At 32.6% G+C, this 71,559-nt stretch overlaps 6 protein-coding genes across 17 annotated transcripts in view; 4 read left to right on the forward strand and 2 right to left on the reverse strand.

The window, feature by feature from the left end:
- The first annotated feature begins 2,724 nt into the window (after positions 1-2,724).
- LOC132697097 (ankyrin-3) lies at positions 2,725-7,506 on the forward strand. The gene is made up of 9 exons (XM_060662381.1): positions 2,725-3,153; positions 3,207-3,436; positions 3,504-3,670; positions 3,722-3,834; positions 3,893-4,047; positions 4,137-4,374; positions 5,192-5,524; positions 5,586-5,689; positions 5,741-7,506. Exons 2-9 carry the CDS (start codon positions 3,242-3,244, stop codon positions 6,500-6,502), a joined length of 2,067 nt encoding a protein of 688 aa, XP_060518364.1. The 5' UTR covers positions 2,725-3,153; positions 3,207-3,241; the 3' UTR covers positions 6,503-7,506.
- A 608-nt stretch (positions 7,507-8,114) lies between these two features.
- Positions 8,115-12,772, forward strand: LOC132697293 (elongator complex protein 1). Its single transcript, XM_060662663.1, has 6 exons — positions 8,115-8,720; positions 8,829-9,112; positions 9,166-11,236; positions 11,587-11,833; positions 11,892-12,223; positions 12,389-12,772. Exons 1-6 carry the CDS (start codon positions 8,192-8,194, stop codon positions 12,457-12,459), a joined length of 3,534 nt encoding a protein of 1,177 aa, XP_060518646.1. The 5' UTR covers positions 8,115-8,191; the 3' UTR covers positions 12,460-12,772.
- A 139-nt stretch (positions 12,773-12,911) lies between these two features.
- LOC132697295 (uncharacterized) lies at positions 12,912-16,266 on the forward strand. Of its 3 annotated transcripts, none has more exons than XM_060662665.1 (8): positions 12,912-13,070; positions 13,565-13,746; positions 14,356-14,474; positions 14,741-14,892; positions 14,945-15,076; positions 15,245-15,559; positions 15,613-15,654; positions 15,731-16,266. In XM_060662665.1, exons 1-8 carry the CDS (start codon positions 13,053-13,055, stop codon positions 15,968-15,970), a joined length of 1,200 nt encoding a protein of 399 aa, XP_060518648.1. In that variant the 5' UTR covers positions 12,912-13,052; the 3' UTR covers positions 15,971-16,266. The 3 variants fall into 3 exon arrangements, with proteins under 3 accessions (XP_060518648.1, XP_060518649.1, XP_060518650.1); XM_060662666.1 differs by having other exon boundaries at positions 12,943-13,070; positions 13,579-13,746; positions 15,731-16,263; XM_060662667.1 differs by lacking the exon at positions 12,912-13,070 and adding an exon at positions 13,411-13,527 and having other exon boundaries at positions 13,579-13,746; positions 15,731-16,264.
- A 203-nt stretch (positions 16,267-16,469) lies between these two features.
- On the forward strand, positions 16,470-18,515 carry LOC132697294 (GPI transamidase component PIG-T). Its single transcript, XM_060662664.1, has 3 exons — positions 16,470-16,780; positions 16,829-17,162; positions 17,218-18,515. The coding sequence occupies exons 1-3, from the start codon at positions 16,615-16,617 to the stop codon at positions 18,386-18,388; spliced, it is 1,671 nt and encodes a 556-aa protein (XP_060518647.1). The 5' UTR covers positions 16,470-16,614; the 3' UTR covers positions 18,389-18,515.
- A 149-nt stretch (positions 18,516-18,664) lies between these two features.
- On the reverse strand, positions 18,665-43,236 carry LOC132697292 (CD109 antigen-like). 2 transcript variants are annotated; one of them, XM_060662660.1, is made up of 18 exons: positions 43,030-43,236; positions 39,112-39,304; positions 36,361-36,594; positions 36,054-36,304; positions 35,670-36,000; positions 34,450-34,638; positions 32,926-33,103; positions 32,561-32,739; positions 31,821-32,093; positions 31,713-31,767; positions 28,984-29,502; positions 27,245-27,405; positions 26,533-26,930; positions 24,572-24,791; positions 23,984-24,517; positions 23,688-23,863; positions 22,540-22,820; positions 18,665-20,030 (listed from the first exon to the last, which is right to left on the reverse strand). In XM_060662660.1, exons 1-18 carry the CDS (start codon positions 43,089-43,091, stop codon positions 19,813-19,815), a joined length of 4,452 nt encoding a protein of 1,483 aa, XP_060518643.1. In that variant the 5' UTR covers positions 43,092-43,236; the 3' UTR covers positions 18,665-19,812. The 2 variants fall into 2 exon arrangements, with proteins under 2 accessions (XP_060518643.1, XP_060518644.1); XM_060662661.1 differs by lacking the exons at positions 36,054-36,304; positions 36,361-36,594; positions 39,112-39,304; positions 43,030-43,236 and having other exon boundaries at positions 18,668-20,030; positions 35,670-35,842; positions 35,898-35,982.
- Positions 43,237-45,168: 1,932 nt separating this feature from the next.
- The window catches only part of LOC132696137 (uncharacterized), a 29,655-nt gene continuing 3,264 nt past the window's right edge, over positions 45,169-71,559 (reverse strand). Inside the window, exons 1-14 of one of the 9 annotated variants that reach the window (XM_060660776.1) lie at positions 71,231-71,369; positions 64,796-65,019; positions 63,831-64,007; positions 63,531-63,614; positions 57,426-57,610; positions 55,350-55,586; positions 54,389-54,583; positions 54,050-54,335; positions 53,879-53,996; positions 53,643-53,803; positions 53,455-53,575; positions 48,595-48,661; positions 45,793-47,367; positions 45,171-45,624 (exon numbers count right to left, since the gene is read on the reverse strand). In XM_060660776.1, coding sequence (XP_060516759.1) covers positions 45,547-45,624; positions 45,793-47,367; positions 48,595-48,661; positions 53,455-53,575; positions 53,643-53,803; positions 53,879-53,996; positions 54,050-54,335; positions 54,389-54,583; positions 55,350-55,586; positions 57,426-57,610; positions 63,531-63,614; positions 63,831-63,990 — 3,267 coding nt within the window. In that variant the 5' untranslated portion in view covers positions 63,991-64,007; positions 64,796-65,019; positions 71,231-71,369 and the 3' untranslated portion in view covers positions 45,171-45,546. Of the gene's footprint in view, positions 45,625-45,792; positions 47,368-48,594; positions 48,662-53,454; positions 53,576-53,642; positions 53,804-53,878; positions 53,997-54,049; positions 54,336-54,388; positions 54,584-55,349; positions 55,587-57,425; positions 57,611-58,732; positions 59,015-59,997; positions 60,361-63,530; positions 63,615-63,830; positions 64,008-64,795; positions 65,020-71,230; positions 71,370-71,559 lie in introns of those variants that run through there. The other 8 variants (XM_060660773.1, XM_060660775.1, XM_060660782.1 and 5 more) reach the window with 8 other exon arrangements.

The raw sequence follows: 71,559 nt of genomic DNA on the forward strand, positions 1-71,559 counted from the left end.
TTATGGTCTCCATTTTTCGGCATTGCATTAGGCCTTCAACTTGTAAAATTGCAGTGTTCTTGTGTGCCATACACATTTTTAAAGTCACAGAATACCTAACACAAGACTCGCCAACACCAATGTTAGCATCTTAAGGCAGTAGTTATTGTTTAGTTTACATTTGAAGTTATTTTATTGGTTCGTTCATGTTTTTCGCAAAGAAAACGCTGATTTTATCCACTTATTTTCTCCAAGAGATTTGCAATAAACTGTGGTACACATTACTAGCAAATATAGAAAAATATTATTTTATTATTGGTTTTTGTTTTTTTTTGCGTTATCTAGTTAAAGAGACAAATATTGAACCTGAGTGGATATATACATATATACCACATTTGATTTGGGATCTTAAGATAATATTAAGTATATGCAATTGTGTGGATACGTGGATACTAAATGGTGTTCTTAATGTTTGGAAACCGAACTTGGTTCTATTTTACGATTTGTAAATTGTTTTTGTATTTTTCTAAAAAGACCTTTTTTCTGCCCCCACCAATGATCAATTTTATTTAGCTTTTCATTTCACACCTGCTATTAAACCTTGAATTTTGCTAGTAATGAAAATATCAATCAGTATCACATTAATCAATTAACCCAAATTGTCCAAAATGTTTTTGAATAGAGCATTGCTGGAAAATACAACTAACCGGTTAGAGATTTTTTTTGCATGTAAATTGTAATTAAGTATGGTTTTTGAAATTTGGATAAAAAATATTAAATATTTTTAGGATATTTTTACTCCCACTCAGTAATTTTTACATTTTTAGTTCCAGTTAGTATTTATTCGCCTCTTTAAATTTAAAAACTATTTATTTACCTATATTTTAAGTTACAAAATGTATAAGTACCTTTAGGAACGGAGATGTATTCTACAGATACAATATAAGTTTTATCGTTCCCTCTGTAAATAAATAGCTTTTATTTTTAATTTTTGTTAATTAAAGTTATCAATAATTAGACGTACTGTTTAAGATTTCTTACTTGTAATTTAATAAAAGAGGGCTATTTATATTGTAGTTTTATTTGGTTTCCATTGTTGTGATTCTTCTCAGGGGAAATCATGTAGTAAAGCAGCAACTATATCATGTTGTATAGCGGTAGATTCATAGAATATTTTAGCCTTTTAAATTGATCAATTGATATGAGTTGAACTATTTTTATGGATTTGCCCGCTAGGTGGGTCTTGGTTAGAGTGTGCAGGCCTTTGCACAAAGACCTGTTCTCTTAAATACTGTTCTGTCAGTCTTCTCATTCGTTTTTAGTAAAAAAGAGGGGAAAACAATTCATATTAACCGCAGGATATTATGTATGATAGGGTCAGCTATGAAAATCTCTGCCTTCTGAAGTGAGGACAGATTATGATGGCAGAGGAGAATAAGAACTAATAAAAGTAAAATGTTACATTTCTAATTAAATTAATGTGGGCGATCTGCCACGTAAGTAAAGCCATGACGCGGTATAAAATGCATATGCACGTTATTGTATTGCACCTCTATACCGAATTTCATTAAAACATTTACTAGCGAGTGGTATTACAATTTTTTTAAACTTTCCCACTTGATTAGTCGAATTTTGGATGTGGATAAATTAATCCAATTATTTCAAGTGTTTTAAAAATATTCTGTATAAGTGTGCATAAAAACTTGCATTCTATATCTGTACATATGGGCCTTGTTTCTTGTTCAAAAGCAGAAGCGCAATCTATTCCACTGGCAATGTGGCTTAGTTAAAGCGGACGTGTATTTTTCTACTCCCGTCTGTAAAATACCTAATTACCCACCGATCTAGCGTGCGGGAAGTTTCATTTTACACGTCAGTTTCTTTTCCCACGAATCTGAGCCACTTCAGACATTTCCGGGATTTTACCGCACGCATTTGGGAGCAATCGGATGTTTTCGGGGATATTTTACACGCTTTGAATTTTGACGATTGTCAATTCTGGCGGTCATGTCAGTGAATGTATTCGTGTTTTACGAAAATGTACCCAAAAACTAACGGTCGTAGAAAAAGTATATTATGCAACACTTGTTGCATAATATACTATTTCCCCTCAGAAATTCCCTCTGAATTGTCCGCCACAGTCAAACCCTGTGGACAAATATATACTTAAGTAATTCAGGGAACTTAAGTTATTTTTAAGTGAAAGTCATACAAAATGACTAAAAGGGTTAATACATGTTTCATTGGGGTTTATAGAAATTTATAAAAATCATTCCCTTTGTGAAAAATGAAGTTAAATGAGTCCTTTAACAACAATTTCTACTAGGTGTCAACAGAAACGGTAAAGATTTCACTGAAAACTTTTGACAAAACTAAATTCCACAGTTTCGAAGCAGCTAAAAGTTGAAAGATGTTTGGCAACCACAGACAATCGCGCGCCAAGTCGGCCAAATACACACTTAAAACGAGGTGGTTTAGTTTCCAGATAAACCGGCTTCATGTGTGGTATACCATGGAAAATCACCCTTATTGACACTGAATAAAAAAAAACATCAAGTGTAACAACCTACTTGTGGGTTTTATTTAATTTTTTTAATAACCACTTATCGAATTTGGTTAAATTGATGATTCATCAATATTAGCGAACATCAATGGCGCCGACTCTAGTTCTTCATTTTTTTTTGTCTATGAGGTACATCCCAATTTGTAAATTCATTTTATACTTTTGCAGATATCTTGAAGTTAAAACTTAACTATCACGAATAAAAAGATGTTCAAGGTTGAAATATACGAAAGGAATCTAGTTTATGTAGAAAATCTTTTTTTGTAATAGATTTTCTGTACATTCACGAGTCGTTGACGTAATAGCAAGAGAGAAAGGGTCAAGTTTTGCGTCATGTCTCTTTTGTGACGTCTTGGTAATAACAAAAAAATTCTCCGCAAGCATATTGATTACGGAGAGTAGGGACTAGCATTTGTAGTATTTGCGTAAATGTAATTAAATAGTGTTTATCGCGGTCGATAGGCATTATGGAAATAAAATTGCGCCTTACAAATGTAAAGTGTTTTATTCTACAGTGCTTTAAAAAAACTTCCAATAATTAATTAAATGACGGAGTTGAGGTTAATTTTTCCCCTCTTTGATCTGGGCGGCTTGAAAAATAATTAGCAGATGTAAGTTGATTAGGAAATCTGCGTACGCTTACTTTAATATTTTTGTATTATAGACATGGGGTAAATAATAAGGTACCTACATAATTAAATGCCTAAGAAACTTATAATGGGAGGATCCGTTAGTCAAGTTTTTCAGTCTGGTAGTGCTTTATTATCTAACGTACATGGCCATAAAGTTTCGGAATCGACTAAACAAAAAGTGGAGACTATTTTCGGTGCCCTTACAGCTAATCCGAAAATTGGAGTTCAAAGACTTGAAGGGCTTTTATTACAGATCCCCAAGGTATTTTATTTATAGACTAATGGCTTACTTTTATAACTTATTATTATTGACATATTTTATGTTATAGAATGAAAATATATTAGCTATACATGATGAAGCAGGTTACAATCTTTTGCAAAAATGTGTGGGTGCTAACAATGTAGAGTTAGTGAGATGGTTGCTAGCCCGTCACAATGCAGCCGATGTAAATAGGTTTCCCTGCAGTTTGCCATTGCATATAGCCTGTCTTAAAGGGTAAATGTTATCATGTTTATGTTCTATTAACACTCTTGACATATGTTGCAGTCATGATGAGTGTGTGGAATTATTACTAAAACATGGTGCAAAAATTGATGTTGAGGCTCGTATGTGTTGGCCAGGGCCACACACCAGCAATTGTGAAGAGAGAGGAAAATATTGTAAGAAATTTATGGTTAAAATGGGAAAATCTTTTTAGTCTTTTATATGATCTTGTAGCAACAACAATCCAACAAGAAGAGACTTGCATAGAAAGGGAAAGAGAAAGAGATGCAACACCAAGGAGTAAACTTCAGTCAGCCATTTATTATGCTTTAGATGGAGATCAAGTAAATATTTTGACTGTGCTTTCCCAACGCAGTGAAGACCCTTGGGTAGGTTTTTTTTCAATTCATAGCATTTATGTCTACAGACTAAATGGATATTTACAATGTGTTGGGCTGATGAACTAATTACTTTTTAGAATGGAATTTTCAGAGCCCGCAAACCTCTTTTACATGCTGCATGTGAAAGAAAAGCATGGAGATGTACACAATTTTTAGTAACCGAAAGATCTGATGAAATCCATATTTTAAAAGATGAATATTATCCAATACATTTTGCAGCCTCAAATGACCTCAAGTTTTTAGAACTGTTAATTAATGCGGGAGCAAACACAACTGTTACTACTTGCACCCAACAGATGACTCTTTTACATGTTGGTATGTTATTTTTTGGTTTGACTTTGCTTATCTAAGAATATGTAAAGTCAGTATCATAATAAATTTAGCAACAAATAACTTTCAGGTCAAATTTCCTGTAAAGGAAGAACGGTTGAGCATTTTACAGTTATTTAAACTATGTAATATTTGATTTGAAGCTCTATTATTTTTTTTTTAAATAAAGATATTCAGTCTTCTGCATATTTACATTATAAATTATCACAGAAAAAAAATGAGAGTACTGTTTACATGACTTCTGAATTCCCCCTGCCTCGTTCTACCAAAGAAAAATACGAGAATCTATAGAAATCTATAAGCAACCAAACAATCTTAACCGCAACTCAGATCTTTATCTGTCACCAATAGGGGAATCCTCTCCTCTAAATTCGCCCTCTTCAAACAATATATGAGCAGGTACAGAGTAGAATTCAGTTAAGCTCTGAAGAAGCCAATAGGATAATTGGCGAAAATGTCACCAAATTCAACAACAAATGACGTAGGAGGAATCCAGAAGTTTTGTAAAGAGTATTACAGGAGCCTGTGGAAGTTTCTTTGAAAAATTAAAACAGAACTCTAATTTTGTTGATCTCAAAATAACACTTATATTAATTCATGCACTAAAAAATAAATTAAGACAGAACAAAAATCGATATTATGCTAAAAGAAAAAAAAAATTAAAACAAAATACATTTTAAATAAATTATTTATTGTACATATGAATCTGATGCTTATGAAAACATAATCTAGGCATATATTACTTTTTGTTATGAGATGTAAAATATAGATCTCATCTAATATAAAACCTAAAACTTTGTAGTATTACTGGTGGCACATAAGTCAGCCGAAGACACAATATCAACTATAAGGCTCCTATTAAATAATGGCTGCAAAGAACTGATAAATACCCCTGACAGCTTGGGTAACACTCCACTTCACGCCCTAATTGTGAGATATGCACTGGAAGAAGCTCAATATGGCTATGATAAATGGAATAAATGGGACATTTTGCATTTGGTTCGCTATCTAATTCAGTCTGGTGCTAAGCCATCTATAAATCACACAGGAAACTCAGCAATTGCGTGTGTGCTGCGTCATGTCAGAGATTGGGATGTTTGCTATGAGCTACTTAATATGTTGCTGCATGATGGAGGTAAGTGCTTTATGTTTAGAACTCTGTCTATAATTTAGTTTTCTGCATCTTGTATCTTCAGGTGATCCCAATGAAGTTGGTCGAGATGGATCTGTACCACTAATGGTTTGTTTAGTCCCCTTAATCAACAAAGATCCACTTCACCATTTCACACATAATATGAAGGTCAGGTATTTGTTTTTACTAAAAAGTGATTTGTAAATAGTTTCTCCTTAGGTATGTTATTTGAATTGTATAAGGATCCTTTTGAAACAAGGTGCCAATCCAAACTGCAGTTACCATGCCAATCTGACGCCTTTACACGTGCTGGTGTTCACAGTATCAGAAAACATAACATTAAACTGTGATGTGCAAAAACAATTAAACTTTGAATTTATTAAAAATTTACTCATTCTGCTGCTAACCCATGGTTTAGACCCGAATGTAAAGGTGAGCAGTCGTATTCAACATATTTTGCAGTCTTGTATGGACATGATCCAGAATGTGCGTGATTGCAAAGATATACACTATGTGCACGACCTAACACTTACTTTAATACAGTACGGCGCTAATCCAGATATAAGGCTAAACATGTCCGAAGCAATAAAAAATCATCCATTGCATTCCCAAAGTATTTGGAAGACTAAAAATTATATCTTGTATTACTATATAATGTTAATATCGAGGAAAGAGAATCTTATAATGGATTCAAATATGACATTTTCGAAAATAATAATGTTATTTTATCTCGTTATGGAACATAAGCCACTTTTTAAATGTTTACGCATGTTATATACTCAACAGTTAAGTCTGGTTCCTGACAAAATGACTGAACCTCTAACTTTTATCATAAGGGACCTGTACAAGAGACCGCGGTCTTTAAAGCAAATATGCAGAGTAAAGATCCATAATTGCCTGAATCGGCGACCTGGATTGTATATAAATAAGTTAAATTTGCCAAATGCTATCAAAGATTATTTATTAAACTTTGAGCCTTAAAATGGTTGAGTATTTTTGAACGGCGTTGAGTTTTCGTGTTGGATATGAAAATAATAAGCGGTAGCTTTTGGTTCAGTTGTTGTTATAATAAATATTATATGCACGCAGAGCGTTATAAATTGTTGTATAAAACACTATTAGATATTGCATTAATAACACTTTATAGGGCATGATTTGTTGCAGTTCAAAATCATCCAGGATCAATACAAAAATCAAGCAATAATGTCTTTTTTTTCTGAATATTGATACTGTACATATCAGAGACATTACATCTGAAAGACACACGACAAGTCTTTACAAACAATACAAACCATTAAGAATTGTGACTGTATGGTGTGGATAAAGTCCTTCTAGTCAATAAATTGCCAAAATTGTTATAATTTTGGATGTTACTGTTGGGAGTGAGTGACGGTTAAAGTTCATTTCATGGACTAGACGTATAAATATATTAATACATTAGTTGCTGATTCTGAAGGTATAATTTGATAAGCACAAGTAATAAATTTGAAATGTGGCAATGGTGCTCATTTGCATCTAGAATTTCTAAAAGTTAAGGGCTTGTCGGGTTTCCTTTGGAAAGTAATAACCGCAATAGTTATATTCAAATGGACTTGTTTTTTGTTTTGCGCAATTAGTGTACAAAATTCAGCTGCATAGCTCAAAAGTTTCCTCTGATGGGATGCTTGGGATTATTAAATAAAAATATATCTATTATCAAAAGATTCTATTAAATAGTTAAGGTGTTAAGAAATTGTATTGGCTGTGCTATATCCTTTTTTTACTGTTATCTTCAGCATTCGCATCTTGGGATAATTGTCATGTTAGTTATTTTGGATTCTCTCAAACCTAAAATGAAGGACTAAACTAAATATTTCAATATAATGTATCTTATGAAAGCAAAAATTAAATAATGCGTAAAACGTAATATTGTGATGTTTTTATATTTTGACTTATAGTATAGTTTGCATGTTTGGTTTTTATGAATATTATAATAATTATTAGTATTCATGTTTTATTTCCTTTAATGCTTGTAATCTTCTGCCGTTACTAGTTAAAGCTTCTTTCACTGATGCAATTAGTAATTAGCAAATTTTTGGAGAATATGCATTATATAGTTAAATCGGACAGTGATAAGAAATTGTTTCTTTTAACTGTACTAAAATAACTACTTTATTTGATGAAATTATATTTCAAATAAATTCGACTAAAACTCGTTTCCAAATAAGCGAAAAGTTATTTCGGGCACGAAAATGTATGAAACTGCAACGGTCTCATAACAAGTTTTTATCTGTGCGAGAGTTGTATGTAAATGTCTCATTAAATTTAATTAGCTCTTAGGTCATGTTTGGCAAAATTTCAAGGATCATTCGCCCATTTCTAACTACCATTAAAGATCTTAGGGCCCGGAATCCGACATGATTTAAAAAAAAAACAAATGTCGCCGCAAAAAAAATGCATTAACAAAACACAACGAATATTTTTTGCAATACCAATAGACGATACTAATTTTCCAGTGTTTTTAATTGGTAGTCCGCTGTGGTAAACCCCTCTTGGGTATCGCTTTAAACCATAGATTATAAGTTCAGTGTGGTCTAAACTGCTCCAAGAGACACATTTCTATGCCATTATAGTAGTAATCTCTGGTATTAACCTAATATTTTCTATTGTAAGGTTTTTTTAAGTTTGAGAATGGATAATATTGAGGTTTTTTTCCGTGAAGTCAAAGAAATTAATCAACAGGACGCCGGAAACATTAATATTGGACATTTGGGAGACAACGCAAGTTGTTTTTCAACTGATAAAAACCATTTATACTTGTATGAAAAGCAAATTGACCATGTTAATCCTATTGGAGAAAACATTAGAGATGTCAAAAATCTAATATACCTATCAGTCCGCGGGGTTTTGTTTCTGACTAACGATTTCGATTTAATAATATACAAAATCAAATCAAAAGAGTTTGTCGTTGTTTATTCTTTTGCTGTAAAAATTGAAAGTCTGGCATGGAACCCTAATGAAACTTGTTTGGTGGTTTGCGATTATGAGGAAACCCTTTATGGTCTTATATTTGAATGCAATATTGATTTGCAAGAATACAAATTTATTGAAGCTTGGAAATCATGTTTACAAGATCCTGTACCGAATTCAGTTTATGTAGGATGGGGTTCTTACAATACTCAATTCAAGGGATCAAAAAAAGGAGAGGAAGAAATAAAAGGTATTATTATTTTATCCAAAAGAATTACTTTACTGGTAATGTATGAATAAAATCATTTATTAGATTTGCCAGAGTGTAAATGTCAAAATGCAGTTTTCTATTTCTCAGAAATTCCACAGAAGTATACTCCACCTACAATATCTTGGAGAGGCAACGGAGAGCAATTTGTGGTAAATTTTTGGAAAGAAGGAAGAAGATATCTGAAACTATTTGACAGCTCATTAAGGCCTTTGTATCAATCTCATGCCTACCCAAATTTGTTACCTCCAATATCATTTAAAGGTCAAGGAAATTTTATTGCATGTTCAGCAGTTCACAATAATCAAAATAAAGTTGTTATTTTTGAGAAAAACTGCTTGCTTAAATCGGAATTTTTCATTCCAGAAGTTAGGGTAAGTAACCATTTCTACTCACTGGTTTGTGTGTAATTAAAATAATGTTTTAGGGTGAAATTAAGAAGCTTCTATATCATCCATTTCATCAAATTTTGATTATATATAGTATTGAAGACACTGGGCATAGCACTATTAATATCTTTCTGTATTTAAATGCTAAATGGTATCTCAAACAACAGCTCTCCTATGAAGCTGAAAACCAAGTAAAGGCTCTTTCCTGGTCAGATAATCTGCAAAATTTTATTTGCAAATTAAACATCCTCACTTTGCATGATGTTGAGCATATTGTTCTTAGAATGGTAATAAACAGATGTCCTATCAGTGGGACTGTGGCGGTTACTGATGGTTCTGTTGTTAATTTTACCTTTTTTTCTTCTGAAATTGTACCCCCTCCAATGTTCAGTGCTTCCTTGAAACTTGATAAACCTATCAATAAGATACATTTTCATCCAGAAATTAAGCTATGTATTTTGATTGATACCACTTTAAATACACAAGTGGTTGACTTTGGAAATAATATACTGAAAAAAATTTCATACTATGTTGATCAAAGTGTAGATGAACTAGTTAGAAAACTCAAATTAGGAGGGGATAATACTAATTATCTTTTCTTTAGTGATGTAATTGAGGTAGTGGAACCAATAAATTTGAATGAGGGGGAGAATTCGTCTCTAGTATATTGTACAGGGTGCAGAATAGATGGTTGTTTCTATGAATTTGCATTGAATCAGTGCCATGATTTGCTCATAAACAAAAATGCAGTCTGTAGTAAAGTATTTTCCATTTTCATATACAAAAGTTACTTTCTTTTTACTCATGCCTCATGCAAACTTTACTGTGTACGCCTCACATCAGATAATGTTGATCAAGCAAATTGGGACCTAACCAAATTTTATGTAAGAGATATAGAGCAAGGTGCAAGAATTGTTTGTGTCAATGAAAAAGCTGAAATTATACTGGAACTACCTAGAGGAAATTTAGAGATCATTGAATGTCGGCTCATATGTATTGACAAGGTAGAAAAGATGATGTGTGACAATAAGTGGCAGGATGCGATCATGTTAATTAGGCAGAATAAATTAAATTGGAATCTTCTTATTGACTTGAATCCCCAAAGATTTAGTGACCACGTACTGGAGTTTGCAAAAGCAGCTGAATCGGTGTCTTTGTTGAATTCAATTGTGTCTGAACTGGGTACAATCAATTGCCTCCAAACTATGTACTCTCAGTGTATCAAAGATTCCATTCCACTACACACAGTCAACACTAAGCACAAGATATTGTCGCAAATATTGAACTGCATTATCAATTTAGACCCAGTGACTAATTTGATAAGCATAGTTATTTTACAAATAAGGCATTTCACATTAAAATCGGCGCTAAAGTCTGTGCATATGGTCTTCAAATTGGGTCACCTAAATATATGCAAGAAAGCCATATTTCAAATTTTGTTGTATCATCCATCAGATATTATTATAAATATAAGTTTCACTTTATATGATGTTGATTTCATGGAATTTATGCATATTTGCTGTTCTCAGGATCCAAAGGTGTTTGAACCTCAACTAAAGACATTAACAAACTTAGAAACTATTGATTTGAGGTTTCAGATGAATGTACTCGCAAAAAATTATAAAGGAGCTGTAAAATTTCTCCTTAGATGCTCAAGGTATCATGAAGACTTTATAAAGGAGTTTATAGTAAAACATGAAGTACATGAAGAAGCATATAAAAGCATAACTAGGAAAAATCAAAACTTTGATTTATGTTCTCAACTTTTTTCTACTTACTTGTCAACAAAATTGAGGTACGATGAAGCGGGGATAATACTTCAGAGAGCAGAGTTATACAATGATGCAATAACTGAATATAAAAAGTCTCTTAATTGGAATCAAGTTATAAGCTTGTCTGTGCTGCTTAATGTTGAATCAAGCAAGAGGAAAGAAATTATATCTGAATTGGCAAGAGGTTTGGTCAAACAGGATAGGATTGACGAAGCTGTTACATTGTATGAAATGCATTGTGAAGACTATTTGAGTGCCATATCTGTTTTACTGGACAAAAACATGTTTCAAAAAGCATTGTGTATGGCAAGGAAGTACAATTCCTTGGATTTAATTGGTTAGTGGGCACAAATACCTTTTTCTAAAATCCAAAATTTTGTTAACAAAAACGAAACTAAGTATTCGTTTGAAAAATAATTTTATCTCAACCTCGAGTACTTTTTGTTGTGTAATTAACTAGCTATTTTAACCAGCTCTCAAAGAGGAAGACGAACAAGTTTTATGGAATTCCAGTTATAATTATCTAATATCTGATAAATCATCTCACTATTTACGAAATTTCTGGATTCCTCCAGCGTTGGTTGAGTCGAACTTGAACAACAACCGACTAATAACGACTCCAGAAGTTTCGTAACTAGTATCACAGTAGCCTGTGGAAGTTTCTTTGAAAGATTGAATTTGTTGCAGATAAGGACATTCGACCAGCCATAATCAAATATAGAATTGATCTGTACAGTAGGATCTTGGATCTCGAAAAGCAATTTTTAATACACTCTGACCGTTTGGAAACAGTTCGGTACAATAAGCTGCTAAATTTAAAAAATAAGTACAGAAACGAAACATGTAAGATGTTTGGAGAATATGATCATTATTCAGAATATGGAAGCTCGATATCCTCATATGGCTCTACTGTAGGTTCTAACAAATCAAAAATGTATGTTTAAAATACACCCCATTCTAGGATCTACCAAATTTATGAAAATTGTTCTTAGGTCAACAACTTCAGCAAAAAATAGAAGAAAACTTAATAAAAAAAAGACCGATCTACGTGAAGGAAGCGTTTTTGAGGATATTGCATTAATAAGACACTTATATTTGTTAACAATCAGTATATTCGATTGCGGCCGAGAGGTTCGGGAAATTTGCTTAACCTTAACAGATGATGCATCTTTTACATACAGTGCTATGTTGCATAGGAAACTCAGTGAGGTGCAAGATAAAGTCAAATCAATTATTCCACTAATTTGGTCTAATACATTTGTTAATGCGCCTCATTCTATAGAACCTGAAATATTAGCTGTTGTACAAAACAGAGAAGAATTGGGTAAGTATACCACTGTTCTTAATACAAAATGGCATACACATTTTAAATTAAAAAATAATTTTATTTAACAGTATTAGTTTCAATATTTATTTTCTGCATGTAATATCTATTATCAAAAAAATGTTTTCTCTTAAATAATACCACTGCCCTTTTTTTACTTTGTAGATATTGAGTTTCGAACTCCACCGCTTCTCAAGAAGTTAGATGATAATTGGAAATTGTTAATCTTTCAATAAAAGATATATTCACAATTTTAAGAATTTAAATTTTCCCTTTAAAAACATAGTTACACACAAATAAAAATAACATGTATATAAACGTTTTCCCAATGAAGAAACAAAATAAATCTTCAATGTTACACAAAAGAAGTGGGTTTATTACTCCAGTTTTTGCGATTTTAAATTAGCATTTGAAATTGAAAACAATTTTTTATTCAAGCTGACGACCCATTCGCGAAAGTTGGCGATGCGTGCAATATGCTAATGAATTCAAATGGTCAAAATGGTTCCTGTCGTAAAGACCATTAGGAAGTTGCTCTTAACACCAACTGTACTTAACTCACCATACAAATTTTTCATTTTGCTCACAAAATAGGTATCTTTGCGAGAACTATTCTGCTTTTATCTTTCACGGTCAACACGATGCAATTCCCTCCCACATGTATTTTTTCATGCAAATATTGCAACGTGCCTATCAATGAATTGCAAGAAATTTGACAGATAAAATTATCAGCAATTTTTTCCCGAATTTGTGCGTGTAAATCGGCGCGAAGCGTTTATTTTTATAAACTTATAGTTTATAGGTTTAACCTCTATGAAAAATGTAAAATATGGAAATCACGAAAGATGTAAGTTTCAATATAATTTTAAGATATTAGATATCACACAGGAAAAATCCAAGCGGAAAAGTTGTTCAAGAAGCAAGTGTATAACCTATAGACAGAATGCTTATTCTCTCATCGCAAGTTTAGTAATTGCAGATGAAAGTTTGCCCTCCCAAATGTATGATTATAAAAAGTGGCAATGGTCAATTTGTTTTGTAGGTATCGACAACTATAACCAAAAAAAAAAAACTATTTCAATATGTACCCCAAATTAGCCCCAAAGAGCAAGAGAATTGCGCAAAAATTAGTTTTACAGAATACAAAAATTAATATGATTAGTATATATTGGATTTTATTCAGCAGTCATCTCTTTCGTTTCTAGTATTGGGATTATGGATTTTCCTTATACTTACACACATTATTATTAGTCATTTATCTGCTAGAATACATGTAGACTTCCTGTGACGTATTTTGAAAACTGGTTCGTCGGACTTAACCTTATTAACCTATAAATACAGGGGTTCTATTACAGTAAAAAATTGATACGCTGCATGGATATTTTCGTCGAGAAGAGCCTGGATGAAACTGCCAGTTTCAATCTAGCTCTGAAGAAACTGATGAAGATGATGATTGGCGATACGCTAGCTAGTTCGAGTAAACAAAAACCGACGCAGGAGGAATCAAGAAGTTTTATAAAAAAGTAATATATTTCGTTTATTATTTTTTTTTAGAGAAAAATGTTAAATAGAAAGGTTATAGGTGACACTAATGGGGACAACTTAAAATTATTTTTAAATATGCAGGGTGATGTATCAATATGTGGCAAACTTAACTCAATTCATGGCATTAATAGATACTCCTTTATAGTGGTCAAAAATGCGCTGTGTTTAATACCCTATATTTTTTACGCCGTCTCCGATAACTATTATTATTATTTTTGATCAAAAAATGACCATAAATCCGTTGGGTGATTGAGTATAAAAGGAGGTATCTACTAATGCTATAATATAAACTGTGCTCCATTTAAAAAATAAATGTTTTGTTTCCCACATATTTATGGCTCACCCTATATATTTCAAAATAATTTTAAATTATATCTTTTAGTCTAATTTATAACGTTTAAATTTATTTATTTTTTTTTAACAAATAATTAATGAGATATGTTATTTTGAAACAATATTTCCAACTTGCCTGTAAAGGTTAGTTGGAACCATTACTTTTGCGAGGTTTCAAACGCAACTTGAAGATTATTAGTCGCGAAATAACAAATAAAGGGGCAGCATTCATATTTATTAATTTGTTAGTTTAGGTGGTTACCAAATAATTTTTGTCACAATTATATTGTCTCTAATCCATCCACATCACGAACGCACGAATGTCGACGGCGGCTTGGATGTGATTCCCCTGCAATAAAGTTTTGTGTCCATGGTAAGCACAGTATAAGTTCAAAGTTTTGAAATCCACTTATTCCATGATGGTAGTTATATATTATTTAATAGTATATGGTATAGGTTATCTTGTTTAAGTGTTTTTGATTTCATTTTTGAATTGGCTGTTTATTTCGCAAAGAGTCAGGATTTTGTTAATTTCGTAACATTGATTCCTTATTCAAATGGATCCCTCAATTGAACATGAGAAATTCATCAGGGAATTTATAGACATTTTTAAAAATAATCCTGTGTTTTGGGAAAAAGATTATAAATCAGACACCAAAAAGACAGATAGAAATGTGGCAATGGAATTGTTAATAGAAAAGTGCAGAGAATATTATCCTGACGCTGGTGCAGATTTTGCCAAAAGAAAACTAGATACATTAAGAGGGTGCTTCAGAAAGGAATACAAAAAAGTCAGTAGATATTTATATTATTTAGGAATGCTTACCTTCTTGTTCTTTTCAGGTTGCAGACTCTAGGAAAATAGCAACTAGCTTAGAAGAAGTTTACAAGCCTTCTCTTTGGTATTACAACTTATTGTTATTTACTGTTGGGGAATCTCCAGATGAAAGTTTGGAACCTCTACGAGAATTTAATGTAACAGAAACTATATTTTGATAAATTGATAAAGATAAATTATGTTCTAATAAGAAAAAATTGTAACAGATTATAAAGAGATATAAATATGTAGGCACTTCTGCTCCAGTAATTTGAACTACAGAAGTTTTGTATGAAAATTTCATTTTGTTTTTTGGTTTATTTCAGAGGTTTTCATATTGGAATCGGGAATATACTCTGATATTAATAGAACTGTTCAAGAAATATCCAGTATTGTATTTGCATGAGGCAGAAAATAACAAAGGGAAAAGAGTTACGGCTTTTAAAGATCTTACAGAGGAATTAACCAGAGCAACTGGAAAAAAATTCAGTTTTCTGGAAGTTAGGAAGAAAGTTAGATTGTTGAGGGACCAGTATAGAAGAGAGAGGCGAAAATTGAAGCTTGGATTGATCAGGCAGAGTACTTTATGGTGCTATGATCTATTAAAATTTTTAAAAAATAACACTTTAAAAATAAATGAGGTATACAGATGAATTATGATGATTAGTCTTTTTTAAATCTTTTAATATTTTAGGAGACAAAGGGATTAATCGGTTCAGAATCAGATTATGAAAAGGTAATATTAAATTGAATTTTGGAAAAAAATATAAATTTTAAATAATAACAAATTAAAGATCACATTTCTGTTCCAGGATTCTGAAAATGAAACAGATAACTTTTCGGATCTAGAATCTTCTAAAATTTCCTGTGCAGCTGGTATTAAAACTGAAACTGAGTTAAATAATACTGTGGAAGAAATTGGCAGAGATGTCGCTCACAAACTTCGAGATATGTCCGATATGCAGAGAAAGTATGCAGAAAGTTTAATAAATGAGGTTATGTATCAGGGAATGATGCAAAACCTGTCTTCAGAAACAAAATTATTTATTTAGGTGCTTTGTTATATTTTTTCAATCTATAATTGCAACGTTAAAGGTTACAATGTATCATAATAAAGAGGCGTGATGGAATATCACATCCAAAGTGAAAGCAGCACCTGTCTATCGGTTGTAAAAAGCACTTGAATTAATTCACGCATGCGTAGATTATCCATCCTGGTAATTTTTTGATATTAATTATGAGAGTGCTTAACATTTAGTTTATTTTTAACGTGAATGACGATGCGTACTTGATTTTTTTTTGCGTCAACAATGTGAAAATAGTATTTTATTTTTAATAGCCAAAAACAAATAAATATTGATTATTTTCATCTTCTTTTTTCCATCAACCTTTTAAACTATTTCTTGCGTTATTTGTATATCAGCAAAATAAATTGTTTTTTTTTTGCTACAAGGCATTCTGTATCTGAAACAAAGTTTCTAATGGGCGAGTAGTTGTGGATACTTGCCCAAAAAGTATTCAGAATGAAGTTTTTGTTTGACCAACCAATAGACTAACCAATGGGATACGTTTGTTATTTCTTTCAATATTAAAAAATAAAATAATCTGTGCAAGAATGGTTAAGGATGTATGTGAAACGGTAAAAGGGCATTTTCTTGATAGAAATCGTATCGTATCGTAGTAGGATGTTGTAAAAATGAATTTGCATTTATGTTTATTCCTGGTTATATTGAAACTTTTGGGAGCAACTTCGTTAGAAACTTTTACCGAAGAGTTGTTGATAAAACCTTTGTACAGCGAGCAGTTGTATGTACACTTTCAGTTCGTTACGAAATGGGATATAAATTCTGAAACTGAAAATTGTAATCTTTTTTAGGTGTGTAATTCATTTAATCAATATTTGTTTTTAGATTTGCATTCCCGACTTTTTCCCCGAGCGCTTGGGGAAATTATCAACAGACATAACATTGAAGAGTTGCATGTTTCTTTGACAGGAGGTTTGTGGCGATATGAGACTTGGGGTTATCCAGTAGTCGATGCTGCTCCTGGGGCAGAGGTTTGGGCGTGGTTTAAATCAGACACAGAAGATGTGAACCTGAATTGGAAACTACTTGCAAACTCATTATCTGGGCTTTTGTGTGCCTCATTTAATTTTGTAGATGGTTCGAATACAATAAGTCCACAGTTTTCGTTTAGACCTGCAGGTGTTAGAAATAATTCATCAAGTAATAATACATTCTTGAGGTTAGTTCATTTGGTTCATTAAGTAATAAATATTTTTCTTTTTATATTTTTTTAGGTACTCGAGTTTACCCCGTGAGGTTGTGTGTACAGAAAATTTGACCCCATTTAAAAAATTGCTCCCATGTGATTCAAAATTGGGCCTAGCGTCTCTTTTAAATTCTGGATATATACATAATACTCGATATCATTCTTTAGCATTACATTTGCGTCCAGTTTGTCAGACAGAGGAGTGTGATGCAATTACTATGGAACTTCAACTATCAGTGTCTCTTGTTTATGATTATGCTATATTAGGTACAAAAAACTGGTCTTTCAAAAAATTGTTTGGTGTAGGATTAAATGGAAAGTGTCCACTAGCTGTAGAAAGTAATATTTATATTGATCTATCAAGTAATTGCTCACAGAAATTTGAATTAATTCCACGTCCAAATCAGATTATTACTTCTGTTAGAGGGGGTCATGCTAGCCTGTTTGGCAGATACAATATTGAACCTTACTTTTTCAGTATTGCTGCTCTCTATGACGAGCAAAATGGTGTGGCAGTTATTTCTCCTCCAGCTGTGTATGCAAATCAGCATCTCACCGGCTATGGACAGGAGAGGGGTGGAATTGTTACTAAAATTTTTAATAGTTATTGGGGCACATTAGATGTTGTATTACTGCAAAATATTGCATGGTATGTACCTGTATACCTGCATACATTAAAGATTACGTCGAGAGGACAGGAAATTGAACCCAAAGTTGTAAAATATGCACCAGGGAGACAAAGAGAGAAGCCTTACTATTTAGAGATTTTACTAACTGTACCACCCCAGTCAGTTACAATAGTATCAATAGATTTTGATTATGTGTTTTTAAAATGGCAGGAATATCCACCTGATGCAAACCATGGATTTTACATCGGTTCAGCCATATTATCTAGTTATTTGCCTTTGGCTCGAAATTATACAGGTGTGCCTCAAGACTCTTGTATGATATCGGCGAGTTTTAATGCTTCTCGCAGTGGCTATTTGGTCCAAGTACGTACCGAGAGCATGGTGATCACCTTACCCACGCCTGATTTTAGTATGCCTTATAATGTTATATGCTTAGCTTGTACAGTAGTTGCTTTGGCCTTTGGACCATTGCACAATATTACCACTAAGAGACTGGTGTTAAAGAAGAAGAATGAAGAAAAACTCATAATCCGACTAAAAAATAAAATTGTGAAATTATTTAGTAATTAAAACAAAATGTGAGTTTAGAATAGTTACTTTTTGTGTGATCTTATTTTTTGCTTTTATTTTTTCGTTATGAAAACTCAGAAATGTTGGCAGTTGATGTTGATAACAATAAAACAAGTGAAATTTTAAATATCCTAAATCTTTTTACCTGTGTTGTATTTTTCTATAAACTCTTCAAAGATCCCTTTATTAATATTATTATTAAACTTTTCAATTCATGGGCACTCTAATGTGAACCATACAAACAAGATTTGTATAATTTTTAAAAAAATTTAATATGAGTATATTCAGTGTTTATTAAGTCAAACTGAGCTCGGCAGATTACTACCTACTTACATGATGTTTTCAGTAGAAAAGTATATATGTACTATTGACAACATGTTTATTAAACTTTAGACATTCGTTTATTAAACTCAAGCTGCGGTCCGCTCGTGCCTAAATGGTTCATAAAATTTATTTCGTTAATACGTATATTATTTCCGTTGATTGGTTTAACAGAAAAATAATGGTAGTCTTCAGTATTTGTCTAAACGAGAAACTTTTTACCCAATGCGAATGACCATAGACGTCCAAATAAAATATACATGTGAATAACCCTAATGTCACTTTGCCCAACGGATTTTCATAAATGAGCGTAAATAACGCACTGATCACAAAATTGTTGGCATCTCTATCACTCCTTAACTTCTATGTTAAAAGTTGTGGTTACACTAGGCCTTTCTTTTATTGTTTGCCATTGTTACTGATCAATGCCAACGCGGGTTTTCAAGTTTACTGAGGAATTTCGAATCTGTGAAAATAACAAAAAGGTAGGATTTGAGAAACTATATATTTACTTAATTGTGTTAGACATTATCGATTAGACATAATGAAATGAATCGCATTTCTCAGTTAAATAGGTATATAAAATTTAAATATTTTGCTATTAAGTAGATACAAATTTGACATAAGCTATAATACATATCTTAATTTGATTAAATCACAGTATTTGTTATTTCGGTTTAATTATGATTATTGTTGCCAGTGTAATGACTTTTCTTCCAATGATTGTCCCAATCTGATCTTGTTATTGAAGTTATATTGTATAACTGACTGAAGTTTATATATTCTGAATATTCTGAGGGTAGTTATTAAAATGGCGTTGGTGCAGACTTCTAATAAATTAGGAATTTATAGTATTTGCAATTTACACTCTGACAATTTTTTTTATATTTTAAACATCCGTTTCTTGCAAATTTAATTATATTTGGTAGGGTAGAATTAGGACCTTTGACTATAAAGTCTGTATTTATAGAAACCTCAATGCATCACAAAAAGCATGGAATGATGTTTTCAGTTTGCTAGTATGCTGTTGATTGAGATGGAAATCCTTCGTTACTGAGTATACAACGTACAAATTGTATACAAATACAAATTGCGGTAAAATTCTACCGAAAAGTTATTACAGTTAGACACATGACAATTAATAGGCCTATCCCTATTTCGAGCCCCGTGGATCCATCGTTGTCGTTATCACTACTGTTGCTTCCGTTCGAACTTCTCTGCCGATTGGCCATTGCAGAACAAATGTCTCCGCAATGCTCTTGCTCGCATATATCACACAAAGTGGCCCTCGGACCCCAGTAGAATATTCTCGCTCTCCGTGCTAAAATATCGTGTCTTTATCACATTGTAAATTCTATATAACTCCTAATTTAATAATGATGAAGTGGGTGTCTTTATTATGTGTATAGGGTGGGCCGTTTATCTCGAGACACTACCTTATCTCAGAAACTATAGGGAATGGAGCCAACAGTTAAATACAAAAATTGATTGGGGTATTACAAACAATTTTAATGTTGTCTATACATTTTTCGTGGGCGACTATCAACTTTCTTATTTTAAATGGAATTCCTACACCTAAGTTAACCCTTTTTGACATTTTTAATTTTTTATGCGAAAAATGACGTTTGCGAGACGTAAACTGCCAATTTCTTCATTCGCAAGTATTTATTGTTTCACTTAAATAAGTTTTGTTGTGGACAAAGGACTTGAATAATACAAGGTACGGAAAAAATAAGATTTAAAATGAAATTAAAAGAACTGCCAAATTTTTTTTAAAAATATTTTTATTTAATATGTTTCTTTTATTTTTATACTTATTTTTATAATCTTGTGTTAAAAATTAAGGCATTTTTATACGAGGTTGTAAATGCCTAATATTTTTACTTTTTGAAATATTTCCTTTTAAACATTTGTCTATCACAAAAATAAAATGCTGGTGTCATATAAGTTTAAAAACAAAACAAGTGCTAGAACGCTTCCTCTTTGGTCGCCTGTTTTGTTGTTGCTTACTGTCCTTGAAGAAAGAAAAAAATAGACGTTGTCATTTTTTTGAATGATGAAGAGCAATTTAATGTTTTGTTGCATTTTGCAGAGACCCCTGAAGAATCAACCCAAAATTAATTCAAAATGCCTGTTTAGATCTAGATGTCAAAAGAACAACGCTTCGAACGTTCATTCAAATAAACAACTGGAAGTCCTATAAATTCAGTCCAGTGCAGAAATTAGAGCATCGGGTTAGATTTTTGCAACAATCTTATGGAGACACAATTTTCAGAAAATATATTTGCTAATATTATTTACATATTTACAACCTCAACTAAAATTTTTAGTCGGAAAAATAACCATTATTGGAGCAACAAAAATAATAAAAAAACATGTGTAAGTTACAATATCAGGTAGAACTTCTATCAACGAATGGTACGCCATTTGGAGGTTCAGAATAATAAATCCAGTATTTTTTTATCAGAATTTAAATTCCCAACGCTATTTAGAGCTTTTAAATATTAGCCATCCCCTTGTTTAAATTTGGCAACAGGATGGTGCTCCTGTTGTCACAAAAGTCAAGAAATTAGCACCTATTTAAATGCATATTGTAGATAATGGATTGGTGAGAATGGTAGTTATGCCTGGCCTTCAAGGCTTGTATTGCTCAAAGTGGGGGACATATTGAACAACTATTACAATAATTATTATCCTTTCTATGCTATAATTTTTTTATTGATCGTTCGTTAATAAAATATTAACCCACGTTATCGCGTATACTTGGTCTTATTTTGAATAAATCATACATTACATGCATAGTACATTAACATAATCTTTGGATCTTCATAAGCGCATTGGCATGGTCAACTATGAAATGGAAAATCATAGTGGCGGCACTTTAGCATTTGTTTTCTTCAAACGGCATCATAGCTATCTTATACTAACTGAACTTATATGGTAACAGCATGTTATTTGTGATAAACAAATGTTTAAAACGAAACATTTCAAAAAGTAAAATTATTAGGTATATACAACCTTATATAAAATTTCCTCGATTTTAATGCTAAATATGACAAGATTATAAAAATAGGTAGATCCCAGTTAAAAAAAAGTTTTTTGATAGTTTTTCAAAATTCATTTTTAATCTTATTTTTCGCATATTAATATTATATGTGTATTAATATGTATCGAAATTTCTTATGAAATCCGTTATTCGAGTCTTTCGCCTACAACAAAACTTACTCAGTAACTGCTTCCTAATGAAGAAATTGGCAGATATTTTACGTCTTGCAAACGTCATTTTATGCATAAAAAACTAAAAATGTCAAAAACGGTTAGACTTAGGCATAAGACATTACACAAAATATGTCTTGAATTTGGTACGAAAATTTAAAAATGAAGTAAAATACCATATGATCCATTTAAAATAAAACACGAAAAATTAAACACCCTGTATGTACAACAATAAAATAAATTAAAGGTTTACACACCTCAATTGACTTTTATGTTTAATTTTTGGCTTCATTCCGATAGTTTCTGAGATAAGACAGTGTCCCAAGATAAACGGCCCACCCTATACAATAGCAGAATATTTAACCGTGATGTAAAATGAAGTTTTGTTGCAAAAAATTAGTAGTATCCGTCTTTTGTCCCCAAAGATATTAAAGTTATTGTATCAGAACCAGCCAAAAATTACATTTGCATTCAAAAATTGACTAAATATTAAGAGTTGAAAAGAAAACTCTTAGGCCTCTTATTTTTGTAACGGATCACCATAGTTTACAAAGCAAACCAGCATTAATTTTTCACCTGGGGTAACAAATTGAAATCGGTAAAGGTATACTTACACGTATCGTAATAATCATAAACCACTGCTGATACGGGTTTTTGCTTTGCAACTTTGTGCGTTCGGTAAGCTGACACGGTTGGACAGTACTCGATTACCGTCAGATTGTTAAAATATAGGATCACTTTAGTATCCCCGTGACTCGTTTCCACTTTTTGGACGTTCTGAGAAACCTCTAAACTTGGCAGCGAATCCCTATCAGCAGTGAATCCTGACGGTAGCGTTACCTCCATCACCGCCATGTTACTTAGCGGAGTGTACGAGAGATTTCTACTTACGAACCTAGAAGAAGAAACGTATTTTCGATATATTTGGTGCCCAAAATTGGTGAACGCAACATCTCAAATATCCAAATTTTCGACAAATTATGTTTTTCTATTCCTTTACATCTTGTACTTTTTAATGTTATTATTATTGTTATCTTCCAGAAATATATTTTTCTTTTTCTTTCCGTCTTGTATTTTTTAATGTTACTATTATTGTTATTTACCAGTAACTTATTTTCACTTATTTACCATTTTTTGTCATTCCTTGTGAAACTTGCTAGTATGGTAAACACTAAACACTTTCCAAGTCTATATCAGATGAGATATAAGTACCAATAATAAAATAAAAAATAATTTTACAATTGTTTGACAACTACACCGTATTTTAAACATATATAGACTGTACTTTCTCTCCCCTATTATGCCCTGATCAGTGTTGCACCAGTTGCGCCATTATCAGCTTCATTAGACACTATTAGGGATCAATTTTTACTACTTTAGTCATGGGTTGGGAGCGACCTGATGCTTTCAGTAGAAACATTGATGAAATTTTGAAATTTGTTGGTTGTGATGTTTATGTGCTCTATTGTTTACTTCTTCATTAACTTCTCTTTTAAATAAGATAAATAAGGTATTATATTCGATAACGATTACAATTTTGAAAACCCACAATGTCAGCATTTGAAAAAAATATACATAGTTTACAAATAAAGGTTTTTATGAATTCGCACATTTAATGTTTGCAAAAAATATTTTTTTAGAAAAATTTCGAAAACGCGATATTGTTGCACAGTTTCACCATCCCAATCAGCATACAATATTTAATATTTCCAAAAATCTGAGGTTGAAACTTCAATTTTATATATTAAGTTGAATTACTTACGCTACACAAATTGACAACTGTAGATGGTCTATGTTTGAGTTTTTGTCAACCTGGGGATCCAAAGTGAATAAGGGCCACGGTCCGGTAACATTCATGTTATATTGGTACGACACCCTGAATATTCCAAAACCGCTGCCTGTTGCTGTCACATTCACTTCTCTCGAATCTTTATCGATCTACGAAACACACATGGTAATCAATATTAATACAATCTACAATACAATACTAATCCGACAGTATTTCAGCAACAATTTCAAGAAGTAAAGATTAGTCCAAAAAAATTCCATGACACTAACTTCGGTTGATTGAAGAATCATTGCGTTGTTCGTGTTTACGTTGAATTTGTTGGACTTGCCCTTATTGTAAGTAAAATTGATTTGTAAATTGGTGGGTAATGTTAGCCTCGACACCATCTTGTAGAGAGCTTGCAGTCCGGTGGCTGTATCACGTGAAGATGCAAATCCTCCAAGATTATTTTGTTGATTGATCAACCAATTCAACACGGGCACCGCATCATCTACTAAATTAGCTTCGATAAGGGCCAAAAGTGCGTACGAAGTCATTTCAATATCTATAGATCTCGGCAGTCTTGTCCATGGGTTTTTCGCGTCGTCGCCAGGTAGACCTTTGGTCCACCATTTCATATCGTTTTTACTATTCGCTCTCGAATCCAGTAAATTCGAGGTACTTTGTCGAGAAGTATGCTTGGCGACGTGGAGAACGTAATTACAAATGGCGATAGCGTACGACGACTCGTCTTCGTTCATGTTGCTCGTTATATAATCTAAACTTTTGTAGATTACGTTGGTATAGTTCTCACTGTAGCTTCTCTGCAAAGACAAAACAATAAAGGCCAATAGTACTTTGAATATGCTAGAACCTACTTGATTTTCTAGAAATGCTAAAGTCGTAAAGGCCGTTAAACTCAAACTGTTTCCGTCTCTGCTTTGCATGTCTTCATATATGACCGTTCCTACTTCTACAAAACTTCCATTGTTTCCTTGAATATTCACCAGCCAGTCGAGGGCTGTGTTTATAATATTATTGTCCACGTATATAAATTGCTTAGCTTGTTTCAATGCCAACACCACGTAAGCGGTTAACCTTCAATTACAATATTTCATACAACTTTGTTTATTGCTGCGCTGAAGACTGTGCAGTGCTTAAAAATTATGTTCAAATTAAATCGTAATTAATTTAGATTTTTTTCAGAAATTGAAGCACAAAAATTATTAATGAAAGTGTTAATGGGGAACTTGCTTAAAGAAGAAAATCATTTAAAAATAAAGTTGTAAAATTTGAGTAATTTTAATTGTTCTTAAAATGCACTGCCATTGGTTACATCAGAATGTTGTATTTTGATCTAGACGCACGTATACACACATTCAAATCACACGAAAAATAATCAATACTCATTGGTATAATATAACGTTGTATTTAGTTATTTTAGTTTTGTGGTATTTATTTTAGTTATAAGTTTTGTTTAATTTTGCTTGATTTGGTGTTTGGTGGTTCTATTAAAGACTGAAAATGGTTGATTGTTGTTGTTGGCGGGTGTTATAAATGGACAATCAGACAATTTATCCAAAGTTGGTATAATTATGACCATCACATATTAAAAATTCGGAGGACTTTTCTCAAGTTCGTGGTGTAAAAGTTAGTCAGTAAGTATAAATAGTAATGTATGGCCATTCTTAAGGTGTATTTATAGAGATTTAATTTAACATTTAATATAAATTAAAAAGTTTGATAATTAAAATTTAACTGTTGCGTTTATACAAGAATTTAATTTAAAACATAATTTAATTTTAAAGTGAACCAACTTTTAACTTGGTATTTAAATTATATTTATATTTACGTTATCAGCTTTTATCAACTGAATTATTTAAATATTACTGTTATTTTATTATTATTTTATGCGAATTTTTCTTTCTTTCTTTTTCTTTTCTGCAATTATTTCTAGTGTTTTTCGTAAGTTATATTTAAAATTTAAACTTTTTTCTACTCCCGCCTGTAGAATACCTAATTACCACGTCAGTTTGCTTTCCCACGAATCCGAGCCACTTCGGACATCTCCGGGATTTTAATAATCGGATGTTTTCGGGGATATTTCCCACGCTTGGAATTTTGACGTTGGTCAATTCTGACGGTTATGTCAGTGAATGTATTCGTGTTGTTTTACGAAAATGTACCCAAAAACTAACGGGCGTAGAAAAAGTATAGTATGCAACACGTTCGGTAAACTTTTTAACTCACTCGTTTATTAAACACTCGCTCCGCTCGTGTCAAATAAACTCGTGAGTCAACTGCTGTTTACCGCACTTATTGCATAATATACTATTATATCATTTAATTAATAAAGTCAACTAAATGTCACAACTTGGTTTAACCTCATCATTAATAAGTTATAGGTACAAATTTTTGTATTTAAAAATAGATCAATAACCAAGAAAGGGGATTAGAAAATCTTTACCTGATAATTGATTGTATTAGCTACTTACTTATGATTTATTAATTTCATTTTAGATCTGAAGAGATCTGGAGATTCTGCGGGTGGGTTCAAGTCACAGTTGAACTCGCACAAAAGGGAACGGATTTTTAACGAATAATAAATACAAAAGTAGAACATTAAGCAAAACAAAATTTGTTTATTTGCTATAATGTGTTTTCATATATAAACACACATTTTAGTAAAATAAAAAAAAGGGCAAGTTCCCTATTCTGAAAACCTTAGTAAATTGATACCTACAGGAAGAAGAAGATAAAAACGACAGTTGAAGAACTGCCTGCACTTATTGGATAATTTGTGTTTGTGTATTTCATGTCGCATTGCAAATTTACTTACCACACACTGCCGTTATCGTCTCTCTCTCCGAATGCGCTGAACGATCCATCTTTACGTTTATAAGTCAGCTGTTGTTGATAGCTCCTTTCCAAAAAGCTCAAGGCCTCGTTTTCTATAGTTGGATTTAATTGGCGGCTGTTTCTCAAATATTGCAAAATGATCAGATTCGGCATAATGTGAACCAAATTCTGTTCCCCGCAGCCCGTGGATAATCGTATCAGATTTTCTAAGTGGATCATCGAGGATCCCAGCAAATCACCCACCGCAGACACTTCTATTTTTTCGGAACCCTCAATCGCATTTTTCGGAACGGTGAAGTTGATAGATTTCTTGTAAGGATTCGATTGTCGCATGTCGATCAGCACTGATTTGGAATAATATTCGGTTTCTCCACCGACCTTAAATTTTTGTTTAAAACATTTTTATGTCATACGAGATGGTAATAGTGTTGTGTTAAAGAACTTTAGCTTCGATACAGGACAAACGTAAGTGATAATGAGTTTCCTTATAATTGAATATAAGATATAGGAAAACCTGAATAAACTTGAGTAGAGGCAATGTTATTTAATAAAATTCAGTTATGGCATTTGCAAAAATTTCATACCAAACCTTATTTGTAAGTTTTGTAATGTATTTGAGAAAAAGTAGGAGTATTAAGAGTGTAGGGAACCTGAACAAAATCAACTTTAATTTGTGAGACTTTCTATCTTACCTCTACTTTTAGGTGCTTGATAATTGTGCCTTGGTTTCTCGGACTATTTGCCGTAACCTTGATTTCGATCATTCCAGCTTTGAGTGTGGTAATCATGAACGATACAGCTGCACCGCCGTTTTTCTTGACGTTGACCTTTTTTCTTTTGTACAATTCTATTTCTAAATACAAAAAAAATTGGATTGGGTGCAACCGTAGATATATAGAGGCCCTGCCTATGCTGAGAGTACAGAAACTTATGAAGCAACTATGTAATTTTCTTTTAAGAAGGTCCATTCAACGTGCGCATGCGCGAGATTTCAAATTTCGTTTTTAAACAATGGCAGCTCTAATGACTAATTCTGACGTAGGACCCATAAGACCTTGCGGCTTTCAACAAGCAACATGGCCGCTGACAAATCGTCGATGTTTGGATATGGCATTTATACGGCAGCATTTTCGCAAAATACATCCAAATTCTATTAAATTTCCAGGCAAAAAGGCATTGAGGCCTGGAAAAGCAGTGCAGAATTGCATCACCGACGTCGGCGTCAGTATAATTCTGTATTTAATTTGTCTTTTTTGTTCTTCAAGCCCCGTAATGCGATGCAATTTCTACATGTATTTTTTTATGTAAGCTATTTTTTTTTGTAAATCGACGCAAAGCGTTATTTTTGGTAAACTCATAAAATAAACCTCCATTGAAATATCTTTGAGATGTTAGATATCCCACATGAAACATCTAAGAGAAAAAATGTTCAAGAAGCACCTCCTATATACAGTAATTGACGATGTCTATGACGATTACCTATGCTTGTTCTTGTAAAAATTCAACTTGTAGCTTAATTGCGTTCTTATATTTCCTGTTATTCTTGTACATTAAAACAAATTACCCAAACATCCTTCATACCTATTGAAAATCCAATTAGGTCCTCATATTTGCCACATTTGCTCTAATATCGTAAAAGAACGAAGTATTGAAAGCACAAATTATACAAGTTGTTGATTACGGTACAGAGATATTGACACCAAAAATGAAAACAACAATGGCACAGAGCACAGACTGTTCTGCGACAACAGCCTGTAATACTTAGCTCTGTAATTACTTAGCTCTTTGTTGCCAATTATGTTCGGATTTCAGAGGTTGATGTTGCGTTCTTATAAAAATTAATCAATTTTCCAGAAAAATTACGACAATGTAGAAACTTAGTCAGTTGGAAAGTGACGCATGCGCAAAACATCCATACCTTCTCTACAAAAATATCATAGCCACCTACGGCGCATCAATTTTTACCCTAGTACGGTCACCATAATATATTATAGCTATATGGGTGCAACGCATTATAGATGATCTACGGAAACTGTCCTAGAGAGCTAGTATATATTTTTTTCACGTCAAATTTGGGAGGAGTAGTATTTCCAAAAAGACTTATTATCAGCCAGAATGATTCAAAGTCAAGTAATACTTTGACCATTGATCTTTATTTATTTTTGCTCCATTTTAAAGTGCGGGTAAACTTTTCAATTAAATTAAATTATAGAGTTTATTGCAAGTATCGACCATTTCGGGCTGATCTGACACAGCTTGAAAAATCAATACATCAAAAGTTTAATTGGTATAAACTATAACTTTACAGATTAGTATTAGTAAGTGGAGAATAGAAAATCTTTCCAACGAATTCCCTTATTCCTATTTGAAAAAATTATGAGAACTATGCAGTACCTGCATATTTGATAGTCTACTCTGTATAAGTACTTACTCTTCGTCGCATTCACGTCGTTCGAGACTTCGGCAAACTCGAAGTTTTGTTCCGTGTTGTGTAGCGTGATTTCCGCCGTGAAATCTGGCCCATTATAATTCGAAATTACAACCGGAACCGCCAAAATCTCTCCTTTTTGCACAGAGTAGGGTAAATCGAGACTCACCACGAACGATTTCGCCACTTTCAGTTTTTTAGGCTGTGCCATTAGCGCGATTCCCATTATCGGATCAAGAGAAAAGCCACTAATAAGCCAACTGTTTAGGGTCGATGGTGCCTTTCGTCTTATAGAGGTTTTGCCCTCATATCCCGATGAAAAGTTGGTGAAAATCCAAGTTTGCGCCACGTTTTCGGTCAGGTATACTTTGGGTTTGTTCCACACTGGTTTTGGAATCCTGCTAAATGCGTAGGGACCGGCTAGAGGCGGTCTGGTGACTGTGTGAAATGGTAAACCCACTCCTCGATCTGGTTTGACGGTTGAGGATCCGTAGAATACCGGCCGCAAGTAAATATCCTCCACTGAAAATACCGAGTAATATTTGGACCAGAAATATAGTGCTTTTATAACCGACCCCGTGATTAACTTTGCCTATTGTTTATTACTGCAAAACCGCAGCCCCTTATAGAACCGAGCAGACCCTTAACCGCATTCCAGGACCGTCCTAGGAAGTTATCTATCTATACTAATAACCTAATAATTCTTGAAATATGTACATAAAAAGTTGGTACAAAGTAACAATTTATTACGTTCTATTTCATTACATTTCTACATACCATCATTATTAATATACAACATATTAAATATGATAATAATAAAGTATCAGTCCCTTACACAATCGTCACTATCGCCACTGTCGTCACCTAGTTCAATGATCAACTCCGCCACTAATCGTTCTCGATAAATATTGAACTGAGGTGGCTTTTACTTGATGAAAATCCATCTTTTATTGCTCGGTTTTGACAGTTAGACCAGCGTTGTACTAGATGCTAGATGGTACTATCACTAAATTTTGGCGCAGTGTTGTTTCTTCTTATATGAACTTTCAATTCAGACCAAATTATCTCAATCGGGTTAAATATACAATGATACTGGAGTAATCAAGATTTCATGTCCGTTTTGTTGTGCTATCGAATCGATTTTCTAGTCTTTATTAAAATATGTTATTTTTAATAATTCCAGAAGTTGTTTTTTCTTTCTTTAATTTCTTCTTTATTTGAAGAAGTACTTGGAATTTTTCTAATATAATAACAGTATTTGACGATAGTTTTGGCAATAGTTTATTTTCAAACCAGTCCTCAAATATTTCGGCGGTCATGTTTTCATCGTAATCCATACTTGATCTTTGACGTTTTTGACAGACAAAAATTAAGAATCTTCCACCCAACTATTTTTGGACCTAGCATGAAGAATTATAATGTGTTTTCCATGTGAAAGCGGTCTAGCACACACTTTTACTGTTATCACACCATCCTTTTTTTACTGCGTCGTGAGTGTCGAACCCCGTTTCGTCTAAATACACTAAATACACTATTTCAATTATATTTAAATAATCCACCCTTCATTGCAAAATTCTTTAAGATTCCATGAGCATTTGACGTTTATTAATTGTTTGGAACTGAAAATTTATTTTCTTCAAAAAAGTACGCAACGACCCTTTGGCACAGCTAATGTTTAAGTCTGTCAGTACTTTTTTATGCAGTTCTTCTAGGATTAAAACAGTATTCACTTTATAAGCGTCGAAGATTATACGTCTAATTAGATCAGCGTGTAGCTCTTTCAAAATTCGCGAAGTACCAGCATATTCTTTCACTTTCCGCTTGACTATCCCATTTGCAATAATTTTTCTTACAGTTGACTTCTGAACTTTGGTCATGTCATTTGTTTTTATTTCTGCATTAGGTTCGACTACCATCTCCACTTCGTCTTCAAATTCTGCATTGTTTTCCATGTATTCTTCTAACAGGGGAATATCTGCTTCATTCCACGGTCTCCACATTTTAAAGTGTTAAAAAACGGGAACCTTCAAAAAATGTTTAATTGTAAGATTCTTATGAATATTTATCTGTATTTTTATGACGTTCCTTTATCTAACGCGAGTATAATCTATAGTCCTAAAAAAGACTGTTGTTGTTTACAAATCGAAGAACTATGTAGAAGACACAAAAATACAAGAAGATGAATGTTGTTAATCAACAGGCACACAAGACAAAAATGATTTTTTTCAAACTTACCTGTAAGATAAATAAAGTACAGGTACTTACCCTTATCCTTTGAAATATCCAGTGAAAACAGCCTCGCAGAGTCAAAGCTCGAGAATCAGGTACATAAATACCTACTTAATGGAAGGATCACAGTCAAATCCCTCCGTAATATATACGAACATATTGAAATTTCATACATATCACCTGATGTTAAAATAAACGCTTCTCCTTGTTCGAAAATACCTCGAAGCATCAATGCTTGATCAAATTTAAGACGGTCTACGTTTCAAATACAAATTTCAAGTTTCTACAAATATTCTACTTAATGCAGAATAAACATCTGCTGGGGTGGGTTTTACCACGGTCCTGCGAAGGTTTGCGGTTAAGGTACTGTAAAATACTTAAAACGTCAAAGCAATAAATGCACCATATTTTTGGTCGTATTATAACTAAATAGTTTAAAAAGCAGTTTTTTCTATTCATATTAAACAATTTCCATAATTTGGTATGGTGCATAAAAAACTTACGCGTGGGCTTGTGCCGATTTATATGGGCATTGGTGATGATGTCAGCTCCAGCCTCCTGAAATGAATCGATGAGATCGTAATTGTAAGTCGATCGCGACGAAAACTAACGAAAATTCCCGAATGTGGATTGCTGCCGCCCGGTTTCCAGGAAAAATGGCTCTTGGCGTCTTTCATAACCGAGAAATACGGAGACCTGTCTGCGATATCGTACCTCAATAGTTCCGTGACGACATCTTTCGGAGTAACGTCGTACCCGCCCCTTATGTTATGGGCATTCTCGTCCACCGCCATAAGACCTATATACGAATTCTGTCGAGCTCTGATGGTCAACTCAACGTCCAAGTCAGGCTCTGTTTCGTCAGTATTTACATCGACGTTGACCTAATATTAAAACCATAAGGTGTTTTTAATTATCGTTACAAAGTATGAGGCCGTGAAAGCAAGATTAAAAAAAGGTCTAAACAGTTTTTTCATTCTTTTTATATTTCAATTATTTGATGTATTAAAATATTTATTTTTATAATGGTGGGCTGATATTTTTACATATCAGGCGATGGCTGTTCTATAGAGGAATTTCTCAGTAAAATGAAAATTTCCTATCACTACAAATTGTGTGACATTTTGACAGACTTATTATGTAAAAATATTACCAGTATTATTTAAAAAAACACTTATAACTATAAAAGTAGTCCAAGGGGTAATTACAAAGCTACCCTTATTAACTGACTTTTAGAATTCAATTCACAATATACACTAAAGTGCTTTTTACACTATTTTTTTCTCTAGTTTCACCCCCCTCTTATTTTGCTATCGTTTCAAAGCATCGGAAATCATTTTAAAATACGTACAAAATTTTCAAATAAATCGTCGACTTCTATATCAATGACATCTCCTATGAATTCACCATCTTCTTTTATGTAGTAGACGATTAGATGAGATAACGGAACCATAATGGGAACGGCCGTAAAATGGAACCTAAACACTTTCTTGTTATCTATTTGAAAGGTGTTAGTTAACAGTACGTCCCCTGAAATTTAGACCATTACATAATAATATTTCATTAATGAACAACATACAGAGACATCGTAAAAATTGTAAGGAATTTAATAATTTAAAATGTAAAATTAAAACTTAGGTTATTAAAATTAATTGGACACTAATAAACGATCTAAATTGCGGCTATTATTTCAAAAACAAATAGAAAACGTCATACCTCTAGCTAGAAGAACGTAATTTATATATCTTAGCGGTTCGCTACAATTGACCACTACGTTAACATCTGAAAGGGTCTTCGGTGTTTCGGTTTCTAGCGTTAGCTGCAAAAACGTGTCTGAATACGACACTGCAGCTGGAACAGGAGACATGCGTTCCTTCAAGTCTTTATATCCAGCCTAAAATTACAAATTCTGCCAAAGTCGAACTTATAGATACGAGGTGTGTTCAAAAAGTAAGATGACTTTTGTAATTGGGCGAGCTACGTACATTCGATCTTCGATATTTTTGTTTGTTATGTCAGCACACATGGCCATAACATATATTCACAGTTTCAGCCAGTTTACACGTTTACTTTTTTATTGCGAGACAGAAGCGTTAAAAATGTTTTTTGCTCTCGGCGAATTTCTGCTGTCAAAAGAGAATGGAACAAAAAATTTGCATAAAAATTTTTGTAAAAAATGGAATACAGTGCTGCAAAACACTTGAAATGTTGACCACAGCACGTGGTAACTCTACTTTGAGCAAAACAAATGTTTATAAGTGATACACCCTGTTCCAAGATCGCCGATGATAAATAACTTATAAAAGCGTAGAGGAAGTGAAACAAGTAGAGTTAAAAAACAGTAGAATTACTATTAGAGAAGTGGCTGAAAACGTCGGCATCTCTATTGGCTGGTGCCATGCAATTTTTTCTGAAGTTTTGAGCATGAAACGTGTAGCAGCAAGGAGCTTCACTCTAGAGCTGTTAAACGTACTCAATGATGATCCTGATATGCCCAAAAAGGTCATAACTGGTGACGAATCATGGGTATATAGTTTTGACGTCGCAACCAAAGCCCAGTCGTTCTAATGGAAGAAACCAAAAAAAGGTTTTGATTACTGATTTCTTTGATTATCGTGGCGTAGTACATCGAGAGTTTTTACCACAAGGTCGTACGGTCAAGAGAGTATTACCTTGAAGTTATGCACCGTTTGCGAGAAGCAATACGAAGAAATCGTTCGGAATTGTGGGAAAACAATTCATGAATTTTGCATCACGATAACGCACCTGCTCATTCATCGTTGCTTGTGTCTAACTTTTTGACCAAAAACAAAACCAGAATTATGCCTCAGTCACCATATTCATCATTCGTCATTCATGAAAAGAAGGAGGTTTGGAATGATTGAGGAAGAACTCAAGGCTATACCCGGAAGTGCTTATAACTGGGCGGGGGGTGGGGGGTTACTTTGAAGGGGGCAACATTAATTTTGATAAATAAATAAATACATTTCGATAAAACTCAAAGTCACCTTACTTTTTGAATACACCTTGTATACCAGGTGTCTAGTTTTATCTGTGTAAAATTTCTTGAAATTTTCTACTTTAAATATTGTACAGTATATTTTAGATTAGGTAAGTTTTCAAAATATTTTAGACAACTTTCATTTTTTCTGGATTACATAGGTGTACCTATTATAAAGTTTTAAATAATAAGATAATAATACAATATCTTCTTTAGGTGGTTAACTCTGCCAATTTTACCTCTATCCTTAACGCAGTTGTGTTGGTAACATTTATTGGAGTCAAATATTCCAACTTGATAATACCATTGTCATCGATTTTGTGAATATTTGTCGCATATACTTCGTCAGCTCTGGAAAATCCGTGTCTCACTGTAACTTCTCTTTGATCAGGTTTAATAACTGTTCCGTCGTGATTTGAGACCTTGATCTGAAAAAAAATTAAATTTACGTTTTTTTTATTTGATACGATACAGCAATGTAGTTTCTCTTTTGAATTTGTAAGTTGGGATAATATATCAGTAATCAGTATGATTTTGCAATCTTATTTTTAATATCAGTCATAAAGCTGATATTTTGGAAACTTTATGATTTGTTATATATAAATAAGATTCTCATATTTTTTATGTACAATTTACTACGTACCTGTAAGATTTTAATATAGACAATTTTTATTAGCGTAAACATAATAAATAAATGTATTTCGTTCTTGAAATCCGTTTATATGTTTTTGTTAGTTTTGGAAGATATTATTAAATAAAAAATAAAAGTCGGAAGGGACAGAAAATAGGTTTGATAATAATAATAATAATTTTAAATTAAAATTAAAATCTACGATTTTTAAGCCTGATATCTGTCAGATTCAATTTTTGGAAAAGGAAGTTGGCATTTTCGCTAGTAGAGGTCAAATTATTTCCCGATTTAATATCACCTCCCGTGGTAATCGGAGAAAATTCCACACCAGTAGTTTCCAAAAAATCAAAATTGATTTTGTTGACAGATTTCCATAGCAACGCATGTTTCCATAAAAATTTTCAGTATAATTCGATGGTATGGTGATCTCTCAAAAAACACGTATTATTTGGTTAAAAATTGCAGGTGTTCTCTTGATAATTTTACAATATCTCAATTTAAAAAACTCAATATTTCATAAATAAAGAAATTTTGGCGACACTAAAAATCACATCGCATTTTAAACGTAGATGAAATTCATAGCCATATTTAATTTTTTTAAATATATTTATGGGAACAAACCCAAATATTTATTTTTAGCATATATTTAGTAAAATAAAAAAAAACATTTTACAACGACTCTGCCTTGTTGAACAAACAAATACATTGTTTTAAACCATTTTTATCCCCGCCACAGAGGCGGAATTAACGTTTGATAATGTGTGTTTGTTTAGATGTCTTTGGTTTTGATTAGCTTAAACTTAAAATGGTATTGAATGGGTAACTTACATACACCTCATATTTGAATCCCGGCTTAAAGTAATCGGACGTTTTTATTATCTCCATTTTGTAGTCGTATTTGTGTATGTGTACATCGACGCTGTTATTTTGCCTTCTGCCCGTGGGCAATTCCTCGATCGTCACGTCAACGATGACAGTTCTTTCGTATTCATCGTTGAGACCTAAATCGTTTTCGATGTTGAAATCAACCGAAATCGTACCATCGATTTTCACAACCTTGCGGATCGGGTTCTGGAAAATCGGCTGGATTACTCCCGAGTATATCGTCGGGTAAACTGTAACTGTTGCCTCTCCCGTGACATTCTTGCCGTAGTTGTATCTAATGAAGATACCTGTTTAATCATCGCAAATAATTATACAGAAAATAATTACTTGGCGTTTATATTCACGCTAAGGATGTTTTCTTTGAACGTAATATGTCTCGGAGCTTCAACGTCTACTTTGAACTTTGGCCGTATGTACTCGGCAACCTCAATCGATTTGCTATAGGTTTGGCCGTGGATTATAACGGATATATTCCAGTGTCCCAAAACTGGACTTGCACTCAGTTTGAGGTCTCCGGAGAATACGCCCTTGGGGGCTGCTACGTTCGTCCACTGCTTAACTTTGTTTCCATTGCCGTCCTTGAAATGGTATCGCTTTGCAGATGCTTATTCGATATTATATAAAAATAATGTACCGCTATTTGAATATGTAGTGGTTCGTTCCTGACTTCGGCGGCGGGTTTCAGGGCCGGATTTAAGATAATCGCCCTGAACATTACGGTGGAACCAGGCTCGTAAACTGCTCGATCCGTTTGAATGAACACAGAGTAACTTTTCTTGACAAATTCGAGCGGAAAATCTGACGCGAAGTTGGTGCCCCCGAATCCCGTTATGTGAAGTTTGTAGTCTCCATCTTCAATGTCACCTACCTGTTAGGAATTTGCAAATATTTTCAGTACGTCGACTAAAAATTCTAACAATTTAGGTTATAGGTGGCGAGGTTTGTATCTAACAATTTAATAATCATTGCAAAATCATAGGAAAAGGGAATGTTTATTGAACATGTTTAGAAAAATTGATAATACATTCCAAAATAGCCAAAAACAAGAGAAAAGAAAATTGTGCAACAATGAAATTTCACAAAAAAAAAACAAAAATAATAATGGAAAACGGCTCAAATGGAAGGAGCTTTATTTTGATTCTCAGTTTGGCAGTTTATGTCATGTTACGTTATAGATTTAATATTAAATAGGTTTCGAAATCTGAAAAGGCAACTTTTTGAATGATGTTCTAATCTGCATTCAATGTAGAAGCTTTAATTCAATAAGTAATACAATAAAAAAAATACATTTTAAAACATTAACTTTTGTAATATTACTGCCAAAAAAAAGTCAGTTTTTATTTTCAAGTTAATACAAGTTCAATGATCTTATTTTATCCTTTTATCTCGAATTGTCTCATTGTTAATCAAATACCATACGAGGTATGATTCAGTTAAGGAAGCACAACATCCGAATCCCGGAAATATTTTAGACTAAAGTATTTAGAAACAGGCGACGTTTCTCAATTTTATTTAAAAGCACATATTAAAATAAATTTACAGTGATTGCCAAAGTTTTTTGACGATTCGCCTCTAAGTGACCACGTAGTAGTATCGCACAATGAGAATTACGAAGAATAATAAATTAGAAAAAGATTCCTACTGAGTTAATGCGGCACATATTAAAATATCTATTTTTTTTTTCAAAAAGACATTTAAAAAAAATTGGCATACCACCTTCGTTAAAATTACATGACAAATTTTTTTAGATCAAATTTCAATTAGCCTATAGATGTTGAGTCAGCTATAGAGTGAAGTTCATTATCTTATTGGTTTCGAATAACAAAATGTTTAGGATATTTTTAAACTTTGTTTTGAATTCCTTGTAAAATTCTTCAACAATTTTGTTAATAACAATACATACCTAAACCAATAGTTTTTCAATTTGGTAATTTTTCTAAAAAAATACTAGCTTTCACCCTTGCATTCATGTTTGATATTAAGATATTTGCAACGAAATTTTTATTAGAAACTAAAGGGTGTTAATTTAAATTGAAAATTTTGGTTAAATGGCACGCCATATATATTTTTAGTTTTCTGAAGATCTTACAAAAGCCTACCATTTTTATTAAGTACGTCATATCCCTATGTTTAATGCTTTGTGATTTATTTTAACTTTTCCAATATGTGCCTTTCTTTCAGTCTAAGGCTATTATTGCTATAACAACTGAACTAAATTAACAAATTCATATAATTAATTGTGCTGTGTAAGACTTTACAAGATGACGTACCCTAATATATTTGATGCTAGTGGTAGTATTAAATATGAAAAACGTAGGTGGTAAACCGGAAAAAAAATCGGAAATTCTACTTCAACATCAAGATAATTCCAAGGTCAGTAGCCGTCAATTAGCTAGCTTATTGAAATCGCACCACTAGAAAACACAAATATGGAACTACACCAAACACGTCTAGGTCGTGATTGTGAACAAAGGATAGACTTCTGCACCCTTATAAAAAGCAATAGAGAATGCATTATTATTCAACAGTTGTATTCAAGTAGAAGGGCATCTTTTTGAACATTTATTCCGATTAAGTAATAATTAAAAATAAAATAAGCTAATTTGAAGTAATAGGTATTTAATATTATTTACTTTTTATGTGGATTTAAAATTTGTCCGTTATTTGGACCAAACTTGCTATTACTATATCTACCACGGCTCTAACAAAGTTCTTTCTAGTGTTCATTTTTTCTTTTTAACAGAGCGCTTGCTGGCTAATAGTTTTGTCACTACCAACTAATATTATAGTAATAGTCTTAGATAGAAAGAAATGTAAATATTGAAAAAAGTTCAAATAAATCGCAAAGTATTAAAAATAGGTCTATATAACATACTTAATAAAAGTTGTGTTTTTGTAAGGTCTTTTATTAAAAACAATTATGTATATGGTGTGTCATTTAAGAAAATCAAGATTTTTCAACTTAAAATAATACAAATATATTCGTTTCATTTGGACACCCTGTATCATCAAGTTTAAATTTCGTTGCATATATCTTTATCCTCATCTTCGCATCAAAGCTAATAACAAAAATAGCGAAAATAGCGAAAAACTATTACGTGTGCGTACTTGTTATTATTAATAAAACAGTTGAAGAATTTAGAAACGAATTCTAAACAAAATTTAAAAACAGGGTAAAAAAAATGTATGTTTTTTTCGTTACGCTTTTTCAAGACATGTTTTTAAATTCAGAATCTCATAATCATAATCTTTACAACCTTTTGTATTTACCATTTTCTCATAACTTTTGAAATTAATGAGATAATGACCTTTATTCTATGTTTGATTCACTTGCTACCTATAAAGGCATAATTTTTGGACGGTATTTTACAACGGGTATACGAACCTCGAATCGACAAATAGTGCTGGATTGAGGTTGCACGATATCTTTATATTGCATAAAAAGAGGCGCCCCTCTAAGCGATTGCCCTTGCAAAGTGGCTGTAATCGATGTGGATTGCGTTGTCCCATGGACACTGATGGCTGCGTGATATTCGCTGTTCGGGCGAATCGTTCTCGGACCAATAACATTGTAGTATCTGTTTCCAAAACGATAATATTAAAACGCGAAAAGAATAGATAATTTATATATATTTTTTGTGGTTCCTGACGACGTGCCGAAGAATTAAATTTGGTCCGAGATTCAGTCATTACGCGGCTACAATACAAAAAAACCAAAATTTTTAAAACATACTTAAATTTTTCTTAACTGTTATTGCCAGATAAAATAACATCTTTGGATTTTATTTGAAAATTTTAATTTTTGGCAGTTTTGTCGATGTTAAAATCCTGTACTAATAGGTAGCTATGCAAATTAAAGGCCTTTAAACGATATAATTAACATTTTAATTTAGAAAATGTTACACTTGAAAAGGTACGGTGCATCATACCGACATGAATGACTGAACTCAGAAAAAACTGCGTTTTAAAATACAAAAGAAATCACCTCTTTTGCACATCTTAATTAATGTAATATTAATTAATGTAACATTTTAAGTATGCAATTTAGTTTAGTTACTTTAAAATATCAACGACTTTTTTTTTACTATATTTAAAGTATTGCGGTATTTGTTTTAAACGGAATTATGTTCAAAACAAATTATTACATGGTTATTACAAAAGCATGTTTATCCTTTCTCTTATGACTCTCTTATGAGGACTACATTTAAAAAAAACATGAAAGTTTATATTGTAAGTGTGGCCGGTTGTTACTTCTAAAAGATTTCTTTAATATTTTAAAAATAAAAGAGGGTCCGCTGTCATGTGACTTTTATCAGTTTGCGTGCTCCTTCTCGATAGCTTACACCTAAAAATACATAAATTTGTGTTTTTGTTCGTTTAAAATTCTGTTGTTACTCACTTATAACACTTTGTTTTCGCTTATAAAATCGTTTTACGAACTGTAGATTAAGAGAGATTTTTATTTTGTATTTTAAAATAGAATGTAACCAATAAGCTGTTTCTAGATGATAACTGAGGCAGTACAGTAATTTTTATGTGGCTGTTTTCGAAGTCGCCATGATCCTTACCTTACTTGTTCCATATTTAGACATAATATGTTCACACTACTGCAAAGGCAAGGTCGCATATTTAATCGCATACGCTACAGACCAAACGTGTTTTGTTAAATTATTGATGTTTATCAAACATTTTTGTGAACAGACATCGTGGTGGAATCAACAGTAGCAAAATTGACAAGCACACACAAAATTGTAATTTTACGATGCCTTATATGACTCCCTAGGTTCAAAGCAATTTTTATAATTATCAAATATGACGAGATTCTTGATCCATATGATAATTTTTCTTCACGATTTAACTAAAGTATATGCATATAACAAATAGTACTTTCAAAAGTTAACAGTAGATATTTAGTAGTTTTTTTTTATCAACAAAATTTTTCCTTTGCTTAATTGCAAGGAAAATCTCAGTATAAACGCGCCACTATCCCTTTAATTATGTTGTCGTAGTAAAACTTAATTTTCATTCGTTATTTTGTTCGACGCACAGTACAAAGCACTTTAAGATTTGTATGCGGCTTATTGTTTTATTATTGACAAAAGACTCGATCGCCATATTTCACATTTTAACGTACTGTGTACAAAACTAATGATTTGTTACATTTTTGACTGCCTATAGTCGACAGTTCCACACTACATCTATTTATACGTCAAGTTTGTTGTTTTTGTTTAAATTTAATTAAATAATATTTTCATCTTCGTTGCGCATTTCCTTTCAATAACTTGTTTACATGTTACGCGCCATTTCTTATAAAAGCCTTGTTTTACTCACGTTACGAAAAACATCCAAAAACATTCCAAGAATTTGAGTGCCGTATGAAATTAGTTACATTAGTTTCTGGACACACCTATAACGGTGCTGGGTGGTCGTAAAACTTTTTGCATAACTTTGTAGATTATCTTAAATGCGGGGTGAATAGGATAAACGACTACTAGTGAGAGTACTGGGGCAAAATTTAAGAAATGTAAAATTCTGATTGGGGTGTATATAGTTCGGTATTAGCTTTGTTAATCAATAAATTTTGAAGCGTGATAACTGGAATTAATCTTAGAAGCAATCAGCAATCAATCGATGCTAAATTATTTTTATTTAACATGTTGAATTTTAAACAAATTTTAAAATGTTAAAAAATAAAATTTGCCCTAACTCTGCAATCAAACACAAAAAAAAACGGTAAAAAAATTGACCAAGCGGAAAAGGCGTTTCCATCACAAGATGCTTTCTGCTAAATACAATAATATAATCAAGGCGATTATCACAAACGTTGCGAAACATTCATTTCAAAACAATTGAGTTCCTAAAAATGGCAGCTCGAAACTTTCGTGTTCATTTTTATAGGAGCAACTTCCCACGTAAATTCGTCAGCATTGTTGATTATGCAAATAATGAATAGTCCTAAAATTCAGCGCTAATGTTATTTTTGTGGGATTAAATCTTCGCGTCCGGTTGGTTGCTGCTCCCGCACAGTTATTTGTAAAAATACAATTAAAAATAATTAAACGGAATAAAAAAATGAAACTATTAGCCGAAGTGAAATTTACAAATCACAATTGTCTAAATATCCATATAATAAGGGCATTTTTTTTTTATTTTAACGCACTGTTGCTACACCTAGATACTTTTGTGTTATAGTGTTTATTTAAATTTGAGTTGTTTTGAAAAAACAATGCTTTGTTTCATATTTTGTGAACCGGTTTATTACAGCAGTATTTAACCACGTTTATTCGACAAGTGAACCGAAAAATTAACTGTAGACTCAAATTAGGTTAAAAGTTAAAGAAGGCAACAATCGTTTGTCGAGTTCACGCTTTATCTGAGACGGCCGTTACGGTGCCCTGAAGTGCATTTGTTTTTATGGTCCGTTTCAGGCCACTGATCATCAACAATAAATTTAGTTATAGAATTTAAGCTTTTCTTTCGTTTTTTAGTTTTCGGACAGGAAGCTCGCATTAAATTAATTGTCCCATAAAGACCTGATACCTTGCCAGTAATCATACTAACATTTTAATAAAATGCGATAGTTAGTAATTTACATTACTAAAAAACTTGTATAGAGAAACTTCAACAAAAGTAATTATTACAATTGCTAAATTCGAATGCATTTAAAAAATAAGGAAAAATATTTTTTTGCCTTAAAAAATACATTGCCACTTTGAAATTTTATGATAATGTAAAACGCATATTCACTTTAAATTCATAAAGGGATCAACTGTATAGTCATGCTTAACCTGGTTGTGTGATAAATATAATAGGATCTATAAACTAAGAGGTCACATCTAATAATTTTAATAGTGGCATTTAAAAGTCATGGGAGATGTTTAATTTCTTCTTTTTCGAATAACTTTTTACGCATCCTTTCGGTTTAGTATATAATATTATAGTAACAATGCGCAGAAAAAAGGAATATGCTAAACTGATTTACATTTGTACAGAACTTTTGAATTTTCTGCAGAAAAGCATAGCGGGTAGACAAAAGCTAACTATACACTTTTCTTATACCAGTATCGCAAAGTCGCTTTAACAATAATTTTGGTAATAAGACGATTCGTAGTGAAAAAAATAACCATGACATGTGCGTTCGATAAGTCATAGGTGAGTAATTACTTAAAATTTATTTATTCACGCCTTTGTCTGCTGCGGCGATTTTAAGGCTTAAATCGTTGCCTTGATTTGTTTCGTCAAAAAATTAACGTCCCGATTAGATTGGCGTATAGGTACTTATTTATGATACTTAATGTCTTACCCTTCTTGGCATCGAACAAATGAAAAAACAACTAGAACATTTAAAGCGTGTAACGTTCTCATGTTAAATTTTGTTGCAGGAATCCCAAATTTAACTATTCACAGTAACTACACTACACAAGAATATAATCAAAACCGAACATACATCTTCGAAGAAACTTTGATTAGAAACGCCGCGATACCACTCCCTACGCCGCCAACCCATGCACTATCCTGCACTCTTTAAATTGTATGTATACCAATTCCCATTCCACCGGTCCACCATCTGTCTGTCGTCGCGTTTTCTTCCTTGGGCTAGGACACCGTATAAGGTGACCGTAAAAGTAGAAGACAACAAACGTGCGAAAGCGTCATCCGCCTGATTCTAAAGTTGTATCCTGATATGTTTTGCGAAAGTTTTTAATGTTTAAATTATTTCGGTTAAACTTTGAAAAGGTTCACTTTTTAATTTAAAGATGTATTAGAGTAAACAGATCTAGTATCGCCTCTATTCGAGTGCGATACAAAATGGCAAATGAATTGTTTTGACGTAGTGCCTATTTAATGTGATTGTGTACAGCTGTGAACACTTGTTTCAGTTTAAATAACGTTAAAACTTTGCAATGCCTGATTGGAGTTTCTTACAAACTTTATTATTGGACTCCAAAAATATCAATATCAATATTCGTCACCCATTTAGTAATACTTTTCTGTGAAACGCGTTGTGTATTCAACGTGGTTCATGAGACCGACCTTCGAGCGACCCACCTTCTGGCACATTTTGCGAGAAAATACTTATTGCGTTGCTCGTTTATTTGCTTAGTTAAGATACCGATTCGCATACACCCGAAAGTTTCTTTAAAAAGAGGGGTTCGTGTTCTTCGGTCACGTTGATGTCTCTCCGAGTTAACAATAGCCTCTTGGTTTTCTTGTTCTTAGTTTGTTATCGCTACATGGTTATCCTAGCCGCAAAGATCCGAAAGTAGTTTTTTTTTTAATTTTGTCACTTTTAGGAATAACGTGTGCCCTATATTCTATTACATTTTTGGATTACTAGTATTTTTTCGAAATATTTTAACTTCAATTTAGCTGCAATTTGAACTCATACGTTGTCCAGATTTCGCTTACAGTTTGCGAAAGCTCTGCTCTTATACGGGATTATTTAAATTTAGTGATTCTGAGGTGTTTTGCGTTCTGTCACTTACCATCGGTCATCAATCACCTAGTATAAGAGTTTTTGACAAATTGCTGAATTTCTGAAACTATTTATCACTATTTACAAATCTTCTGGATTCCTCCTGCGTTGGTTTAGTTTATAAAATTTGCTGTCTTGTTTCGCCAAGCATCACGTTGCCTTCACCAATATAGGAATCAGTCATCCGAGACAATGTTCATGCCTCTCCTTTAGCTCAGCCTACCTTAAAGGATATTTAAGCAGATACGGAGTAGAATGCGAGCCCGTTTCAGTAAAGCTCTGGAAAAGCCAACAGGAAACGTCAGCAAGTTTGATTTATAACATAGGACAAATCCAGAAGATTTGTAAATAGAATTACAGTAATCTGTCTTCGAAGTTCCTTTAAAAAAGTGTTTCAAATTTTAGTCTCAACACCTGCCTATGAATGAGCTGGATAAATTTTCACACACACAAAAAAATTAAGTTACGTATTTTCAAAAATAAGCCAGAAAAACTGTTTTTTTTTTAACTATTATCAACTTTAATTTTTTTACAGATGCCATATTGAATTTTTTAGTTATTCCCTTTCATTACAATTCTAGTTTTTTATTACCAGCAATTCTTGTAAAAACATACAAAATATTCGGCAGGCGATAAAATGTTTCATAAAAAATCGTAATTTGAAATCGGAACATAATGAATTTGAGTTTTACAATTCTCTTACCTCGAGCAACAAAATTTCCAGTCTACCCATTGTTTTGACAAGTTTTTTGTAGTACTTTGGCTTTCGTATCATGCGTGCGTATTTCTGTTTTTAAATAAAAGTTAATTTTTTGTAATAGGACAATTTACTTTTGGTGACATTTCATATTCATATTTATAGAAAGATAATTAAGATATTCGGAAAACAAAGGTTTGAAACCATGTATTGGAAATGAAAAGCGTTATCGTATTTTTTACAATTTTATTGATGGTGATTTTAAAAAGAAACAACGTACTAATTTAAAATAATATTTATATTACTATACATACGTTTATACTTAAAAGAAATTATAACGGTAACTCCTCATATACACGCTTTACCTAGAAACCTGCTAAGTAATACACTGACATTATAAAATTTACACAAAAACACATTAACGGGCTTGGTTTCCATATAGATATGTAATATTTATTCTTTATTTATTCCGTAATGTATCTCCGTTGTAAAATAATAAATCAAACTCTTCTTAGTGTTTTTCAGTCTTACTTTGTAGTATACATTTTTTTACATTTCATTGATGAATAATACTGATTATTAGCAACAATTTTTTTACAATTTCCTAGTGAAAATAGTTAAAATGAAATCACTCCAACCAAATGTATTTATTGTCTCAAAGACTCCTTTATTTGTTTGGACAAACTTCTGGCAGTTAGACTAGACACGACGTGTTTGCTTTTCCCCTAAAAACAGTTAAATAAAATTTTAGTCAGTATTAACGTTATAAAATCATCAAGAACTTCAACTTCCTATAAGCTCCCATAATAAAATATGAATAAAATGAAAATTTTCTAGAAAACGAGATCCGATTCCATACATACTTAAACTATACAGCCGTGAAATTTACTTACGTCATTAATTTCAAACTTTTTCCTCAAATCCTTGACTGACACTCTAAATTCATCGATTTCCTCTACCGACTTTCGAACATCATCACCCTCTGGGTGAATATGAACTTCCGATGTATCCATTTCCGATAGCTTTTCCAAGATATCGTGAACTAATTTCTTCCTGGCAATTTCTTCCAAGTCTGGCTCCAATTTGTTAACAAGTTTCGATCTAACTTCTTCATTCCAATGCTTAGTTTCAATTTTCTCCGCGCTGATCTCGCGCTTAAACTCGTAGCTTTTATGACCTACTTCTGATATAGTCGAGGACACATTATCCACAGAGCTATAAATTTCTTTCTTTTCATAAGGAGCTGACGCAGGTCTCCTATCCGGGAACACCTCCTCATCTGAGTTATATTGAGAAATTTTTCTCGACCTGGACTGATATTCGTCTGGGATAAATTCTCTGCTATTCAATGCAATTTTTCGGACTTTCGGATCTTTGTAGATCTTCGAAATCAACGTGTTATCTTTTCGTTTCGGCAAGGCTTCAACTTCATCTGTAGACAGAAGATCTTCCGACGAACTGTAGATAAACTTTCGAGTGCTCAGTGGCTTTGGTGTTAGCAGACTCGGCGACGCAGATCTGATGGCAATTTCTCTACTCGATGACCTTTCTTCATTTTCTAGTTTGAATTTTACGTCTACCGAATCTTTCTTAGCAATGCTCGCGTTGGAGTGAATCGAGAGTAAGTCTTCTTCGGAACTAAACGACATTTTCCCGGTTTTTCCGGACGAATAATCATTGTCCGATGTAAACCCATGGTCGATAGTATCCAGTGATATTTCCGGTGCGCTTTTTACTTCCAAACTCCATTGATTTTGATAGTTTGGACGGGATTCTTCACCGGCCAACCGCCCCTCCCTAGTCGACTGAGCGAATTGCCTGACTCGGTGATCCTTGTAGATTTTGGATATCAGGGTATTATCTTTTCGGTGATGTAAAACTTTTGGTGGAGCGTCGAAAGAATCGGCCAACAGATCAGACTCACTGTGATGTCGGCGTAACACGTTTGGGTTTGTCGTTGCTACCAGATGCCTTTGCGTAGGTGTGGGGGCCTTTATGAACCGGCGATGGTCGTCCTTTTCTTCAGCACCGAGAACTCGGGGTTTAGCCACGGGAACTTCTTTTATAGTCGGATGTATCTCCGCTGCTAGAAGAGAATCCTCGTCGCCATTGTTATCTGATATCGCCGTATACGTTCCTTGAGCATCGGTTGACTTAATAGGTATGGATATTTCTTCGTGCTTGTTTTTCCTAATAATTTGTGAGTTTTCAACGTCGTAGAAGTTAACATAACTCAGGTCTGAGTCGCTTGTGAGAGAGATATTACTCTCGACTGCGAAACTCCCACCGTAACTTTGAATTTTTGGCTCTTGCTTAAACAAATCTTCTTCTACGCATTCGTATAAAGCCTCGTGTTGTTCGGAATCTGTTACGACGGCGTGAACAGCGTGATGTACCCCGTTCGTTTCGGAGTATTGGTAAATTTCATCTTCGGGTGGTTTTTGTGGAGGCCAGTTCACGCCGTTTATCTGTGAAGGGTTAGCGAATTAATATGAAGAATGGAATTAGTCACAAGCTGATTTGTTACAAATATTATTGATCGTTTAAGCGTAGCGGGTGATGTAATGATAAAAATGCGATTAATCGCAAGGGGGTTAAAACAGTGGTACCATCGTTGTGCCGAAATAAAATATTCATAAAACAATGCAACTTTTTGCATTGAAACCAGGGCCTTAGAAACAAAATGGCTAAAGTGGACATGATAAAATTCTACAATTTATGTTTAAGTGCGGCATTTATCCGTAAGAGAGCGCAATCGATATTGTTATCCCTAAATTTCAAGATTTTTCGGAAAATCCTTAAATTAAGCAATAACTTTATTAGAAACCCTGAAAAACTCCGAGTTACGTAAACTAAATTCATCCAATCAAGAAACCGCAAACAATTTTACACACAAAAAAATAATTTTTCACTCTCTGCAATTGGCAAAGTGTGAATAAAAAATTCAGATAAGGTGCATATAATTTCTAGAAAGCAAGTTTTTATTATATTATATGAACCCATTGCTATGGAATTTTTTGCAAATAGCATTAAACTATCCCTTTCATGACGTTTTTGGGATGACATAATGGTGAAACTAGCTGTAAGGTAAAATGTCAATTTCCATCCATACTGTCAGGAGCAACCGTATGATAAGAGGTTTTGCTTACGACTTTGTGATATGATGTAAAAATGCCGTTTTTCTATTTGAGTATTGTTAGTATTGCGACTTACCGAAATTGTTATATACTTTGTGAAACATCTAATAAGACCAAACCAAAACGTATAAAATTTGAAATACCTAACTTACCAATTCAAGACGTAATAATTACCGAACGAAATAAAGACTATTCGTGTGTACATTTAACAAATATTTATTTTTACAATATCAACAATACTCAACAATTTTTATACATTTCATGTACAATTTTTAAGACTATGTAATACATCTACCTACATTGAACCTTATGACCAGAAAAGAACTACATTTCTTCCCAACATTTTCTTCAACCGATATTTGACGCGAACACTGAAGAATATAGTGAAGGGAACATAAGAAAGCTTAAGGAAGGCACTACTTTTTAATTTTCTGGAAAGTTGAGTAGAGGGTTTTTTACGAAATTTTTACTAAAATCTTTAGAGGAGTAGAGACTCCTTGGTAAACTAGAATATGTAGCCATTTCTTCCAAATCATTTATACTTTTCTGCAGACTTACCTCAGAGGATTTGAGCTTTCCTCCTGATGGACTTTTAGCCTGTTTAGCATACCAGTCGGCTCCAAATCTATAATCAAACTATATGTCTGTATGTTGCAAAATACATTTAAATTTTTTAGAACACTCTTAGTTTTATCTTTCTCTTTGTGCAATTTTCGCTATTGCGCCCAATAAAAGAAAAACATTTTATTTAATCTAAAACTATATTAAGCTATATAAAATTGTATATGGAACACTGTAGGAGAATTATTTTACCAAATAGTATATCTGAGTCATGAATCGATATTTAGCATGACCTTAAGTTAAATTGGTAACATTGTTTCGTTCAATTTTAAAATACATGGAATACACTTGAAATATTTTGATAAATGATAACACGTAAAGTAAAAACCAACATATCCGGATAAATTCACTCACTGTTTCGAGGTAACGCCTATTTATGGAAAGATCTGATTTTGAAATCATGTCAATATCTCTATACAGCCATTTGAGATGCAGAAAATTTCTACACAATGAACGGAAATGGAAAAGTCAAATATTATTCTAGGATTATGCCTCAATATTTTTACTATTTTTAATACTAATTTTATAGTGGAGTATTTAGATGGACAACAAAAAATAATAAAAACGACGCTTTAGTAACGAGTTGGTTTAGGCAACAGCGAAGTGAGTTTTTAATAAACTACGATCTGATGGATCCCTGTGTTGTATACTATACTATTTCTACGACGTTCTTCATTCACTCGCTTATTAAACACTCGCTCTGCTGCGTCCAGCTCGTGTCAAAACTCATAAATATATTGTCGTTTATCAATCTTATTGCATAATATACTATTATCGACACAACAACTTTACAGCCAACATATAGCTTTATTCATAGTTCTGTGAGTGTGTGAAATGCTATTTTCTGCAATGTATTCTTATTATTCTTGTACTTACTAAAAGTAAAGCAGTATGTTGCTCTGACGTGTCGCGTTCTGATGCTCTATGACGAAAGGTTTGCCGTTTTATCAAAATGTAACATGACAAAAGTCATAGCGTCAGATCAATGTGCCCGCTGATCATTTAAATAAACTCGGAAATAATTGTCTGATATATATAGCAACATATTACATCAAAGCAATGTGTTCCCGGCTTAACGCAATCAGCCATAAAACGCTAATATTTTTCAATAAAATTATTTTCGTGTGTGATCTAACCACTGATATGTAGAGAGTGCAAAACGCTGATTTTATAATTTCACTAGATATATGTGGATTTTGACGGACTTACACGTGAGTAGTATTGTTTCCATCGCTTTCTGCGAGCACATCCACCAACCTTTTCGGCATGACGCTACCACGATAATTACAAAATGACACCTAATTCGCTCCACACCACGACAATTACGATTTGGTATCTTTTCGAGCGACAAGGCGAACAGCAAATATGCTAAATTACTGATTACGTTTTATCTTATCAAATAAAAAAATGAATTTATGATAATATCTTGAAATAATCTCGAGCTGATCCGTTAAAAATGTTTGCAATTTGCCCCAGCTATAATCTGTTGTCGAGAAGAAGGTGTCAATCAGTTTTGTGGTCGGTGAAATTTTGTTTCGGGGAAACCATCAATCATCTGTTAGCGGTTATCACTTAATAACTGTTATGACTTTCTACAACAATATGTATAATGTAATGTGTTCATTCTATTAATGCCATTACCAATTGTGCATGAGTAGAATATGATTTAAAATTGTTAAAGTTGACAAACACCGTTTTACACATTAACTAAGCTTTTTCTATGAGCATTATTGTTTTGTCGGAAACGTGTGAATTGGCTCGAGACCCTGGCTAACAAAGCTAAAAGTGACCCTTTCCGTTTCTTGATCGATTCATAATTGAGTATATTAAAGTACGGAATAAGAAAAGGTATTTTACGGATCAACATTTTTGGACCAATTGGACTGTATAATAATTTTGAAATGAAAACTATGTAAGCCGAGCGGGGCAACGAAATAACTGTAGCGACTTACCGCGGTGCCACGGAGCTGCCTTGTATTCTGGGTTCGTCTTCGGGGTACCCCATGGTGATGCGAAAATGTTATTTGGCAAAATTAACGACCGGCGAAATGCAGAACAGGAAGCTAAAGCGGAACGAGCACAGCGAAAACTACCTTTCCGACAGCGTGGTTTTATAGCCGATCGACCCGAAAATTAAGTTATCGGCAAAAAAAAGGGGGAACGCGAAAAAAGTCGCATGTAGAAATTTCGTTGCCATTTAGCGCCCAATTTTAAACTATAAACTATAAAAAATATTAAAGAAAACATAAATTCTTAAAGTCAAATAAAAATTAATCATTAATAAACTATAAATATGAAACTTATTCACACTGACAAATTAATATGGGACTCAAAATCTCCCTCGCTACGCTGCTTAGGCTACTGATTTACGAATAAAATTAAAAAATTGATAAAATGAAGTTGAAGTAATTGTAATTGTAATTGAAGTAATAAGAATTCTAAAACATGATAATAATGCCTATGTATTAATAAATTAATAAAATTAACGAAAGTTTTAAACTATAAACTATAAAAAATATTAAAGAAAACATAAATTCTTAAAATTAAATAAAAATTAATCATTAATAATCTATAAATAAGTATGAAACTTATTCACACTGACAAATTAATATTGGACCCAAAATCTCCCTCGCTACGCTGCTTAGGCTACTGATTTACGAATAAAATTAAAAAATTGATAAAATGAAGTTGAAGTAATTGTAATTGAAGTAATAAGAATTCTAAAACATGATAATAATGCTTATGTATTAATAAATTAATAAAATTAACGAAAGTTTAATTAGGATATAATCGTTTGTGTTTCTTGTTTGTTGTCTATGTTATACGCAAATTGAATTAGAACAAAAAATGTTCAGATTTTCACAATTTTTAATGTTTTGTGACAGCTGTTTCGGCAACACCGTGCCTTTATCAAATACAAAATATGACTATATTCCGACACTTATATATAAAAACATAGATTTTTTAATTACATGGATAGGGTATAAATTTAAATTTAACAACGGAGACGCATTTAAACCCAATTGGTCATTAAGTAATAAATTCGAATATCTCAGTTTGTTAATCTCCATAGCTTCCAACAAATTTAATTTTTTGCTTTTTGAATGATTACGTAAAATATCAAAATTTTGGGACAAGATCCACATTTCAACTTGTAGACTCCGGATTTTTTTTTAAAGCAATATTAATACCAAATTTAGATAGATGTTTCGAAATTTTCTTGCTGGGTTCTCCTGTGTATTTAATGGTTTTATAAATTTTGCGTATATATATATATATATATATATATATATATATATATATATATATATATATATATATATATATATATATATATATATATATATATATATATATATATATATATATATATATATATATATATATATATATATATATATAGTTGTCTTTTACAAGCAAGTCTTGTTTTATGATAGGGTTAACTTGCCTCTGCCTGAGAATATTGTCTATTAGGTTTATTACGTCAATTGGTGGAAAGCTAGGAAATAAGTTTTGAACATAAAATGAAACTAGAATTGCCTTGGGAAGAATTTTTATGTCTTTAACTTTGTTAATTAGTTCGAATGAACTTTTGATTGCATATCTAGGTTTAAAAACAGTATTATATTATAAAATTTTAATTAACCTTATTGAAAATTTAACTGTTGGTGCTGTTACAAAAGAAACTACAGGTTTTATTGGCATAAGCTGTTTGTGTAATTTTTTTAAAGAATATGACTTTGGAGGTTGAGAGTTCATGATTATCAGTTGGCATTTATCCTTGTCAAAAGTAGTTTCAAATAACTCTGAACTCTATCTATCCCATATTAAACACCGAAAACAAAATTTATAAAACAATAAAATACATAGGAGAACCTAGCAAGAAAATTTCGAAACATCTATCTAAATTTGGTTTTAATATTACCATAGGACATTTTCTAAAAAACAATAAAACCAAATTACAAAAAACTCAAAAATCCGGAGTCTACAAGTTGAAAAGTGGATCTTGTCCTAAAATGTATATCGGACTAATAGGTAGAACATTTAAGAAACGCATTAACGAACATAAAAGGGCTCATAAAAATAAAAGTTTGGATTCTAACCATGGAATTCATTTAAATTCCGAAATGCACAACTTTGATGATAATTTTGATATTTTACATAATCATTAAAAAACCAAACAACTAAATTTGTTGGAATTAGAATTTATTACTTAATGAGCAATTGATCCAGTTATTTCGCCAATTATATAATTATATAATGCACTCCCTTTAGAACCGAAAGGCGTTATTTGGATGTGTAATAAATGTATTCTTTTTTCTATATTATTGCTTTCACAATCTAATAGTTTTTCACTGGATATTTTGCCTGAATGTATCGACGATAATTTTATTTGTTTGGAGTATCAGTATTCTGACTTGGTGATGACATTCTAGAAAAATATATACTATTCTCCTAAAAACCATATTTAAATGAGATGATCATTATTAAATTTATCGGCTAATTAAAATGATATCTACATAATAATAAAACATCCACTTGGTTTTGTAATTTTTTTATGATTATTAACTTGGATTAAGATAACTCCATTCGAATACTTACGAACCATTATTTAATTCTTGTCTTACTGGATAGTTTATTCCTTCCATCGCGCGACGTAGACACGATATTGCAAAATAACGTATCAACCAAGACAATTTCGATGAGAGTAATAAGTCATGGACCAAGATAATTTTTTAATAAATAAACAGCATTTGGAATAACTATTATGGATATCCATGTTTAAGCGATACTTACGAGGATCCAACAGAAGAGGAAGAACGCTGTAAGCGTTTCTCGATATTTTCTCTAGAGTAGGGATTATTTTTCATCTGAACAGCATGTTTCCATTTCTCCCTTTCACGTTTGCTATAACTACCTGTCAAGAAAAATATACTATTGTAACTTTATTGGTCAAGTTTCCAGTCTATAACTTCATGGCCTACCGGAAAATTCCACTTCTCCGGAGCTATCAGATTTATATTCCTCGTTTTCATTAATAATGGTCGTTCGCGGTGTCGGCACTCGGTCGTGGAAGTTTTCTGTTCTAGACGTAATTACATCGGAATATTTTGGTGCGGTTGATGTGTCTAGGTTTCGCGAAGGTCTAAATTAAATAAATTAAGCAACTGGGTGAAACAAAAAAACAAATAAAACTTTTTAGAAACATATGAAAACGTACCTTGCGGGAGGCGTTGGACTTTTCAATATCGTCCTTGGCAAGGAGCCATATCTCTCAGTATACTCAGCCTCTTTTTCCGTGTTGCTGTAGACGGAAAGAAACGACGAGTCTTCAACATCTGCAATCAGACTCTGTTACTTTCGAAAAAAATAAGTTCACTTTTAGACGCACTGTCATCATCTACACTGACGTCCGTCTTGGAGATCTGACTTGAACTCATCAATTCAAATCTTCTCTGTTCCCGACCGTTAACTTCCTTCACCCCAGAATCGGTCGATGACTCGCTCTGTTCATCTGCGTGTTCGACCAATTCAGGATTTCGTTTGCCACCCCCGATTATAGTTTTCGATTCTATCAATAGCGTGTGAGCTTTAGGTAATGGTTCCGGTTCTTCAAAGTCCGATCCTACGTCGGATAAATCAGAAGTATCATCGACCGGTTTATCGCCGATAAAAACCTGGTGAAACAAAAGTTTAACTCAAAATTTTAAATAGTGTATTTGATGAAGACCTTAGCTTCTGTTGTAGGGTTTGGCACCAGCATCGGAACGGGTACTGGCGAAGGGGTTCCTTGGAAGTGGCGTCTCTGAAGGAACCAGTTGGTGTCACTATCGCCGAGCAGCGAAGAGCTTGATCTGAAATAGTCTGTGCCATCTTCTTCGTCCTCTGAGTGTAATCGATCCACTTCTTCAATATCCTGTTTTATCTAAAACAAGAGATCATATGATGACAGTTTGTTCCATTGTTGTTTTCTAAAAATAAATGCACAATTACTTTGATGTGCATTTGATTTTTCGACTATAAAGTCAAGCCCAACATCAGTTACAGTGCATTTCAGAATTTGTTGAGAGTAACTAAGTTGAAGAATGCGTGATAATAATAAATAATTGCTGGACATGGTAATAAAACCGACAAGCTCTACGGGAAGATACAATACAGGACGCTGTCGTGGTAACAAAAGCGCCGACCAAGTAGCCTGCCAAGGCTCGCCAAGGAGCGTAATTGGGCCAGAACCCTTTGGAGTGGCCATTGCAAAAACAGCCTTCAAGCAATGGATGGAAAAAGAGGCCAGGTAAGCTACAAAAAGAAGGCAGTACAGTCTACTGACGTGCTACTACCAGAGGGAATGGAAGGAAACACTGAATGCAGATTGGGCAAGGAGAGAAGAAAAATGCCATACACGTATTATGCCTATGTGGAGGTATATTGGAACAGCCTGGGCGTAACCAAACTTGAGGCAACGAGCTGCACCAAGGAACCACTATCGAATCTGCCAAGTCTAATTAGAGAGATGCTAGATAGAGCTCTATAACTATGTAGGAAGTCGCAATAGATTCGTTAGGTCGCAGTGACAGACAGACAGGCTAAATAAACTCTCCCAATCTGAATCTGAATCTACCATATAACCTAATAATATTTCTGGGTTTGCTTTTATAAAGTTTTTAGAACAAGAATTACAAAGTTTTATTTACCATAAGGGTAACCCGATCCACGTATTTTTTTGATCCCAAACTTGAATCCGTTTGGATCCATTCTTCCGAACTAGAAACGGAGGACGTTTCTAAATCAGTAGATTTCCATTTGGCGTCTAGAGTTTCCTCACCGAAAAAGTATTCCTTACTTTCGTTTTGGCATGAAACTTTGGACACATGGCTACATACGCTGTTTGCCGAAGAAGACGGCAAGTTACTTTGGCAACTGCTTATCACCTGAAGTAAAAAAAAAATATCGACAAGGATAGGAAACAGTTTCACAAATTTTGTTTGATTTTTGCAAATAATCTCGTCTTTAAACTAAATTAAAACAATAAAAACAACAAATTGAATGTTCATTTTTGGCTCTTTCTATGAAAGATGCCAATATCTATTTCAAAATAATTTCTCTCTCTTGGGGCAAACAAAAATAAGCAAAAGTTGGCGGCAACATAATTAGTGATTGATTTTTTCTATAAGAAAATATTTTCTTCAAAATTACTAAATTTCAATTTGATTTTCAATAAAAAAAAATAAAAAAAACTATGAGCAAAAATTGAAAGATCTAGGTATCATGTCATCATGTCATGTCATCTCATCTTTGAGAAAGTTTCTCTTTATTATTTTTTGCTTCAACTTAAAATAATTTTCAAAAGAATGTTTTGTGCTTCATTCGGCGTTAAAAGCGATCAAGATGATTAACCAGCATGAAATTAATAAAATAATTTTCACAACAGAATTTTCAACATAAAGATTTACTTATTGTATTTCCTTTAATTATATTATACCATTTTTAGTCGCGTCGAGAGGTTTTACAGTTTTTTCTCTCTAGTTTATTCAATATAATTATTTAGGGATACCTCTTGAAACGTTAACATTTAACAAACATAATAAATTAATCTTATTAAAATAGACACTTCAATTTTCGAACAACCTGTATAACGCGAAAATTATTTTAAGGATAAGCCTACAGCAGTTTTTTTTATCCATTTTAAACAAGCACAAAAAAAAAGAAAATCAAAATTACACTTTTCGTTTAATTGACGATCTTGCTTCGATATAGCAATTTGTATCACTAACAACGTAACGGCTGCTTAAAACAAGAGGTATACAAATTTCACCATTAATTAAAGCCAATCGGCTGCTTTATTAAAATCTTGATAAGTAAATAAACTTTCACACTGACGGCTAAATATCAATTATAGTCGCGAAAGTTAATTATAATCAAAATATGTTTTAAACATTTGAAATATAATATAAAAATAAAAACAAATTTTTAATTTTCGATAGCTCTGTTTATAACGCAAATGTTCATAGATAGAAGAAGAAGAAAGCAGTTCCATATCTGTGTTTAAAATTATTCTATTAAAAGGAGCAGCTCCAAATCATTATTTTTTAGTAACAAATAGTTAACGGTAATTATGCTATTATGGCCAATTTACACTACCATCAGCATTAAACACTAACTTGGCGGTAATATTTTCTCGACGATTTAATGGAGACTATAGCCATTACTAAACCGAAACATTGACGATACAGTAGCGGGACTGACACTAAAGAAACCATAAAAGATTAGCTTGCACGCAATTAACAGGATTGATTTTCAAAGCTCACCACGGTAAGAGAGAAGGGCAAACAACAAACAATAAATTTATTTTTCAATATGAGATAATTAGGCAATATGGCGACATTACAGAAAGAAATATACTTCTTAAAATTGAAAAATGACATAAGAATGGTTTCAAACCTACCAAAACTACCAAGTGTCAAGTGATAAACAACTTTTTAAGATCCTTTTGAATAAGTTTTTTATTTTAATTAATTTATAATGATATCAACTAGATTTTTCAAAAAATAGAGCGTTGTAGGGGCTTAATTTCCATCAAGTTTTACAGTTTTCAGAAATTAAAAAATATGCGTTTCATCTGTGTCTCTTTATCCCATATATTTATTGTATGTAATATAAAACTTTTTCGTGTGTGAACTTTGAACAAAGCGTACCAAAACCATTTAAATGTTATATCAAAATAATTACATTATAAATCATTTTAAATCTTTACGTATTTCGAAATTTACCTTATTGATAATTGCTGTGGCCAAAAGGTCTTCGTAGGTTCTGCTAGGGTTTCCTTCTGCGGTAGTTGAATGATCTTGAGTTTGCTGTAGCCGAGGTAACGTCGCAGCTTCCTTTAAAAGTTGCTCGATCAATTGCTTTAACGCTTCATGTGCTGAGCTGGGCGATTGACCTGTTATAGGCAAATCTGAAAGGCAATGTTTGCTGCATGCGGTCTGACAATAAAACTTTATATTTAAATCCCAAAAATGTTTTAGTTATGTTCACTCCTTTATCAAGTGGTTATTGTAGCTAATTAATTTATTAATTGGTTACACTGTTAAAGCATATTTTTTACAAATATGTCCCCTAGAACGTGGAGTTGGATACCATTCCTTGCAATTAAAAAATATTTCATATGTAAACGTTTAATTGCCCCTTCTGAAAATTTAGTTAATGGAGATTTTAAAATGCCCATTTTAACAGTAATTTCGGTCATATTACCTATGTCATTTTGTTTACAATAGTTGACCGAAAATTTGAGCCTTTTATAGGGTGTCCAATATTACAACCGCAACATTAATTTTACAATGAATGGAAAGAATATAAAAACATTAATATTTATTGTTTATTTATCGACATGATAGGATGTTTATGTCTTGTACGTAAAATTACAAAAATAAGTAATCAATCATTGTGCTTTTAATAATTTGAGACATTTCATTGCAAATCAAAATGAAATTAATCATGATTTAAGTGTATAGGGTGACACAAAATAAAGCAACGAGAAAGGGGATTGCTGAAATATAAAAATTCTCTTCTAATTTAGTTTCGATGATAATTATTAATCATCTGTTATATTTCTTCAATCACAACAAAACTGACAATTAAATAATGAATGATAAAATGAAATTAAATGATTACCATTTGTATTAATATTTTAGTTTTATTGATAATATTTACGGCACCACTGAATTTCACAAAAATGAGAAAAACTAATTTCAAACATCAGAATGTTTCGTCAACAAGGCAAAAACTCTGTATTTCTGTGGATAAATTGCTTACACCTTTCACAGAAAATCGAAAATTAAGACACCCTTTACTCTGCCGTACTTAGATTAGTGTTAGATATATAGATTTGTTTTTAAAAAAATGGATGCGCTCTTAAATTAGACATCGTTAAACTAAGCAAATTTATTTGATATTTTTAAAAGGTTTGTCCTAGATAGATAATACACATTCGAAAACAAACACCAAAACTACGTAAATTACAAATAACACTTCCAGTGGTAAAAAAAGTAAGTGTAAATAGACAGGTCTAAAAGCTTACCCAAAATAACTTCGACGAGGTAGTAAAATGCAAATAATCCGACACAAAACAAAACATAAAATGTCACAGAAACACTTATCAACACTGTGAAAAACATTTCGGCAACAACAATCGCTACCCGAGGTGCCGCGACGTCGATTAAATTGATTTACTGTTATTTTTTCCGAACTGCATAGATATTGATAGTAAATATACTCGTACGGAATTCAAAAGATGCGCCTGTATGAAAATTTCTAGGTTAAATTTGTATCACACAAACCAGTCAAGGTAGACATGGTGTACCTAGCGAAAAACAAAACCGAACTAAAATTACTGTGCATGTGTGTATTCGTTAACAATAATTGTTATCTGTATGTTCAAACATTAATATAAAAACCAAGCCACACCGCCTAAAGGTTGTAGCTTCGTATTTTCCCATTTTTTTTTATATATTTAGAAAAACGTATAGCAAATCGTTTCCGATTTGATCTGGAGAAGGCTTTGAGGATAAAAATAATCACTGCATTGGGGGTACGCTCATCTATTATTGCCGCACGCAAGTGATAAAGAAACACTTGTACAATTTGATGTAGTTTATCAAAAGTTACAAATGTAATTTAAAATATTCAATCAAACAGCATATTGAGTTCCATGTCTTAACTTGTTTTACTTCAAGGTTACTGCCATTTGATTTACGTCACTTATTATTCGCTCATCAAACGAAGTTTCTCTAGGCGTTATTTAAATGACATTCAATTTTTTACACACATACAAAGTAATTGATATGAAAGCCCATCTATCTGATCAGAACAAGTTATTTTACTTAAAAAAGTATTTATAGGAATGTTTTTTATGTTTTCTCAGAAATGAGATAAAGATATCAGGCGACCGCAAAGTCTGGATAATTATTGTTTGGAAACGTAGGACGCATCAAAGAGGATGGCTGGAAATGCCTAAAAAATAATCTAGACTTTCGAGAAACCGTTAATTTCTTGTCAAGTTATTTTCCCAGAACGCCTGTATGTGAGCTCGAAAAAGGAAATTAAACAGAGAAACCATTTCATGGAGCACAAGGAAAAAATCTTTCTTTATAAAAACGATTTTTATTAGTATTAGGAAATTAATAAAAATATGTTTTTTAAAGTTGATTAAGATGGTTCATTGAACTGATTTAGTTAATCAAAATTAGCATGAATAATTCAAAAAATAAACATCATAAATTAGATTAGATTTTCTCGATTAACAATATAAATCATCACACTGGTTCCTATAACAGCAAATTTTACCTCCCTTGGTTCCCTTTCCCCATATTATTACATATTCAAGATGTCTGCAGAAAGTGAAACCAGTCAGAGCCTTGTGAAAAATTCATCAAGAACGAAACGACCACATTGGCTAATTAAAAACACGTCACATTCATCCATTATTTTTTGAATATCGTATTGTATATGTAATTTAATGGATAACTTTATGATAATTTAGTACTATAAACATTCCCGTTAAACGACCATTTCGTCCGACGCGACGCCGTGAATTATTTCTACTTAAATATTCGCCATTGCTTTCCGTAACGCGCCTAAAGTTTCAAACTCACAGTACGGCTTCATAGAAGCGAGAAATCCGCAAACACACTATAATCGAACTTTGAACTCTGGACTTACACGCGTATAAGTAAATTAAAAATGATGATAACTTTGGTCAAGGTGCGCTTGTAGACCGCCGAGAAGGAGATTCAATTGTACCTTGGTGCAAGGAGGAATAAATAAAACGTGACCAAATCAAAGACAAGCGGCGAAAAACTAAAAATAAAGTGATACGTAAACTCGAAGCAAATATGGTACAAAAGATTAAAACAGATTATAAGACAATCCATACCAATCTGAAACACTACCTTATCTCAGAAACTATAGAGGATGGAGCCAAAAGTTAAATACCATATTACATTGCCAATATTAAATTGCTAAAACACTTTTTTTTTAAATTGAAACTACCTTTTTTTATAATCTTATTATATTTAGCATAAAAAATTAAGGCGATTTTATATAAAAGTTGCTATATAAGTTCAGTTAGTCTAAGGTGGGTACGTCGGCGTTTAAACAAAACAAGTGCTATAAGGCTGCTTGCGTATTATGTTTACCACAGAGGAAAAGATTGATATGTTAGGAAGTTACATATCGAACGATAAAAACCGAACCCTGGCTCTTAGAGATTATATTAGAAAATTTGCATTTAGGAGGCATTCAGAAAAAAAAGATCTTCGACAGGATTTACCAACACTTTAGAATATTTCGAACTTTGAAGTAGGAAAAAATAGACCTCGTCATATTTTAATAATGAAGAACAACTTAATATTTTGTTGCATTTTGCAGAGACCCCTGAAGATTTAACCCGAAACGCGTCCTTAGATCTAGATGTCAAAAGAACAAAGATTCGAACGTGCCCTTAAATAATCAACTGGTAGCCCTTTAAATTCTATCCAGTGCAGAAATTAGTGCAACGGGATTACAACATCAGGTTATGGAGAGACAGTTTTCAGAAAATATAATTGTTAACATTATTTGGACAGATGAGTCCATATTTACAATCTCAAGTGAAATTTAAAATCTGAAAAATTCCAATTACTGGAAAAACAAGAATAAAAAACATTACAACTTCAGGTGGAATCTCTGTCAAAATATGGCGCACCATTAGGTTCAGGAGAGCTTTTAAATATTACCCATCTCTTTGTTGAAAATGAAGTGCCTGAAAGGGGACGACGAAATTTAATTCGGCTAGCAGGATAGCGCTCCTTATCACAGAAGTCAAGAAATTATCACCTACTTTTTATAAAACTTCTGGACTCCTCCTGCGTCGGTTTTTGTTGACTCGAACTTGCTAACGTTTGGCCAAGTATCCTGTTGACTTCTTCAGAGCTTGACTGAAACTTAGTTTCAGTTGTGAAGAAGCCAACAGGACGATTAGCGAAACTTTAGTAAATTCGAGTCAACAACAACTGACGCAGGAGGAATCCAGAAGTTTTATAAAAAGTATTACAGTAACCCGTGGAAATTTCTTTGAAAAATTAGTACCTATTTAAATGCACACTATACAGAATGGATTGGGGAGAATGGGGGGAATGGGTTACCTCCAAGAAAAAACGACTTACCTAACCTAGATTTTTTTCTATGGGGAACAGTTAAAGATTTTATCAACAGAGTCCGTGAACTGCCGAGGAACTTAAACCTAGGAAGGTATCGGATATTTAAATGGGACTGAAGCTGTTAGAAATGCCATTATGTATTTAAAAACCCTTTAAACTGCTTGTATTGCTCCAAGGGCAGGAAATATTGAAAAACTGTTACCATAATTATTATCCTTTGTAAGTTATTAATTTTTTATTAGTAGTTCATTAACAAAAAAAAACACCAACCTTATCGCTTATAAAAATTTATAATTTATAATTATATAAATAATGTATAACATAATCTTTCGATCTTCATAAGTGCATCGACAAAATTATGGTCAACTATGAAATGGCAAATCATAGTGGCAGCACTGTGTAGGCACTTTAGCACTTGTTTTGTTCAAATGCCGTCATAGCCACCTTACTACACTAACTGAACTTATGCAGCATATTATTTGTGATAGACAAATGTTTAAGAGGAAACATTTCAAAAAGTAAAAACATTGGACATATACAAGCTTATATAAAATTGTCCATAATTTTTAGTGCTAAATATGGATTATAAAAATGGGTAGTTTCCATTTTCAAAAAAAGTTTTTTGGCAGTTTGATTAAATTCATTTTTAGTCTTATTTTTCGCGTACCTTATATTAATATGTATCGAAATTTCTTGTGAAATCCGTTATTCGAGTCCTTCGTCGACAACAAAATTAACTCAAGTGAAACAATGAATGCTTCCGAATTAAAAAATTGACAGATATTTTAAGTCGTGCAAACGTCATTTTTCGCTGAAAAAATTAAAAATGTCAAAAACGGTTAGACTTAGGTATAGGACCTTATACACAAAATATGTCTCAAATTTTGTATAGAATTCAAAAATGACGTAATATACCAGGTGTTCCATTTGAAATAGGAAAGTTTAGACTCTCCCACGAAAAATGAAACACCCTGTATATACAAAATTAAAATTAATTTAGGGTTGGTTGGTTAACTTTTGTATTTAACTTTTGGTTCCATCCCCTATAGTTTCTGAGATAAGGTAGTGTTTCAAGATAAACGGCCCACCCTATACATCGACTCTGTATTTACCTGTTTTTAATTTTAATGTTTAATAAATTCTTCATTAAAGACGGCTGTTGATATACAAATTACATAGAAGTTACAATAAATTATATTTAGTTACGACAACCAAAATTTCATTTCACTTGTAAAGCTATTTAGCTACCAAACCATAACCTTTATTCCCTGTCACTCTGAAAATCTGGTGTTATACTAAAAACTTGAAACAATATGAAAACTGGTATCATTCTCTTTGAAATAATTTCAATACAATTTAAAATCGTCAAGAAAATTTACTTCATTTTTTCGTACCCAGTAATTAATCGAACGCCATAGCGGTATCCCTATTGTTTTCCGTCTTAACGAATCGTGATAAAATTTACGATTACGCGTCATGAAATAACCTTTGGTATTTTTATATAGCCATATATCCGCTGAACAATATTTATTTTCGTTAATCCTATTAATAACAACAGTAATTTATCCCAGACTATTCGCTGAACAATTGTATATATCATTCTCACATTATTTCGCAGTGTATCCAAAATTGTGCAAAATTTCATCAACGTGCTTTAGAGAATCGATTACACACACTTACTGGAAATGGCAATATGCAATGCGGAGCCCAAGTCTGTAAGGGTATTGCTCAGATCTAGATGGTATCTATGGAAAATTTCATCATCTGAAAAATTTAAATTTAGAATCAACTGCTAAAAAATGTGATGACCTTCTGAACCGTAGTTTATTTGTCTTTAAAAACGACTTATGTCTATAACAGTTCACATAACGCGTTTTGTCTGAACATGATATTAAATATATTGTCTTCCCTAAACGTCCTTGTAAACCGTCGCATTTACTAAACTCAAACTGCATAATCTCCGTACCATTAAATACTTACATTGTTTGTCGTTATATAGTTTGGACACACTAGCATTGTCGACATTCCCGCAGAGCATAACATTGACTAGTTTCTCGATGAAGTCACGCACTTGTTCTTTTTCCAGTTTCCGCAAAGATTCTAAAGCGGCGTCTAAGTCAGAGCTTTGCTGGACATTCATACTAGCGTTAAACCAGCCTACAAATTTGTTGATCTTTATTTATGAGTAATGTGAAATAAGGAGAGCGATTCATTTTCTGACAAAAATATCCAAAACAACTTCAACTTCAACATTCACACTAGCGTTAAACCAGCCTACAAATTTATTGATCTTTATTTATGAGAAATGTGAAATAAAGACAGCGGTTTATTTGCTTCAAGGTAAGAATAACCAACACAGCAATTCAAACCGAAGATAGAAGATCAAAAAAATTTTTTTTTCAAATGAGATATTATGCTCTGCTTCTTCTGGGAAAAACGTAAGTATCGATTTTAGAAAGATTTGCTGAAAAAGGAGCTACTGGAGAATGTAAATTTGAATGAACCTCTTTGTACGAAATTTGTTGTCGACGAAATTGCTTGAAAACGAAATATAACGGTACCCTCTTGTAAGAGGCTTTTCAATACTTTTGTGTAATGCTAATAGGGTGTAAATTAATTGTAAATAACATGATTATCTATTTAAAAATACTATTAATTTGCAAATCTTTAGATGCAATCTTTTCATCATTGTCTTCTCGTTCCAATAAAGAAATGACTCTTCTTCAATAAGTGAAATGCTTGAATTAACGTATACAAGAGTGATGATGATTATCAAAAATAATATTTTCATAAATTTTAAAAATTATCCAAATTTCTGTTGCTTCTCACTTCATAAAGAAAGCATCACCAACCAACCAAAAATACAGGCAAAGCAACAAATATATTTTTAAAATTTAATTGGCATTAATTTTAATTTAAGTTTATTAAAATTCATATTTACCGACCATTAGGTTGTACGGCGTGAAATATTTCCTTAAACCACGATTCGGACGGATTTAAACATCTGTGACAGAACCACTTCGTCCATTGAAGTTTTGCACATTTCTTTCTGCACGCTCTGCAACCGCATTGCGAACAGGTAATTAATGTGTTTTCCAATATGTCCTCCACCTGCCTGACATAAACCCCGCAAATCTCACAGTACCAATCGGATCCCCGTTTACGAATCCTGCAACAAAAAAATCATGTAGACATTGTGACGTTTTATATTTGATTTTTGATTTTTTTTAAATGTGGCTTTTAAGGTTTGTGATTGATTAGGTTCCATTTTCAAATTTTCAATATTAAAAATCACAATTATTACGGAAATTACAGTCTACCGTGATTTTTCATTATAGATTCGTTCTCTAAACATTTTTTTAATAGGTAATACGGTGATTAGTAAAACGTTTTTTAAAAGTGTCACGTTACATTAATCTAAGTTACGTTTAAATTGTCAAAATTTAAAAACCCACAATACATAATGGAAACCATAATAGGTTGTTAAGGAGAGATTGGTGTGTTAAACCGAATAGTGATAAAACCGTGCAATTTGTTTATTATTTGAACACGTATCCACTTAATCTATCTTGAATATTTACAACTAACGAAAACTAAAACTAAAAATTTGATTACAATATCTCTCTCAATCCTCGAGATACTTCCAATACGCCATTCGTTTCACATATCACATTTTTAATTTACCCAAAGGTGTACCAGCGATATTTTGTAGGGAAAGGATACTAAAGGAGACACACATTTTGAAAGCAATTTTTTACGCAGAATTAAATGGCTTACATGTAACATTTTTAAAATTAATGGTGTTGGTTAGTTATCAATAAAAAAACGTTTTTTTATATGGGTTTTTAATATGTTTCAATCATTAAAAAGTAAATACAATTGACATAATATTTTGCCCCAGCCTCCTGGGAAAAAATTGAACATTTTAAGTTTGAACAAGTAAGCGGTGAGCCTGGGTATCTAATGGCGTTAGGGTATCCCATTTAGCTACTAGAACAAAGGAAAAGCAACTATGAAAAAAGATTTGAGAGAAGTTGGCAGATAAGTTGGATGCCTCATTTTTACTTTAAACTTTCTAATCTTATACAACAAAACTTTTCATGTGCGAGCAAAATCACCTTAATACATGAAACTAAAAAATGTTTGATAATTATTTCGCGTTATTTTTGTGGCTAACAGGAAAACCATTAAACGTTAAGTTGATAAATTATCGGAATTATGACAATAATAAAGAACCTTATGAAACAACTATTAAAAAATTATGACTTTGCGGCATTGGTAGAAAATGACTTTGCAACCTGACAGATCGCCAATAAGTTTGAATGCGGCATTTTTACGACAGTATTTTCTTCTTCTTTAATAGCTTCTTTTAAACTGTGTTACAGGCAACTATAACAAATATAAAGTAATTCAGTAACCGACAGATAATATTATTGAGTAAGACGACATACGGTATATAAAGTAATTAAACAACGAGAACATCCCATTCTCCCAATTATATAAATGAGCTAGAGAAAGAACAGAATACCCATTACAAGCTACTGAATTTATTTATTAAGTTTTGAAGAGCACAATTTTGATACGTCACATTTTTGGGACATCCTGTACAATATGAACATAATTTTAAAAATGACGATAATAGAGTTACATGGCCACTTATGATGAATATGTTAAAAGAAGATCGTAATATGAAACATATGCTTATTCAGAAGCTTTAATAATATAAATATGCACGCTAATCCCAGGATAAATCAGTCTTTGCAGTTGTAATTATTGTGTCACTTGTGTTTTAAATAAAACATCGTTTTTTAAAAATACGAGTTGCGCATTTCGAAATAAAATTATAGTATCAAACAGTTATCCCCAAATTATATCTTTTACAAAACATTTGCGTTTTATAACCCTGAGTACTGAAAACAAAATAACCTAAGATATATCTGTTATCGCCAATATGTTTTCTACATCGTAATGGATATATTAACCTTGCGCGACATCGATTTAAGTAATAAAAACAGAACAGGTACGCGAAATTGTTTTACTTTGTAAACAAAACAATGGTTGTTTTTGATATTATCCTAGAGCCGGGTTACAACCACGGACGAGGATCCAAAAAAAGTGGGGCGCTAAAGTATATTTGTTGCGGCCAAACGTTTTTGGATGTCAATCCGTTGGAGTAAAACCTTTCGTGCAGAACAACGCTGCATTTAGCCACGTACTTTGCGAACGAGCGTTATTAAGCAATACAACAATTATATAAGTGTTATGTAATGTGTAGCGACGTGCATAATATCAACAAAGCGTGTGCTACTTTTGAAGCGAGAAAGTGAGTTGAATTGAATCCCTGTGCTCAATATCGGCATTGATGTTGTGCGGTTAACATTTCTGTAAGGGGGTGCGCTTTTTTTCGGATACACACATGCTGCCAAAAATTCTCGAATTCGCTCAGAAGATAATCAACACTTGTGGGACTATAAAACAGTGAGCAAAATGTTTTTGAGTTTTCTGATAAGTGTCCAAAATCTGGGGACCGTTGAGGATTATCCGCCGGGAACAAGTTTTGCGCCCAATACGACCCACATAGACGTATTTATGGCTTTGTTCATGCTTTGTACGCTGGAGATTGTGATATTAAAGATTATCACCTACGATTCGGAGAGGGAGGAACGAGAACAGTCCACGAGAACGTCCGCCAGTATTTTCTTCGATAGGGACTGACTAATTCGACTTATTTATTGCGAATCTTGCTTGACTGTTTATTATATTTCTAGTTTGTATTTTAATAAAAACTATTCGACAGTATTTCCGTATTTACGTACAAAAGTTTCGAAAAAGTGAAAATGCTCATCCTGATTCAATTCTGCAAAGGTTTGGAGAACTCGTTACAAGAATGAAAACGTCATATTATCTTTGACTTTATCAGTATTGTTTTTCATAATGTACATTCAAGAAGAATATTGCTCTAAATTGAAATATCGCCTGAGATATTTACAAACGCAAATATACAAAGGAATAGTAAAAAGTTCTTTCAGTAATACAATAATTGGTTTTATTTGAAATTCTTGAGGTATTTTGCAAAAATATTTTTGGTCCTATGTTAAAACTATACCCAAATCGTTTTTTTATCTGTACTTCAGTTTTGTACACCAGCAAGAATTTATCAGATTTACAATAAACTGATTATCACCTACTAAATATTGACATAAAAGCATTAGGTAAATGATTAGTAAAACGTTATAGTATATTATATATTATGACATTATATATTATGACATTATATATTATGACATACTATATTATGAAAGTTTGATAAATATCGCTTTAGACTTAAGTTTACTTTAGCCATCATGTTGTGGGTACATTTCTGCAAAGCAGCAGGAATTCATTTACCTAGTGACGTGACCGTCAGAAACATCAAAGTACTATCAATATTTAAAATCTATCGAAAACCCCTGACTAAAGTACTAGAAACGGGCGAAATAGCTCGCGACAGTATTTAACGAAGCCTGGCGGTGACACATTGCGAACGTATGAAAAATCTTCTTTATTCTGGTAAAGCTTTCGTATTATTTTTAAATACTTTAATTCACGTTTATTTTTATTGCGTAAGGTCAAAAATTTATTGTTATGAAATTTCATGAAAAAGAAAGGATTGCAGAAACCTTAATCTTGTAACTCTAATAATAACCAAAGTAACCTACAAAGCTGTTGAAAACAGGACAGCCTGTATACATAATAATCCATCGTCCGAATGCAACTGCGATTTTATGGAACGTACACGCGCATAACGCAGGCAAATAAACACATCTGGCGGCATATTTTCTTTTTCATTGACCTAGGTTAAACGGTAACATCAATGAATACTTAACCGAATGCTTGCTGCTGCATTTATTTGCTACAGATTTTTGTATTCTTATTTTTGGTTTTTAGTATTTATTCGGAGACCAAAGTATGTTAAAGATAAATACTTATGTGTTTAAGATAGGTACAGCAATGATGCTGCTATTATTTATAAAAGTGTCTCTTGATTTAGCTCAAATTATAATAGCAAACTTACTTAAGTTGATTGCATGTGATTTATACTAAACGGTATTTTTATTTTTTCGGTTTTTAATTGTATCAGAATTTTCATAATGCATCACAGGTCTAATAACGAATTGGAAAATTTTGTTGTATTTATTTTTGATGCATTAAAAGGACAATAAGTTATTCTAGAATTCATAAGGCACAATGCCACTTTCAGCAGTTGTTATTAAATTATTACACCAAGGTTAGATGAGCAATTATTACATTAACATTAAGTCAGAACTCTAATAGGAACTTAGCTGAACTCTAATGGAGTATTCCGAAATGTCAAACATTCAAAAACATCGTGCACCTCAAAAGAAGTCCTGAAAAATTTGCGACTCATTGCTTGAAAAATTAATATATCTCTTAAATAACAATGATATTGCAGAAAAATTGGATAGCCTGTATAGTTAAATTATGCAAATTACCTAATAATGCATGCCTAATTACTCGCCTTAAAGCGTAATTACTGTTAACAATGTTTCATTTAATAGCAAATACCAAAAAAACGAACTATAATTTTACTTCTTTAACATTGGCGGAATTTACCAGCGTAGAAGCGAATTGAGTACTATCTTCTAGTTCGAAAAAGTTCCGAAGGGCTAGAAGCGCTTTAACTTTAACGTTTTTTGACGATGAACACTTTTGAACTGTACGTAAACATCCCTACATAAAAAACAACCGCTTCCTATTGCACCCATTGCTGCCAAGAGCGCCATAGATGAGGCAACTGTTGCCGTCTAAGCAAACCGACGTAGCTAAGCACCGAAAAACCAATACAAAGCTAAAAGGCGCTACTAAATATTTCCTGGTCAGTTTGTATTGATTGTGAGCAAATGGTTTCCAGGAAACAAAGCACGGCATCCTACCGGCCAGATAAAACTGTTCACCTTCCTGTTGGATCAGAGATTTGAGAGCAATCCAAGACGTCATTTACCACCCTATTAGCGCGTGTAACGAGTACGTACGAATAGAAAATAATTCAAGGTCAACGTATAAGGTACACTGACCTCATTTTCGGTCCAAACAAATGTAAATCTTTTGTTTTTCAATTGTCAAGAACGAGCTGTTCTTATGTGAATAATCTAATTTGTACCGGCGGGTTTTCCTAAATGTCACTGAGGCCCTTCCGATTTAAAAATGTACAAAAAAAACTTACACTTGCGCAATTCAAATTAAAAAATTTGTTTGAATTATCGCCAAAAATTATAATTTGGCGGATGCGCCGGGATACGCTTATATTTCCCCTTAAAAGCTAAGAAATAGATTACATCTATTGAAAATCCCGACAGTGCAATTTTATGTATGTCTCAAATAAAGTTCCCCTCTTTAAAACATTTTTTGCCTATTAAACATGAAATGGCCAAAAATAAGAAAACACAAACTAATAGTGATAAAATATTTAAATATCCTCCGCCTCATCATTTGAATAATTATCTTTTGCGCCTCCTTTTGATTGATGCATAGGTACAGTATATTCAGTGCTTATATCATAAATAGTATAGTAAATGGTACGCGGTGTTTTTATTCAGAATAAAAAAAAACTAATACAATGGAAAAAAATAAAACTCCAAGTTGCGCTTTGGTGCCCTCACGGTCTTGTAAAAAGACTAAACTAATTGCATGCTTTATTTGGCTGCGAATAATTATGTAATTATACTTTAATTTAAGATAAAACCCACGTAATAGAAGATTCACATAACAAAATTATATTTGGCTCGATAAAAGGTCCGGTGAACGGTATTTAGAAATTTCGAACCTCAACCTTTTCCGCTTTTATTAAGGAACTAGGACAGAAATTCTTTCCATATACAAAATTAAAAACGTACTACCGATTCCGTTAAAAAATGTTGAATTATAAAATAAATTGTGTAAATGTATTGCCACCCCACCTTTTCCATCCTATTTAATCTAGTGAAAATCTTTGTTATCAACATGTTGATAAAAAATATTTTCTACTGAGTTAAGGAAATTATATCTTCAACAGTGTGATGGAGATCGACATGTTGCAAATGACGAAAATGTTGACAGTGCCGTGAGTTTGAAATTCGTTTTTAAATAAAATCAGAAAAAAAAACTATTTAACGAATTTAATTTTCATCGGTACCATTGGGATTTTTTAAATTTTCTAAACGATGTTAATATTTTTTGTTCTATTGAACCGATCGCGACGATTTTATTTTGACACACCGCATATTAGTATATAAGGGTCGATTAAATTAAATTGGTGGGGTGTTCTTTTCAGGATTTTACAGTTATTTATATTTTTTTAAAATCCAATTTCAAACAACGGGCAACAGAAATAATGTTAATACCTGTTAATTCATCGTTAGTAAATAACTCCACTAACACTAGAACAAAAAACTGACACTTTTGCAACACAACAAAAACAATCAACCCAATAATGGCGTTATGAAATTATTTCACATGGCTAAGTGCTTCCCGACTTTATGTGTAAATTATCGTGCGTACAAGCCGCCACAACGTCCATATTCAACCGGAATCGCGCCATCATTGAGCAATCGTTCATCCGGAACTTGTGACCGACACATACTGCTAACTGTAATGCCTCGTGTTGGTGTATTACTTTCTCGCTGCAACTATTTAGCTCCAGCGTTTTCTATTTTACACGATTTTATCAAAT

Source organism: Cylas formicarius, unplaced genomic scaffold (assembly GCF_029955315.1).
Source record: "Cylas formicarius isolate icCylForm1 unplaced genomic scaffold, icCylForm1.1 PGA_scaffold_1__22_contigs__length_36826433, whole genome shotgun sequence".
NCBI lineage: Eukaryota > Metazoa > Arthropoda > Insecta > Coleoptera > Brentidae > Cylas > Cylas formicarius.

Bases quoted from the DNA above. Each gene is read 5' to 3' on its own strand.
- LOC132697293 (XM_060662663.1), top strand. From the start codon at position 8,192: ATGGATAATATTGAGGTTTTTTTCCGTGAAGTCAAAGAAATTAATCAA. The intron at 11,237-11,586 runs GTTAGTGGGCAC...AATTTGTTGCAG, and splicing joins CAATTCCTTGGATTTAATTG to ATAAGGACATTCGACCAGCC. The intron at 11,834-11,891 runs GTATGTTTAAAA...AATTGTTCTTAG, and splicing joins GGTTCTAACAAATCAAAAAT to GTCAACAACTTCAGCAAAAA.
- LOC132697097 (XM_060662381.1), top strand. From the start codon at position 3,242: ATGCCTAAGAAACTTATAATGGGAGGATCCGTTAGTCAAGTTTTTCAG. The intron at 3,671-3,721 runs GTAAATGTTATC...CATATGTTGCAG, and splicing joins CATATAGCCTGTCTTAAAGG to TCATGATGAGTGTGTGGAAT. The intron at 5,525-5,585 runs GTAAGTGCTTTA...TTGTATCTTCAG, and splicing joins TATGTTGCTGCATGATGGAG to GTGATCCCAATGAAGTTGGT.
- LOC132697294 (XM_060662664.1), top strand. From the start codon at position 16,615: ATGAATTTGCATTTATGTTTATTCCTGGTTATATTGAAACTTTTGGGA. The intron at 16,781-16,828 runs GTAATCTTTTTT...ATTTGTTTTTAG, and splicing joins AAATTCTGAAACTGAAAATT to ATTTGCATTCCCGACTTTTT. The intron at 17,163-17,217 runs GTTAGTTCATTT...ATATTTTTTTAG, and splicing joins AGTAATAATACATTCTTGAG to GTACTCGAGTTTACCCCGTG.
- LOC132697295 (XM_060662665.1), top strand. The intron at 15,077-15,244 runs GTAACAGAAACT...GGTTTATTTCAG, and splicing joins AACCTCTACGAGAATTTAAT to AGGTTTTCATATTGGAATCG. The intron at 15,655-15,730 runs GTAATATTAAAT...TTTCTGTTCCAG, and splicing joins CAGAATCAGATTATGAAAAG to GATTCTGAAAATGAAACAGA.
- LOC132697292 (XM_060662660.1), bottom strand. From the start codon at position 43,091: ATGAGAACGTTACACGCTTTAAATGTTCTAGTTGTTTTTTCATTTGTT. The intron at 39,305-43,029 runs GTAAGACATTAA...TTTTGGAAACAG, and splicing joins TTTGTTCGATGCCAAGAAGG to ATACTACAATGTTATTGGTC. The intron at 24,518-24,571 runs GTAGGTTCTAGC...TTGTCTTTGCAG, and splicing joins TAGCATTTCTAGAAAATCAA to AGAAGCTACAGTGAGAACTA.